General features: G+C 34.6%; 1 pseudogene; it reads left to right on the top strand.

The window, feature by feature from the left end:
- The first annotated feature begins 12,603 nt into the window (after positions 1-12,603).
- LOC149528731 (UDP-glycosyltransferase 73C4-like) lies at positions 12,604-60,197 on the top strand (annotated as a pseudogene).
- Positions 60,198-72,089: the final 11,892 nt, after the last annotated feature.

The raw sequence follows: 72,089 nt of genomic DNA, 5'->3' as shown, positions 1-72,089 counted from the left end.
TCAGCTTCTAAATGCAACTCGGCATTCACTGGTTGAGACTCGACTGATACTGAAATTTGTTGTTGAGTTTCAATTTGATTTACATCATCCTTATCATCAATCATTCCTTCATAAGAATACACAAAGGTTTTGTACTCTTCCATTTTCTTTGGTACTTCAGCTTGGACTTCTGTGTGCTCATCAAAATTTCCATTTTCACTTTCCACAATTTTGTTAGTGTTAGTATTCAAGCACTTATATGCCTTACTTCTAGTGGAATAACCAAGGAATATGCCTTCATCACTTTTTGCATCATATTTTCCATTTCTAGCATCTTTAAGGATAAAAATTTTGCAACCAAACACTTTGAAATGTTTTACATTGGGTGAGTAACCGTACCATAATTCAAAAGGTGTTGTATTTGTACCTTTCTTGACTTGTACTCAGTTCAGTGTATGAACAACTACACTTACAGCTTCTCTCCAGTATTTTAGAGCAACATTCTTTTCCATCATTAATGTTCTGGCACAGTCAATTACAAATCTGTTTCTTCTTTCAACAATTCCATTCTGTGGGGGAGTTCTAGGAGCTGATGTTTGTCTTTTGACTCCTTTGTCATTGCAAAATATTTCAAATTCATTTGATGTAAATTCACCACCTCTATCTAATCTTAGGCATTTCAAGCTTTTTCTAGTTTCCTTTTCAATTCTAGCCACATACCACTTAAACATTTGAAAAGCATCAGATTTTTGTTTTAAGAATATAACAGTCATCATCCTGAAATAATCATCAACAAATAGCATTATGTATTTATCTCCTCTATAGCTTTGTATTTCCATTGGACCACATAAGTCAGTGTGAACTAACTCAAGTATCTCTTTAGATGTATAGTTTTTTCTTTTGAAACTTGACTTTTTCATCTTTCCTAGCTGACATTGTTTGCACATGATGTTATCAGGCTTCTTCAATTTTGGTAAACCTCTAACTTTATTCATTTTACTGATGTTGACTAGATTGTCAAAGTTGACATGACATAATCTTCTATGCCATAACCATTCATCTTCAAATTTTTCAAATAAACAACAAACATCATCCATATTAAGGTAAAACAAATTACTCTTTGTTTGATCTCCTTTTCCTATCAGTTTACCATCAGTATCATAGATTTTTGTAGTTTTGTTTCCAAATTCCACTTTGCAACCTATATTGCCTAACTGTGAGACACTTAGTAAATTGCAGTTTAATCCTTCAACATAGTATGCATTGTCACATGAAATTTGTTCTATGAGCTTAATGGAACCTTTTCCTTTGATTTGACATGGAGCATCATTACCAAATCTAACACTATTTCCATCATACTGAGTAAAGTTAAAAAACTTACTTTTGTCTCCTGTCATGTGATGGGAGCATCCACTGTCTATGATCCATCTGTCATTCTTGTTTATACATGTTACCAGTGTTGTGGTCTCTTCTTCATCAGATTGGTCCTTCATGGCTACATAAACAACTTCATCATCATTGTCATCAGAATTTTCTTCAACAATATAACACTTCTTACCTTTTTCTTTGTAATCTTTCTTATCATCATCTCTTCTGTACTTGTATTTGTTGCCTTCCTTGGAATCCTTTTTTTATGGACACATTGCAGCAATATGACCTACTTCATTTCAATTGAAACAAATGATAGGCATCTTACCTTTGAATTGTCCTTTGCCCTTGTGAAATCTTCTAGCAAGCAATGCTTCCAATTGTTCCACATCTTCCTCATCAGTGCTACTGTCATTGGATACATACTTCATTTTTCTTCCTTTCTTTGATTTCATTTGTTCAGCATCTTTCAGTGATAACTTGGCCTTAAAAGTAGATTCAACATTTTTAGGTTTGTAGTTGTCAAAGTTAGATAACTCAAATGCAGTGAGTCTACCGATTATATGTTCAAAACTTAGATTATTTCTTGGTATACATCTTAGCTCTTGTATTGCTGATACTCTTATAGCATAGATAGGGAGCAAGGTTCTTAAGAACTTACTATTAACAATATCTTCATCCAGTTGACCACTCAAGCATCTTATTGCACTTACCACTTCCTTTATTCTTGCACCATACTGAGCAGCATTCTCATTTTCTTCCATTTTCATGTCATCAAACTTTCCTCTGAGACTTTCTCTTTTTGCTCTTTGTACATTCTAATCTCCTCCATAGATTTCTGATAGGGCTTTCCACATTTTGAATGCAGTGTCACATCCTTTGATATCATCAAATTCAGCATAACTGAGTGTAGAGGCAATTTCCAACATTGTCTGATTGTGTTCTTGCTTATTTTTCATGTCTTCTGCAGTAGGAGCACCTATTGGATCTACATGTTCAGTGACAATTAAATTTTGGGCATAATCTCCTATGGATCCAAGATGTAACTTCATCAAACTTTTCCATGCAACAAAGTTGTCTTTGTTAAGCTTGAGAACTTCTCTTTTTGCCATTTTGATCTTTTCTGCTTGTAGTCCTTTTAAACTGAATCAATAGTCAGGCTTTGATACCAATTGTTAGAATTCTTTAGAATAACTGAGAGGGGGGGTGAATCAGTTATTCAAGGTCCAAAATTCCCTTTTAATGATTTTTTACTACTTTTAATGAATCCATACACCTTTCATCCATCCAATACTTAAATCAATCATATAAGCAAGTTACTGTAAATCAACATGCAAAGATAAAACATTCAAGATCAACACATGACACAATGATTTACGCGGAAGCCCAATTTGGGAAAAACCACCAGTAACATGCTACTTGATTCTCACTCTTTTGAAGTGATGCCCTGTTAAAAGCTTGCCCTGTTAAAGGCTTACAACACACTATTAAATGTGACCTTGTTAAAGGATTTCAACAAACTGTTAGGAATGGGCCTGGTCAAAGGTCTTTAGAACATTCTCTTGGAATGTCACCCTATTAAAGGATTTATCTAATGGCTATTAAACCAACCTAAGTCCATAGGATTTAGACTTACTATTACAATTGCTAGAAAGTAACGATAATGGTCTTTTGATCTGATATAACTTACAACATACTTTGCAGATTTCAGATCACACTTTTCAGTTCAATCCTTATGCTTGGCTTTAATCACTTCAACTCTGACTGCTTGTCTTCCTCTCAAGCTTCATCTCCTTGAGTCTTCTTACTCATTCTGCCAATGCAATCATCCTTGTGGTCGTCTTTCCAAACAGAGTTTCTGTGCTTTCTTCTCCTTAGCACCTTCTTCAGTACTTCATGCTTTTATGCTCGACCACCTCTCTCTCTCTCTCTTCATTAACTTATGTCTTCTTAAATAGAAGTCTGATTTTCCTTTGCCGCTCAATTCTCCCTCTCCAATTTTAGGGTTTCAAGATGGATTAGGTAGGATACAATGTATCTACCCCATATCTTATTTTCTTCTAGAAACTTCACCAGTTGTATCCTTAAAAGAAAAAATGTTCTACATGGTGTTCTGTGCCACCAGCTCATCATTCTTATCTTCCTTTTAATTCACAAATTTCTAGATAACAACCTTGTCAGATTAGATCTGCTAAATCTTTGATTTCCAAAATAATGCAGCAGCTTAGCATTATTGAGTTACTGGTGCTCAACACCTCTGTGTTACTCGGTACTTATACCTGCTCGGCACTTGGTTCTGCTCGGCACTTGATTCTGCTCGGCACTTGGTTCTGCTCTGTGTCACTCGGCATCTGAAGTTTACTCAGCATTTGAAGTTTACTCGGCATATGGAGTTTTTTCGACATCTTTAGTTTACTCGGTATCTAGAGTTTACTCGGCATCAACTAGAAATTTGCTCGGCTCTTACTAGCTTGCTCGGCTCCTTCTCTCTAATGAACTTAGTTTGAGCTTTACAAAAGATTTAGCTAAAACCTTAAATCTTTGATATGTGGCAGTGTGGTCATTCTTTGTATCTTATAGTATGTCATCAAATACACTTTTTCATCAATGGCTTAGCTGATCCTTGTACTTCATTACAACATCATAACTTCAACCTTTCTCTAGGTGTTCTAGTTACATCTTATTGATTGCCTCCACCTTGACAATCAACTAATTGATAGTATTTGGATCACTAAAGCAATTGTCATTCTTACAAGTAGCAAGTTTGACATCAATGATAAAACAATGATTCCTTACCAATTCCATATATTATGCTAGCAACTTTTCTCATGATCATTTCAATCATTTCCAACATTTGTTTGGTTCACAAGAATTTTGATGGAGAATATGTTTATTCCATGTTTGGTTGTGTAAAACTGGAATAGGAATAAAATTATTAGTCCCTGCCTTTAAAGGTAGGAGACTATAGTTTTCACTACATCTATTTCTATTAGTTACATATTTGGGAAATGTCACAGTGATAGTACTAATACTCACCTAAGTGATTTTTCTATTCGAGAATTATAGGACATAGAAAATCAACACTCTTCTCCATTTATCTACTTCCTCCCTTATTGTATGAATTTTTCCACAACTCTTACCTTGATATTCTACACCTATCTTTTTTGTCCTTAGTTACCACTTATGCTTCTTGCTATCTCAATTAATCTAATCAATTCAATCTAATTGATTTACCTTCACAATATAAATATAAGGTGATGAACATTGCATGAAAGAGGACTTACTTTTTTACTTACTAAATATAATTTCAGTTTAGTATTGATGTCCCTTCATCTCACTTGAGTTATATTGACAATTATGTTTGGAAGCCATTCTTTCTCTTGTATTTAATTTCTTAGGGTGAATACATTTAACTAGTGAGCCCACCTCATCTAGTTTAAATTAACAAGTTTATTTCTCTCATTTTCACCCTAAACATTTTTGTGTTAAATTGCTTTCCTTGGCTAGATCTATGTGATTTCATTGTACGCATCTAGTTAGCTCTCCTTTTTGCATTAAACATTATTTGCATATAGATTTCATTAAGTGCATTTTTTTTATTTCATTTGCATTGTGAAAATATATTAAAAAAACTACATCCTAAATTCTTGTATTACATAAAACACAAACATTTCATTCCTAGTCATTACAATTTGTTTTTCAATAGAATTTATATCTTCATTTTCTAGTTCACTTTCAAATTTTCTTCATGATCTTAAAGATGTTCCATTTCATTTATTTAAAGACGCCTTTATTCTTCCTTTCTTTGATTACTATGATTCCTACCCTACCAATCCCATACAAGAAGCATTCATTCCTTCAAATTATTTTTATTTAAAGGATGACCTATTCAAAAATTATTTTGTTTTTCAAGACATTTTTGAGTGTAGGGCCAATTCTCTCTTTAAAAAAATTCAATGCAAAGGGAGTTGAAGGAACAACTTGTGACAATTGAGGAAAGGTAACAAATATAAGTAGGGCAGAGTCGATGTAGTGGTTGGACAACCAAAGCCTAAATTGAGTAGTTTGTATGTGCTTTCTAGAAGCCAATCATCTCTAATCAAACAATAAGCAGAGCTTCTAACAAAGGGAATAGAAATGAGCCAACAAGTGTTCATATGGGCTCTCAAGTGCCTCCCTGATATAGCCCTCCTGGAGGGGTTTGAAGAACAAACTAAGGATAGAGGGTTGTTCATATGGGGGTTGTGCACCACAACTCCTCACACTCTCCCATCCATCCATAGGTTCTTTTCTAGGCCACTTTTGATGGGATTGCATGCTTGAGAGTATAAGATTGGGTGTCCTCAAGATTGCATGCCCCATTTTTTTAGAACAAATATTTCAACAATAAGCTTATGGTAGAATACTTGGGTATGACAAAGAAAATATGCCCACACATGGATGCTATGGGAGAGGAGCTTGTTGTAAAGAAAGTGGTTGTAAAGATTTTTGAGAAAGAGGAAGAAAATATGATGAGATTGAAAGATAAAAAACTATGCAAAAAGGAAAAAATGATAGTTGAGAAAGGTGGCTATTCTCACACAAACCTACAAGCTTTTTGGAGAATATGTACACGAGCGACATGAGAATAGGGTTGTTAGGTGTCAACCAAATGAAGAAAAAGGTAATTGAGAAAGAATAAGCCATGCACTATTTTGTAAGGGTAGGAATTATTGTACAAAGTCCAATATTGGTAAGATTAAAATATATGCACTTTATTTGCGGTACAAATTTGTGAGGTAACGATGTAAAGTTATGAAGTTACTACTCTCTTTTTTTGTGTTTTGAGAAATCTTGTCATAGACTCTAAGCTTTTACAGAGTGAATCTATGTTAAGAGAGAAAGCTTATCAAGTATGAAGTGAACTATTTTTAATTTTAATAAAATATGATTTGCAAGATTATCAAAAAGGAATATAGATTAAGTCATTTTTTTATCATGAGATTTGTCTTTACAAGTAATGTTTGTGAGTTGATGAGCTTAAGGGGATATTTTATGAATGTTTTATAAGGCACAACACTTGTTGAAGGTTTTGCAAATGGGTTGCAAGCAGAGCCCTTGAGTTGGATTAGTATTGGGATGGGTGACCTCCTGGAAGTCTTAGTGCTTCACCTTTGGGAGACCACCTAAATCCAATAAGTGCTAAGTGTTCCATTTATTGTCATAAGAGATGTATTTGTGTGCATTACAACTCATGAAAGATGAGTCAATGAGTTTGACTCAAAACCTACACAGTTAAATCCTGATAGCAATATCACAATGTTTATGAGAATTTTATTTGAACTATAATAACTTTTTATTAATTTTTATTCTGATTTGTTTCCTTTTTTTTGAATATATTCACATTCATATATCTTTGATGGAGGTTTTTGATAATAGTAGGAGGCACTAGAGATTTAGTTGATTTCACATAATTTAAAATAATTCTTATGAATATAATTTATATTTTTCAAGGAACCTAAAACCCTAAAAGTTTTTTTTTTAAAGGAAAAAGTGGCAAGCCACTATAATATTTTATTAATTCTGATTCAACGAGGTCAACTGGGAAAGAATCAGTGAAGAAAACCCAGCATCGTCCCTAATATATACATAGATTTATATAGTTTAAGCAAATAATTACAAGGGTTGTATCAACTACTACCCATCAGTGAACCAGAGAGTGCCTTGACATTGATTTCTTTGGACTTTTCCAAGCACTATCTTCATGACAAGCTTATCCTAGCAACTAGCACTTATCTTACAAATCTTCCCAATCAGACACAAATCCACCTTTAATTGACCCTAGCCCACTAGGAATAGGTCCCCATCCAGAACATAACTCTGAAGAGCTATGGATCCAATCCAAATTTGAGTTAACCTCATCAATTAAATCCCAAAAATTCTATTCAATCGGCTGCATAGAAGCTACATTCATACCCTTGGAGTTTGAAAAATTAGATTCCTTCTACAAATCGATCATAGCTTGACCCACTATCTTTATTCATTCCACTAATTGAACACCCATTAATCTTGGTTCAAGTGGAAAAGCATGTTTTAAATAAATGAAATTTCCAGTGTCTATAACATGCTTAAGTGCCTTAGAAACAACTTAAAATTCATGATTGTGTAGAAGTTGAAAATGTGAGAACAAACCACCAACTAATGCCACTCCATTCCATAAGTCATACTTTTGCAAAGCCAAAATCAATTTGTTATCAACCAAGTAGTGAGGTCGGATTACCTTATGGGCCAAAGCTTGAAGCATTTTAGGAGACTGTAAGAGATCCATAGCATTGGAAAGGAAAATTGAAATGAGCTAAGATGGGTAGAAAAAAAGAAGTGCCAAAGGATATAAAAACTCTTCACCAATGATATGCCAAATAGCTCTTCAGACTGTGAGTGAATAAATTAAAAACATTTGGTCCAACACCTCATTTGTAATAATACTCGGTAACATCATTTCCTCCAATGCTGGTGGCAAGTAGATACGAGAATTCTTCGGCATGATGACAAAATGTTGTTTGCGACACAATTCACAAGCCAGAGCAATATCCCACCCACAAATCATCTTGTAACACAAAAAGGAACATGGATCATAGAATTGAACTCTTGCATATATGTGCAATTGAGGGTTAAGATAAATGAATATGTCATTCCTCAAGTAATAAATTACACAGTGCAACATGATATAAGCCATCTATGCTCACACAGAGAATGTCCTTGAAAGAGCTAGAAAGAGTACTAATGATGATGCATTTTAATGACTCAAATTTAGCCACATGAGGAAATCAAATCATGGTAACAAAAATTAAATGTCATCAAAGAATAATTAGATTTGAAACACTCAAAATATACTATGTATGTCATGTCATCATAAATGCTTCTGATAAAATCATTCGACGTTAATGAGCTTTGAGTAAAAGGTGTATGAACAACTGATGAATGCTTTGCAAGTTGAAATGGGAAATGTGAACCTGCTTTACTTGGTTATCACTATATTTCCAATCATACTTTGTTTCCAGGGAAACTTGGCACCTAATACTTATTACCTTGACTTGGCATCTTAAAAAACCTACTCTACTCGGCACTTGAAACAATCTTGCTAAACTTGGTACCTTAACTCAGCACCTGAAGGATATCAAAAATATACTCGGCACTTTCTTTTTTCACTTAGCATATATTACATTCAAACTAGAATAGGATCAGCTATGTTTTATGGACAATTCATCACCTGATACAATTCTCCTTTACTTGGCACCAAAACGTAGGCATCTGATACTTATCAGCATTACTCTGCTTCAGTTACCTTCTTGATGAACTTGGTAACCAACTATATGTACTGACCAACTCGGCACCTGATACAATTCTGCTTTGCTCAGAGCCAAAACATAGCTAACTCGACACCTGAATATAACTTGCTCAACTTGGCACCTAAAGACTATCTTGGCATGTGATATTAATCCGCATTACTTAGCATCAATTACCTTCTTATTGGACTCGGCATCTACTCGGCACCTGAAGTATGAACTTCAGATGTCGAGTGGATAGAAGATTCCAAGTCATCTTGAATAAGATTTTGTAGAACCTTGTATTTCTCAATAAAAGGTAAAGGATGAAAAGTAGAGGCAGTAACCCCATCACAACCCAAATTTGATAAAAAATCTGCAACTTTATTCCCTTCTCGATAAATATGTGTAATGCAAATATGCAAACATTCATCAAGAAGTCTCCAAATTTGGTTAAGAACATATTTTAGCTTCCAAGAAATGATGCGCCTATGGATACAAGCATCAATAATAACTGAAAAATCCCCTTCTATATGTAACCTATGGAAACAACCTTGTTTAGCTAAAATAAGCCAGGCCAATAGGGCATGAGCCTCTGCTATGTTATTAGTATCAATGGGAAAAGGAGAAACTATGATAGCCACAATCTGACCAAAGGGATTTCTAATACATGCTCCAAAACCCGATGGACCTGGATTTCCTCTTGAAGCTCCATCAAAGTTCAACTTCCAAAAACCATATGATGGGTGTCTCCAAAAATTCTCTCTAGGTAAGAGATATGTGGGTGAGTGGCTAATTTTCCACCCATTTGCTATGAATAATTGTTTCCATTGTTGGACAATTTGGGAATCCCAATGGGTCATAATCAGGTTGAATTTAATCACTTTTAGATTGGAATTAGTCACTTCCGAGATTGATTTTTCAATACCAATCAAAACACAGTCTAATGGTAGGAATTCATTTCTGAAAATACACTTATTACGTTCCCACCAAATAGCCCAAACTACCAAGGCTGGTATGCATTTCCAGAGATTTGTAAATAGTGCTTTTTGATAAAGAAATGGCCAGGCTTGAAAGAGATCCCAAAGATTGTTTGGCAAAGGAGTAAGATAATGAAGTTTACTCAAAATGAAGCACCAACATTGATAAGAAAATGAACATGTAACAAATAGGTGATCCACAGTTTCTTCTTGTTCCTCACAAAGAACACATTTAAAAGGAGGAGCAATATGTAGTCTATTCAATCTATCACTAGTTAAAATCTTTTGTTTAAGTGCTAGCCATGAGAAATAACCTGCTTTAGGAAGAACAACCGGATTCCAACAAAATGAAAAAGCTCTAGAAGTAGGTTTATTCAAACCATTATGTTGTAAAATTTTGCACCCCTCTTTCATTGAATAATTTCCATCCTTAGCTGGAGCCCAAAAAAATTGATCTTAGGCTTCAGAAAAAAAAAGACATGCCTTGAATTCAAAATATTTTGAAATTGAGTGATTTCTTGAGGTGACAGAGGTAATTTAGCGGGATCCTTCCAAACTATTTTCTTTGAAAATTCACAGACGTATTCCACATAATGATTAAATTGAGATCCCTAGTGAACCTTAACAACTTGGATAACATTGAATGAGATTCCAATCTTAGAAAGTGGAATTTGACCATTCCAAGAATCGGTCCAAAAATTAATACTTAAACCATTATTGACTTCCCAAGAGATGTAGTCTACTATGATTTTGCGCGAAGCTATCATGAAATCCCAAATAACCAAGCCTTTTGGAGGATTTGAAATAGTAAGGATTCTAGAAGGATCATTGTTATCTAGATATTTTTTCTGCATAATTTTGCACCACATAGACTAAAACTTACAATACATGTGCCAAATCAATTTCCCACCAAATGCTTCATTTCTAATAGATAGATCATGAATTCCTACCCCTCCAACACTTGGAATTTGTAACATATCTTGTAATGAAATAAGTGGAATCTTACGAGATTCATTCATATTACCTGACCAAAGGAAACCCTTAATCAATTTTTGAATTGTAAGTAACACTTTAGGTGGGATCTTGAGGATAGAAATGAAATAATTAGGAATTGTAGCTAGAACTGATTTGATCAACAAAATTCTTCTCACCAGTGACAACCATCTAACTTTCCAAGATGCAATTCTACTCTAAATATGCTGAATAATCGAAGACTAATACAAAGATCTATTTGAACCCATGAAGAAAGGAATACCCAAATATACTAAGGGAAGAAAGTCTTCTGAAAAACCCAAGATCAGTCTAACTTTTTTAGAAATTATTTTCTTAGTATTGAATAAATAAATCTTGGATTTCTGAGCATTAATAGCTTGACCAGACACAGCTAAGTAGAGATCAAGGGTATAAAGAATATGGCGAGCTTCTTGGACATTTGACAATCCAAACAAAAGAGTTTCATCCGCAAAAAGAGAATGTGTAATAGATATGTCTGTACCTAAAATAACAGCTCCTTTCCATTTATGCAACACATGTTGGTGTGAAATGGCCCTACTAAATGCTTCAGCCATAGTAATAAATAAGGCTGGGGATAAAGGATCCCCTTGTCTAATCCCTTGTGTAGAAGGAAAAAAACCCACAAGCTTACCATTAATGATCAATGAAAACCAAGCTCCCAAAATACATGCCTTAATCCATTTGCACCAAGTTTTTGAAAAACCCATTTTATCAAGAACTTGAAGCAAAAATTTCTAGTAAACTCTATTATAAGCTTTCATCATATCTAGTTTAATAACAAAGTTTGAAGAATTGCTTGAATTAATAGAGTGGAGAACTTCATGAGCCACAAGAGCCCTTTCCATGGTTTCTCTTCCTGAGACAAATCCACCTTGTTCTGGAGAAATAATACATGGAATAAGATGTTGAATCCTAAGATATATGGCTTTAGTGATAATCTAATAGGATAAATTGCATAAAGAAATTGGTCGAAAATCTACAAAAGTTTGGGGATCCTTAATTTTTGAAATAATGGAAATATTGGTAGTGTTAAAATATTTCAGCATATGTTTAGATCTTCTAGATTCTTCAATAGCTACCAATAAATCCCATCCAATTATATTCCAGCAACTTTGGTAGAATAATGCAATAAAATCATCTAGACCTGGGGCTTTGTTAGGTGGAAATGAAAATACAACCTTTCGAATTTCTTGAATAGTGAAGGGAGCCATCAGAATATCATTGTCTTGTTTAGTAGTCAATTTTGGAATAGAGTCAAGAAGTTCATCCACTTGTGATATAGAAGGATTAGGCAAAATGTCAGGCACAAGAAGGTTTTAAAAAAATTTGACACCTTCATTTCTGATAAGATTTTCATTGGAAAGGAGATCACCAGAGGTAGCATCTTTGATATGGAATATTGTACTATTAATTCTTTTTTGCTTACCTAAAGTATGGAAAAACTTTGTATTTTTGTCTCCATCCTAGAGCCATAATTCTTGAGATTTTTCTTTCCATTACATCTCTTCTTTAGCACACAGGTCCTCCCATTATGATTGTAGATTCTTTTGAGAAGAATATGTTTCTTCACTCATTCCCTACTAGATGATCTGATTATATACTTCTTCTAACTGTTCCTTGACTTTTGCCTTTTGGTGGAACACATTTTTGAAAACCTTTTGATTCTAGATTCTAATTTGGGATTTGAGACATTTTAGCTGCATAGCAAACTGATGCATTTTAAGACCTTCCATAGGAACTTCATTCCACCGCTTTTAGATTCTATGTAGAAATTTTGGATGCCTGAGCCACATACTTTCAAATTTGAATGAAGAATGAAAGTGTTGTTCCGAACATTTGTTATTGCAAATGAGGCTTAAAGATATAGGAAAATGATCAGATCCTGGCAATGTAAGGATTTTTGAGAAAATATCTAAGCAACTCAACTTCTAGTCATTTGATAAGAGAAATCTGTCTAGATGAGTAGCAATATTAGCAAATCCATATCTCTTATTAGTCCAGGTAAATGAGCCATTATTTGGGTGAACATCCATCAGATTGTTATTATCCACAAAAGCATTAAAATCTTGTATTGTTTTAGGGGGGTGGATAATACCTCTAGTTTTCTCGGATTGAGATAGTAAAGCATTAAAATCACCTCCAATAACCACTTGCAGATGCTCTTGCATTTGAAGAGAGCATGTGATAGAATCCCATAAACATGCTTTATCCTTAGATGAAGCAGGTCCATATACATTAATCAGGATAAAAGATATGTCAAATGCAGTTATATGTAGCATCTGCCAATTGTTTTGTTGTTGGAGGAGCTATGAATTAGCTGTAAGAGGATTCCAAAGAACTGCTAAACCTCCAGAAGCACCCAATCCTTGCATATGATAAGAATTCCATTTTTTCCAACTAGCGACTGTTTTATCAAAGTTATGTTGGGACAATTTAGTTTCCTACAATAAAGTAATATCTGCCTGCAAAGAATCAATAACTTCTTTGATTCTTTGCCTCTTGTCAGAGGCATTTAAACCTCTAACATTCCAAAAAATGATTTTCATTGGAGACAAGGAGAACACCTAGTTCTCCTTGTCGATCTTTTAATAACAGTAAAAGCTATTGTCCAATGTTGTTTGAATACCTGCAGCAATTTCTGTTCTTATCTTGGAACCCTTTGGTCTATCTCGCGCCTTGGGTGTTTTAGCAGTAGGAGGTATTGTTTTAGCCTTCAGTGTTTTAGCAGTAGCAGTAAAACCCCAAAAGTTATTGCATCAAAATAATCATTAAAGTACCACAGACAAACAATTTTGTAACACACCCAACACCCCCAACACAAAAATATTTGTGGCATAGGAGATCAATCGCTGCATGGAAGGAAGCGACGTAATTTTCAACACGTTTTACGAGCTGGACTCGCTGGGAATTGATCATATCAAGAGCATAACAAAGAGACATGTTTGGAGCGTTGGGCCTATTCTGACCAAGAAGATTTTTGAAGCAGAGAGAGTCAAACGCGCGATCCGTAACAGTCGAGGAAAGCCCGCAGATATCAGCGAGGCAAAGTGCATGCAATGGCTAGACAACCAAAACCTAAATTCAGTAGTACTTGTGTGCTTTGGGAGCCAATCGTTTCTGAACAAACAACAGACAGAGGTGCTCGAAAAGGGGCTAGAAGCGAGCAAGCAAGCATTCATATGGGCTCTCAAACGCCTTCCTGATGTAGCCCTCCTAGATGGGTTCGAGGAGCGGACAAAGGAGAGAGGGCTGGTCATATGGGGCTGGGCTCCGCAGCTCTGATCCTCTCTCATCCTTCCACCATCGCATTTTTAAGCCACTGCGGATAGAATTCCACGCTTGAGAGCATAAGCCTAGGTGTCCCAATGATCACATAGCCAATGTTTGCAGAGCAACCATTTAACAATCAGCTTCTTGGTAGCGCATTTGGGCATTGCAGAACAAATTTATTCCCACATGGTTGGTGTGGTAGTTGAGCATGCTGTGAAGAGAGCGGTTATAAAGTTGTTGCTGGAAGAGGAGGTGAATGGCTCGGGAGCTACGCAAAATGGCAAAAATGGTAGTTGAGGCGGGGTTTCTTCTCATGCAAACTGGGAGGCTTTTAGGGTTCGTTTGGTTGCAGGAATAAGAATACATATTCTAGATTTGTTAATCCGGGAATATAAATTGAACATATATATTTTTTGTTTGGTTCAATGGAGAATATGTTTAGTCATGTTTGGTTGTGTAAAACTGAAATAGGAATAAGATTATTTCTTATATTTTTATTTAATATTTTTTCCCTTAACATTTTATTGAGTTTTTATTTTATTTTCGAAAAAGGTTATTTATTTTATTTTTCATTTAATGGTGTGAAGTCAAATTATTAGTTTTTTTAAAATAAAAAATTACACACAATCATGAACAATTATACACAGTAAGATTGTCATCAAACTAGTATAATTTATTTATTTTATTATTTAATATGATTTTGTTAAAAATATATCTTGTTTAAATGTATATTTACTAACTCCAAAAATAAAAACTACATTAATTTATAAATTGTTATGACATTACAAAAAGTTTGCCAAATATTTATATACAAAACTCATAAAACTTGTCACAAGGTTCTATCTCTATTAATTGTCACATAAGGTTCCAACATACAACAACAATAATTACACATAGAAGGTAGTGTAAAAAGATTATTTCAGCCTTCGTGCCTTACATGTTTCTCACTCATCATTTCCTTCACCATGTATTTTAGATTTGGTTGAAGCAATGTCAATCCTAGCCATGTCTTGTGCTTTACACATTTTGAACTCATTTCCTCCATCACATATTTTGACTTTGGCCATTGAAGCAATTACAACCCCGGCCGCATCTCATTCCTTCCACATTTTGCACTCATTTCCTTCATCATGGGCAATTGTAGAATGGACAACATCAAATCACTTAAAATGTCCACAACCATGGTTCCCCTATAATATAAATCTACATTAGTTAATGTTGAAGATATTACATGTCACTAATTTGAAACCTACTATATATAACATTTCATTAATAATCTTAATTTTATCAGGGCAATACCAAAACTAGTGCCTAGGATTTTTCTTCGTGTGTGACACTTTTGAAGGGCACGAACCAACACCATATGGACAATTATGAATAGACACATCTCTCAGAGCCATGAATATTGTATCAATAAATAATGCACCATGAAAACTTATTAGAATGACATGCAAGAATGAATCTTGTATCAATAAAGAATGGATCTTGTATAATACAAAAAAGATTTGGAATATATTATACCACTAACCAATTTAGTAGAAATCCATTTCAATAATTAAACAAATGGTTTCATTTACTCGCTTGGAACAACTTCATTGAATGTTACAACCATGCCTATTCATTAAATTATTGTCTATATGAACATGAAATTACTATGCCATTGACTATTTCTATTGATGAGATGTCTTATTGGAGGTATAATTATAGTCACAACAGGGTCATTTCCTAGTTTTGGAGCACCCTCCTAAACACATGATATTCAAAACCCAATTGTTTTGAAGCACCCTCCTAAACACATGCATCAGATGAAAGACTATATGGCTCATCTTTCCCCAATATGATAATTATGTGAAGATTATCTCATAATATAAAATGTTCCAAACTAAAATTTACATAGCAAAACATGCATGAAAACTCAAATGAATATAACTAGTCCGATAAAACTATTTAGAAAATTTAACAAAACAATAAATTTAAATCATTTGATCATTTAAAGAAACAAGTTTCCAAGTTCATCATGACTATTACCTCCTTACTCATTCCTTGTATACTCAAATTTGAACAAGAAACAATAGTGCAAGAAGAATATACTCAAAACACAAATAAGATAGAAGCATCTGAACAAAACATATCAAACTTGAATGAGAATAATTCAAATCGATTGCTAACAATTAAAACATGAAATCTTGCTTGAACATCAAAAAGCATTACCAAACTGTGCTAGCTAAATAAAATAACAAGCTACTCTAGCTACATATGTTGTCAAACTTCAGTGTAATGTCCCCACTATTAGGGTTGACTTGAAATACTAATACCTTCAAAACAAATGTTAGGTTTAAATATTAATAATTATAGATATACTATCCTTTCCATAGTTTTGGCCATTATCTCATTCTCATCTAGCCATTAATACAAGGTTACATACGAGGATCTCACTTCTTGCACTGGCACTGTAACATTCCATCATTCCCCATCTTAGCCATTTTTATAAACCTGACTCCTAACTCTATACTGGCACGAAGCCATTTATATAAGTGAGCAATGTACTTATACTAGCACTATGGGTTCTTAATCATTTTGTAAGAAATATATGTACTAAATAATTAATTAACTTATATTCATAAATATCACTTCTTAAGCCAATACCAATTCCTTATCAATTTCTTGTATTTATTACATACAATTATCTAGATAAAAATGGAAATAATAATAATATCCCTTGTATATAATAATAATAATAAAGCTCTTAATAGCTTTTCCCTATCAATAAACCATATTATTATTATTTAATATCACACACCATAAAAAAATAGTCTTTTCCTTACTAAATAAAAGATATTCCTTTAATATCATGTACCTTATAAATATTGCTCCATATAATTTTGGGTCTAGTATTTAGTGGCTATGGATGGGGATTCATATTAAACATTATTATTTGTTTTACCTTGTTTTATCTCTCCTACATGGTTGGTGATGGATTTGAGGTTTATTAATAATAGTCTCCCTTTTTATACCTTCTTCGGAATTCCACCTTGGAAATATGTGTTGCCACCCACCATTTAGACTATGTGTCATTTAAGTATCCTTTGCCTAGTGCTTTTTTCATAAATAGTTTTATATGTTATCCTTCTATCTCTGTGGTTTTTCCAATTTGTATTTTCCACATTTGTATGTATCATGGTCAAGTGACGCGTCCAAGTGACTATTCAATCATATTAACTATTCACTATTTTTTAGTTATTTACTATATGATTAATATACTTATTTATAATTGATTTAGGCATTAGTTATTTTATAATGATTATCAATTTAATATTAGTTATATTATCTCAAATTATTATTTATGTTTATTGAATATCTAAATTATATATGTATTGAACAATTATTAATATGTTCGACAAAATATTAAATACCATCAATACATATAATAAATTAAAATTATATATTTATTCAATTCCATTATCATAGTTATCTAATTAATTATATATTAAATTTCTATTATATAATATATATTTATAAATAGGTTGACAATATCTTCATTTATTTATATTTAATCATTATTATCTAATGATAAAAGAGGGATATTACCATCCTACCCTCCTAAAATTGCTTTTCCTCAAGCAATCACAAAATTCATTTGGTTTGTTAAATTGAATGCTTAGTTCTTATTACTTGTTTTTTTCTGAAATTTAATTCCTCATTTTGACTTTAATAATATTATTAAGAGTTGAAGGATTATGTAAATTAAATTCTATGAGTGAATCCACCTTGGTTGTTTATATACTAATCAAATTGTTAAATATAAGATCAATCATGATTTGATTAAGCATAATGGTGATCAATTTATCAATTAGTTATGTTTGATGACTAAATAGTAGAAAGTGATAAATTATAGAGTGATTGATAGATTTCATAATATCAAAGTCAATGAGTTTCCAAATAATTCAAAGCATAATTTGGCTAATACCTTAATAACCAAAAGATATGGTTTGATTGATCTTTTAAAGTTTCAACAACATTTTTGTTGTAATAAATAACTCATGTAATAGTCCTTTTGAGGATCATTTAGATTTACTAATTAGCATATTGAGCTTAATTATTTTATTTTTCTTATACGACTTCTTTAGAGTATGGAAATTTCCTTGTCGCAGGGTGTTAGATACTCATCTAGGAATATGTTCCCTCAAGGCATTGGGACTACATGTTCATGCCCATCTTGGACTCTTTCCTCAGGGATTTTGGAATCATGTTGCTACCTATCTTGGACTCTTTCCTCAAGGCATTTGAAACCATGTCCTCATCCATCTTGGAATCTTCCCTCAAGGCATTGGAACCCATGCCCTTACCTATCTTGGAATCTAACTATCTTGAACAGATTTAGTTTGCCTCTCCCACCTTGACAATAAGCCGCATCTATTCAATAGTTTGATCTTTTGATTGAAAATTTTGTAATTTTATTCACCTACATGATGGCAAGATCATGCTCTGATACCACTATAATATCCTCACTATTATGGTTTATTTGAAATACTGATACCTTCAAAATAAATGTTAGTTTTAAATATTGACAATTATAGATATACTATCCTTGCCATAGTTCTGGCCATTATCTCATTCTCATCTAGCCATTTATACAAGGTTACATATGAGGATCTCACTTCTTGCACTAGCATTATAAGATTCCATCAATCCCCATCCTAGCCATTTATATAAAGATGACTCCTGACTCTATACTGGCACAAAGCCATTTATATAGGCAAGCAATGCCCTTATACTGACACTATAGGTTCTTAATCATTTTGTAAGGAATTATATATGTATTAAATAATTAATTAACTTATATTCATAAATATCACTTCTTAAACCAATACCACTACCTTAGCAATTTCTTGTATTTATTATATATAATTATCTACATAAAAATGGAAATAATAATAATGTCCCTTATAATAATAATAATAATAATAATAACAGTAGTAATAAAACTCTTAATAGCATTTCCTTATCAATAAAACATATTCTTATTATTTAATATCATGTACCTTATAAATATTGCTCCCTATAATTTTGGGTCTAGTATTTAGTGGCTATGGATGGGGATTCATATTAAACATTATTATTTGTTTTACCTTGTTTTATCTCCCCTGTGTGGCTGGTGATGGATTTGAGGTTTATTAACAATAGTCTCCCTTTTTATACCTTCTTTGGACTTCCACCTTAGAAATACATGTTGCCACCAACCATTTAGATTATGTATCATTTTAAGTATCCTTTGCCTTGCTCTTTTCAAAAATACTTTTATATATTATCCTTATCTCTCTATGCTTTTTCCAATATGTGTTTTCCACAATTATATATATCATGGTTAAGTGGTGCATCCAAGTGTCTATTCAATCATATTAACTATTCACTATTTTTTTTGGTTATTTACTATACAATTAATATCCTTATAATTGATTTAGGCATTAGTCATTTTATAATGATTATCAATTTAATATTAGTTATATTATCTTGAATTATTATTTATGTTTATTGAATATCTAAATTATATGTATTGAACAATTGTTAATAGATTCAACAAAATATTAAATACTATCAATACATATAATAAATTAAAAAATTATATATTTATTTAGTTCCATTATCATAGTTATCTAATTAGTTACGAACTCATAGTTATCTAATCAGTTATAAATACAATTTCTATTATATAATATATTTATAAATAGGTTGACTATGTCTTCATTTATTTATATTTAATTATTATTATCTAATGATAAAAGAGGGATATTACATTCAGCCCCAGGTAAGAGAGAACAAACATGTAAGTAAATTTTGATTTTTGTGCCAAGTAATAATTTACAAAACCTTAAAAAATAGAAAATTCTCTCATTAAATGAATATCCATGAAAAAAAAACATTTGACTGTTTACAATGTTGTAATGCTTAATCAATATCAAGCTTTCTATTTCAATTTTTATAATTAACATTATTATATAGCAAAAAAGAAATTACAATATGACTTAAAGAATGACATTAAAATAATCTTATATACATATACATTAGAATAATTAAAAGATTACAAAAATTGCTTTAAAGAGAACCTTAGCTAGGGAGATTTCATCTTTAAAAACTCTACTTAAGGGTAACCACAAAATTGGTCTATAATTATGGCTATATGCAAGCATATTACATGAAGTGTAAAACAAGCTATAACCCAAAATCAATGTATATGTAACTAGTATGAAGCAAAATAACTGATATCATTGTCCATTAGACAAAATATGAAACATAATGCAATGTTTGAGTAATGTTGAAAAGGCATGTAACATAGATAGAGTTTGATATATCAGTTTGGCATAGAAGTTAAAGAGTGACATTTAGCATAAAAATTTGTTTCAATAAGAATATTATAATTTTCCAAATTCTAACATAATATTCTCTTGCCTTTTAATCCATCTCTAAGAACCAAATAGCTCTTGTTGGTTCATGCATAAAATTGTCAAATGCCATAATTATTGTCTCTTGACTAAGTCTGGAGATCGTTTTGAAGCAAACAAACATAGTTGCAGTATCTTTCTTAGTATTGTCTTTATCAACTTTGATAGTGTGAGGCAGTTTGATTCCCTCCTATATCATATGGATGCTTTTAGATATTACATCCAAGGAAGTGACCATGCTTCCCTTCCTTTTCTTTGTCCTCCTTGTTGTTGGTATTGAATGATTATTTCTAATGGATGTAGTGAATTGATTTGACTAAAGTAAATCTTCATCTAAATCAACAATGACGTTTGTAGGAATATTAAAATCCTCATCATCCATATCAACATCATAAAAAAGGTTAGCATCTTTAGTATCTTGTATTTTTGTAGTTGTGTTTCCTTCCACCATGTTATTCCCAATAATTACTGCTAGATCATTAAAATAGGTGAATGGTTGCCTCCTATACACTTTTGCAATCTTGAATTCACTTCTCTACATGTTGGAAAAATTAAATAAGTAGATATTTTTTAGAAATTAGAATTGGACATGACTTTGAAGAGGACAATACCTTCAAAATTTTGTCCCATATGTTGTCCTTAGTATCCATGCATTGAGTTGTCTCATTACAAGAAAATCAACTTGTATTTCACAACTCTTTCATTATTATACACACAAACTTGCACATTTTAAACTTATTTTTGAAGTTATCTCTTCCAAGATTCAACTTCAACTCTTCATTGAATCTCCTCTTTATCATTGTCCATGCTTCTTTCCAAAAATCTCCTTCACCTTTCCTCCCCAGAGTAACTTTCTCAAAGAGAAAATCTAGAAGTTTTCACTCCATCTCTCTAGTACATACTACTTTTGGACTTCTAAAAACACTACCAATGAGGGTAGCAGTGGGGGTAGAAACAATGGTAGCAATGGGTGGCATATAGACATCCTCATGTGATGTAGAAGCATCTTGGCATGCCTTGAAATCCTACACTTTTGTTCATTCTAGCAGTTTAACAAAGTTCTAGCTATGTTGATTGAGCCCTCCAGTGTTAACTGAGTTTGTATGTGCATGCCAAGTTATAGTTCTAACCAAGTTCTTTCTGAGCTTGCCAAGTACAATGTTGACCCAATGGTTCAATTCTAACCAAGTTGATGAGTGATGACCAAATGGTTCAGTGCTAACCGAGTTGATGAATGTTGACGCAATTCCTTCAAGGTTAACTGAGTTTTTTAGAGCTAACCAAGTGTTCCTTCATGCTGAGTGAACTTGATGTTTACTAATGCTCGGGTCCTTCTTTAACCAAGTTGTTTGTGTTATGGTTCTTAGTTTGAGCTGACTCTTGTATTTAATTTGGATCATGAATTTATGATAGGATCTTTTCTAGGGATGAGTGTTGACCATTTTAAGGTTGACCTTTCTTTTATGTAATCTTCTAGATGTTATGTAATTCTTTTTGGAAAATATAAGTAGAGGTATTTGGCTTAGTATAGGGAAGAACTTAAGAGAAAAAGGGATTTAGGGAGTTCAGAGTAGATGTTGTGAATTTAAAGCTATATTATAGATCTTGAAGTTGTATTTTTGTATCTAGTTGTAACCCAAAAGGCCTTACAGCTAGGCCCATGTATGTTGAAAACTTGATGAATCAATAAAAGTGCTTGTTCTCTCTCTCCTTGGTATTGTTCTCTATGTTTTTTCTTTTGTTGTGTTTACTCAGTGAGGTGTTTAGATAGTTAGGTGTGTTATTGGCCCTACCTATTCATTCCCCTCTTTGTGCTAGGTGGCATCAAAGCATGAGATTTTCTCTTGTGGAGATTGGATCATGTAGAACCTTAAATGAATTTAGGTGTAGGTTGGAAGATCTAAGGATTTGACCTATAACTTTTAGAGGGTTACAATCTTGCAAGAACCTAATTATAAAGATGGTTTGAGGTAGAGGAAATGTTGACAATGCCATATTGGATACATTGAGACAAATTGCAACCATATTAAATGTTGTGGAGACAACCTAGAGGGTAGAGCACATCTTGATGATGTGAGTGATAATGAGGCAATAACACCAAACCCTAATCCATAACTTGAAGAAATCAAGATGAGGAAAGATTTTTGAGAGTATTGTGTAGGGCATAGTCATTTGAAGCATGTTGTAGAAGTTGTTCCTTATGATGAAAAGTTAGACACCAATGCTATGTTGGATTAGATCACTGATATAGAGAATTTCTTTGAGTTTGAAAACACTCTTGATAATAGGAAGCTAAAAATTGTAGTTACTAGGTTGAAAGGTCATGCCTCATTGTGGTGGGAGCATTTCCAAACTGATAGACAAAGGAGAGAAAAGGAAAAGATCAAAGACTTGGCTGATAATGGTGAACATGGTTAAAAATAAGTTCCTTTCTTCTAATTACCAATTTATCTTGTTGAGGAAGATGCAAAATTTGAGACAAAGGAACATGACAGTGAAGGATTATACTGAGGAATTCTATAAATTGGACATCACATCTAGACATGTGGATGATGATGTTGAGAAAGTTGCAAGGTATCTAAATAGATTGAGATCTGGAATTCAAGATGAAATAAGTTTGGTAAAATTGGAAAGTGTGAAAGAAGCATGTCAACATACCTTGAAAGTTGAAGAGATCTGGACAAAGAAGCATGAACAAAGACAAAGAGTTAGAGGTGGTAGATTCTAGAGAAGCGGAGTTAGATCTTATGGAGAAGTTAGAAGATCTAACAATTTTGTGCAAGATAAGGAAAAATATGAATGGAAAAATGATGACAAAAGCAAGATTGAATGGAAAGGTGGTAATTATTATCAAGGTACTAGTTCTTACTAAGGAAGAGGTAATTCTTATTTTAGAGGTGGTTTTCATGGTAATTCTTTCAAATGTGGAAAAGAAGGGCATATGTCCTTTGAGTGTAGATCCTCTGAGAATGAAGAAGGTAACATAAATGCTATGGTTCAAGGAGACATTGAGGATTCACCAAGTGAACTTGAGGCTAGAGACAATTTGATGGTGAGAATCTAACTTTGTGTACTAAGCGAGTTAATGAAGAACCTATTCTAAGGAGAAGTCTTTTCAAGACCAAATGTAAGATGGCTAGAAAATACCACAAGGTGATCATTGAAAGTGAAACTTCAACAAATTTGGCATTAGAAGAGCTAGTTACAAAGTTATAGTTATAGAGGCTAAAGCATCTAAAACCCTATCATGTTTCATGGAACAAGGATGAGTATAAGATATTGGTAAGTGAACAATGTATTGTGAAGTTCAGGATTGGACATTATTTTAATGAATCTCTATGTAATATTATGCATATGGATTGTTGTCATAACTTTTTGTATAGACGTTGGGAATATGATAGATATGTTGTGCATGATGGAAGATTGAATCAATATACTCTTTCGATGAATGTGAGAAAGAAAATATTGTTTCCTTTGATTGAAAGTCTAGATGATGTTAATTTTACTACTATGAGAATTTTCATGGTTAATGGAAAGAAATTTGAAAAGGGAATGAAGAAGAATCAAATCTATTTTTCCATAATTCCTAGAAGACCAAGTTATGCTAGTCATAACTCAGTGATAGAAAACAATGATGACCAAGTGGAAGACAGTAATAATTGAGTGATAGAGGTTAGTGGAAACCAAGTAATAGATAATAATGGTAACTGTGTGGTAGACATTGGCAATCGAGTGATGATAGAAGTTGATAGTATTGACCGAGTGCCAGTAGAAATTGCAATTTTGTTGAATGTGTATAAATATATTGTTGCAAAGGAAATAACTAATGGTTTACCAGAGCAAGAAGTATAATTCATTGTATGGATCTAATTCCTAAAGCTAGTTTTCCAAATAAAGCACCATATAGATTGACACCTATAGAGAATGAAGAACTTAACATACAAGTGCATGAGTTGTTGCAGAAAGGTTTCATCAAGAAATTTTGAGTTCATGTACTATACCTATTGTATTAGCACCTAAGAATAATAGAGAATGGAGAATGTGTATTGATTCCAGAGCTATTAACAAGATTATAGTGAAATATATATTTCCTATGCAAAGGATGGATGATATAATGGATTGTTTGAGTGGAGCAAAGTATTTTATCAAGATTGATTTGAAGAGTGGTTATCATCAGATCAAAATCAGAGAAGGTGATGAATGGAAGACTACTTTCAAGACAAAAGATGGTTTTTATGAATAGTTGGTAATGCCTTTTGGTTTGACTAATGTAGCTAGCACTTTCATGAGGTTAATGGATGAATTTCTCAAGAGATTTTTGGGTAAGTTTGTGATTGTTTATTTGGATGATATTTTGATATTCAACAAGATGAAGGAAGAACATGTTAAGCATGTTAGACAAGTATTGTAGAGATTAAAAGAGGAGAAGTTGATGGTTAACTTGAAATTTTTTTCTTTTATGTAAGAGGAGATTATGTATTTGGGATTTGTGATTTCAGCTAATGGTTTGAGAATGGATCCTGAGAAGGTTAAAAAATTTTTGGAATTGCCTACACCTAAGAATGTGGGTGAGGTAAGATCGTTTCATGGTTTGGCTAGTTTCTACAAAAAGTTTATAATGAATTTTATTTCTTTTTGTAATGCAATGACTGAGACAATGAGAGGAGATAAAGAAAGATTTTAAGTGAACACATGGAGCTGATAAGAGCTTTGAGGCTTTGAAACAAAAGATTGCTAAAAGTTACCAGTATTGGCTTTTCCTAATTTCAATAAGGCATTTTAAGTTGAATGTCATGCAAGTGGTGGTGAAAAAGGAGCTATGTTGACTCATGAAGGTAAATCTATTGCTTTCTTTAGTGAAAAGTTGAATGATGCTAAAAGGGAGTATTATGTGTATGATCAAGAGTTTTATGCTATATTCAAGGCTTGAAGAAGTGGAGACATTATTTAATTCCTAAGAAGTTTGTGTTGTATAGTGATCATAAAAAAATTTAGTACTTGGGAGGTCAACATAAGTTGAATTAGAGACATATGAAGTGGGTTGAGTACTTGCAAAGTTTCACATTTGTGATGAAGCATAAAAGTGAAGTCACTAACTGAGTTGCTAATGGATTGAGTAGAAGATGTTCTTTATTGATTGAGATGAAAGTTGAAGTTCTTGGTTGTGATGAAATGAAAGAGTTGTATGATATTGACCCTAGTTTTTTTTGGTGTGGAGAGAGTGTAGAGCATCAAGTCTACCAGATCACATAAGTATGATGAGTATCTCATTCAAGAATGTATGTTGTTCAAAGGAATTCATTTTATGGATATGAACAAGTGCTAGTTAATTTGATTAAGGAAAATCATTATGGTGGATTGGTTGGACATTTTGGAATTGATAAGACATTAAGTTTGTTGAAGGATAAGTATTATTGGCCACAAATGTATAAGGATATTTAGAAGTTTGTAAGGAGTTGTGGAGTTTGTCAAGTTGCAAAAGGAGTAAGTCAGAATACTAAATTGTATACACCTATTTATGTTCCTAAGAAACCTTGGAGTGACATCAATATGGATTTTGTTCTTGGATTACCTAAGACAACAAAAGGATACAATTCCATATTTGTTGTTGTGGATATATTTTCTAAGATGGTTCATTTCATACCATGTAAGAAGTGTTAATCTCATATTGGTTTTGACAAGGCAATAAAAAAAACTTAGTCATTAGTCAGCAAAGTAAAGTGCATGTCAAGCCTGATTAGTCAGATAGTACATGTTGAGTAATATGACAATTAGTGCTGAGCACTAATAGGTGTTGAGTAGTCAGTAGGTGCCAAGTCATTCAGGCATGGAGCAACCATGGACCTAAGTAAATAGTATGTGCTGAGTGATTTTGATGCCAAGCAACCAGATGTATTGAGCTACTTAGAAGCTAAGTTACAACATTACGAACATGGTGAAGGCCAATAATTAGAGCCTTTAGATGCTAAGTGAATAGTTTATGACATAGATGTTTATAATGGCACAAAATTCTATGTAAATCATTTTTGGGCTGAAATAATCATATTTTATGATTGTAGAAGATAATTATGGAGCCATATTATGGATCCCTATGTAATACATGCAACCAACCAAATTGAGGGAAGCATTAGGTAGCGATAAGGATCAACCTCAGCCATTGATTCTTACCTAATACATCACCACCAATGTATATAAAAGAAGAAAAACCCAAAGAAGTTTATGAGTGTGGGAGGAGATGAATGCTAAGAGTTCAAAGAGTATTCATGGTGGTTGAGATAGCTATAACAGAGTTATGCATTGCCGAATTAGTTTGAGAAGAATAGAGTAGACATATTTGATCAGGAGGATCAAGGTTTAAATAGTCAAGAGGGGATTTGACATCAAGCAAAAAGGTGCTAACAATAGATCATGAAGTTGAATGATTCTAATAGGAAATACAGAGAAAATCTCTTAATTGAGTAGTCCTAACAAGGTGTTGTAAATCTCTTAACTAAGAGATTGCTTTATTGTAAGTTTAAATCCTCTAACAACGTGAGACCTAATAGTCTTTGAAATCCTTTAAAAAGTTAGACCTCTCACAAGGTAGATCATAGATTATGATCAAACACATTGTAGCCATAATAGGCCACACTTTACAACTGCAGTAATGAAGATTTGCAGGGGTCATCTGCACCCCAATTTTACCTTTTCATTGGAGGGTTTCTAGGTAACAAAATTTATTGTGTTATGTGTTATTTAGTTTATGCTATGGATGTGATGCATGTTAATTTATTTCATTTTACATGTTAAGTTATGAGATGGATGTTGGTGATATATTTTGGAGGCATAAGTTTTAAGTGCTAATTCACACCCCTACCCCCTCTTAGAACTTACTTTACCATTGTTATTTCCAAGAATTGGTATCAAAGCTTTGTTGTCTAGAAAGGAAAGTTCTATGGCTTTGAAGGTAAGATCTTGAGCATGGAAGTCTACAAGTTGGGAAAGACTATTGAGAACTAGAAGATTGAAATACAACTTGCCCTACATCAACTCAAGGAGACAAGAGATGAACTGCAACATTTATTAAAGAGAAGAAAGAAATTGGATATTCATCAAATTGGCACTCAATACCAAGAAGAAGATGCTACTGGATTGTTTGAGGATGGGAACTCAAATGAATTTGATGCAACAGTTATAGATCTTATGAAAAAGAACAATGTCCTAACTAAAGAAGTTAGAAATCTCAAAAGAGAACAAGAAGTACAATCAGTATTTCTATGTGTGTTAGCCAAAAAGAAAAACAAAGGTGAGGAAGAAAAAATCATGATTGAAGATGAAAAAAGAATACTGACTAATAGACTTAAAGGGAAGACATTAGATGTGCAAAATCTTGCTAACATGCAATTGGATAGAATGAATCAATTGATGCTTGGAAACCATGAATTTTATAGAAAGGACATTGAGATCATAACCCTAAAGTCATAGAATGATCTACTACAAAATGAATTGAGAGAAGAAAAGGAATTCATCAAAATATTCAACAAACCAAGTGAAGCCATAAAACACTTTGAGAAATTGATGGAATCACCAAGACCTAATAATGATACTGTTGGATTAGGATACACTAATACTAGGGAAGGAGAATCATATAAAAGTGGTCATAATTGTGGAAAATTGGGTCATACAATAAATTCTTTTAGGAGAAAAACTATCAACCAAAACCCCAAGCAGAAATATAGAGGATATTACTACAACTGTAACAAACAAGGATATCAAGAAAATGAATGTAGAACCAAGAACATGATAACTTAGAGATTTGAAGGATACTATTACAATTGTTAGAAGTATGGACACAAAGCATATGAATGTAGATCTAATACCAAGTGGACATCAAACAAATAGACAAAGGTACACCAAAATGGACACTCCTATGATTGTGATTACAAGGTACAATTGTCACTATTGTCAAGAATATGGACATGTTCCTGAGAATTACATAAGAACACATTTCAAATGCAACTACAATAGATGGTTGAGTGAGATTGCATGGCTAAGTTGTCTCAAGACTGGTCATGCAGAAACTATCCAACTAGGTCACCAGCACTAAGCAATGAAACCTATAAAGGTAAAGAAAAGGTAAATGTTGAGAAAGTGAAGGTGTAGATGAAAAAGACATGGATAAAGAAGCAAGAATGAAATACATCAAGTATAGATGAGGTCACTTCATCCAATGGATTAGGTGATCATATCACCCCTGACTAGGAAATAAAAGGTATGTGTGGAACTGACATTTGAGAAGTTATATTATGCATCAGTTCTAAATATCTAAGATCTAAAAAGAATAAATATGCATGAATCAAGATGCAATGAAGAAAGTTAAGAGTAAGCTTATTCTATAGATATATTGTTTTCTATGTGGTTGTCAAGCATGGAAGAAATTGTAGTTATTGCCAAGTGATATAGTCAAGGCTAGTAAGAGTTGAGCTCGCTATGTTAGCCAAGCAATATTGAAAATCCTATATTGGTCGATCATACATATGTATAAGAACTAAGAATTTATTGTTAAATTTGAAGGGTTATATAGTCAATTTTTGACTCATTATTTACTAGAGTTTGAAGAGAACAAAGAGCATGAAGGCAAATTGCAAAGGAAGATTCTAGTATTTGCTGACTAGATCAAATTGCTACTTGACACCATTCTACGGATTCAAGAGGTATTTAGCTTGTGTTGAGTTTCCTTGTTTATTTTATCATAAACCATAGGAAAGAAATATGGTAGCTAGTTCTTCATAAAATGTTAGAAAAGAGGGGAAAGAGGTTTTAAATTTTCATTTGATAAGAAATGATGTTATTGATGGGGAGCCAAGGACAGACTAGCCAGTCTATGCTCCTAATCCTCAACTAGGATCTAAGTGTTCTTCTGACACCTCTAATGGTCTCTAGGAATCCTTACTCATCCAAGGATCCCCTGACCTACCTTAACCTACCCACCAAGTTAGCTATTCCAACCTTTCAACATTCCAAGCTTGTTCTCTAGAACCTAATTTCCTAAAAGGCTTATAAGGGTCTTTTAGAGTCCTACACCATTCCCAAAATCCAATAGGGATTGTGATGATTTTTAAAGTGGTTTTATAACCTATTCAACATAACCAATATGATGGCAAGGATGGGTTAATACCTGATTGAAGGGTTTCTTCACAAATAGGGCTACTAGAGGAGCCCCAATTAGGCCTCCTTCTAGATTTATAGGGATTTTAAAATCTTTCCTTCATGGTTTCATCACACCTATTCTAAAGAACATTTTTTTATGAATGACCAACTCTTAATGATTTTTGGGGTCTTGAGCCTCCATGTGACTATACAATGCTTGTGCTAAAATATGAGGATTTACTTGTTGTCCCAGTCTTTATAGCACTTTCTATGGCTTCTCTAATCCTCTCCTCCACAAAACTTCACTAGCTAGTACCCTTCTTAACTACCTTCAAAGACTTTGTCTTGAAACCCACTCCTCTATCTTATTTGGACTCTTTTGCTGCTGTCTACTCTTAGCGAGGTACTGTTGTATCCACCTAGGGCAAGGTCAAAGAAATGATTGCACTTGTTTTCTTGGCCCCTACTTGCATATATTTATAGGTTAGGGTCTATAGTCCTAGAATCCAAAGTACCATGGTGTGCTCATGATGGAAACAAGATCTATAGCCCCATGTTTACAAGCTCTCCAAAACTAGCAAAGCACAGTCTACTTAGAAAGAATTAAACAAAGCACTTGAAAAACTTCAAAAGACCTAATTTAATGCTTTCACAAGGAAGAATTAACACTATACACACTATTCCATCCAAAAAATCCACAAACACTTCTCTATTTACTTCAAAACATAATAAAAACTAGTAACTATCACTATAATTCTAGGCACAATCTGTTGTTCCATACTATAGCTATACAATGGCATTTTCCAACCCTTGTATTAGGGTTCCTCAAGTCTTAAATAGCCTCATCCTCAGTAAGTGTTTTGATTTAGGGCTTCTTATCCACTTAAACAAGTTAAGCCTTCACAAAGAAAAAGTTTCTCAACAACTTTTGAAAGGTTGCTAGCAACTTTGGAGCAACTTTTTGTTGCCCGAGCAATTTCTACTCTAACATCACTAAGACCATTTATAGGTCTTCCCAAGGCATTCATGGACTTAAAACTCAAACAACTACACCACATAAGACCTCTAATCCCACACCTAAGAAAAGATCTCATTATGACAACTTTTGAGCAACTTTTTATTTCTCAAGCAAGTTTTGCCCTTACACACAAATGACCAAAATTTAGATCCTCCACATGTTCTTATATTGCAATAAAATCTCCTATTCCAAACTTCTACTAACATATCAAATCAATGACCTCAGGAGGACAACATGCCTTAGATTCTCCCATTTTCATCAATAACCAAAAGGAACCACTATGACCTATCCTAGGCCTAGGCACAAACATGAGCTAAGGCTCTTATTTTACTTACATTCTTCTCTTAGGAAGATCAACACACCAAAATTTTGAAGGTGGGAGCCCTTGGAAGGGTGCTTCTACACCATACTCTGCCCTCAACACAAACTAAGGCACTTTGGGGTCAAGAAGAGCCAGATCAATGCCAAACTTCTTGAACTGTCCTTCCTCAATCTATGTGGCTTCAGAATTAGGTTGATCCTTCTATTTTATTAGATGCTCCATGTAGACTTGATGCCTTGTAGTCTTCTTCATTCTAGATTCTAAGACCTTCTCTACTTTTCTTGGCTTCTTCTTAAGAATTGCATTGGTGTCAATGTCTTGTGATACCTTTGGTGAGTTGTACCTTGCTAACTGATATTTCCTTTGAATCTAATCAGCTCTACAACATTAAACACTAGTGAGATGGCTAAGTCTGATGACAAGTCCACTTTGTAGGCATTCTCTCCATATTTAGCTGGAACCTTACATGCACCTACTCTCCTCATCTATAGCTTGGTGGGTATGTCCTGCTACATTCTTGCTTTGTTAAGGTGGACCATGAGATACTCCCTAATCTGAAACTATACTTCTTTCCTCTTTTCATCCATTTTAGCTTTGAGTCTTTGAGTAGACTCCGACATGGTTTTCATCACTTGCTCTTTAACCTCCTTGATATTTTGAGTGAAATATTTAGCTTGTCCACTTTGCAACTCTATAAAACCTAAGTCTTTCAACTCACATACTCCTTTGGGGTGTCTTCTATATACTATCTCAAAAGGACTTCTTTTTGTGGTCCTATTTAGACTATCATTATAAGCATATCTTGCTTGAGATATAACAAGATCCCAAGTCTTCCCATACTCCTTTGTAAAACACCTTAGAAAATTGCCAAGCACCCTATTGATGACCTCAATTTGATCATTAGTTTGAGGATGGTATGCTGAATTGAAAGAGAGATTAGTTCCTAGCCTTTTCCATAAGGTTTTCCAAAAATGACCCATGAACTTGCTAACCTTAAATCAAATACAATACTTAGAGGGAGTCCATGAATCCTAACTATCTACTTGAAGAAGAGATGTGCTATATAACTTGCATCATGAGTAGTCTTAAATGGAATGAAATGAATCATTTTAGAGAACCTATCTACTACAACATAGATTCTATCCATACTTGATTTGGTTTTAGGGAGTCCAACTACAAAATCCATGCTTACACACTCCCAAGGCTCTTACATGGAATGGAATTACTCATTTTAGAGAACCTATCTACTACAACATAGATGCTATCCATACTTGATTTGGTTTTAGGAGTCCAACTACAGAATCCATGCTTACACACTCCCAAGGCCTATTTGGAATTGGTAAAGGTTAGTAGAGTCTTGCATTGCTTGAACCTCCTTTAGCTCTTTGGCATATTCCACATTGCTCAACATATCTCCATACATCCCTTGCTAGCTTAGGCCAAAAGTAGTATCTCTATACTAACTCCAATGTTTTTTAATGCCAAAATGTCCACTCAAGCTACTAGTATGCTTCTCTTAAATAAAATTTTCCTTCATGGATCCCCTAGGTACACATAGCTAATTACCTTTAAACAATAATCCATTTTGAGGGGGATAATCTGCAAAATAACTATGGAAATAATTCTCAAACTCTAAGCATGCCTTATAGGCTTGTGAGAAGTCTTCATCCTCTTCATATAAATTTTTGAAACCTACTATTCCAATGCTTTGCAATTGTACTTCTTGGACAACTAAAAGCTTTCTACTCAAGGCATCTACTACCTTGTTGAGCTACCCCTTCTTATCCTTAATTGTGAAGGTAAAAGATTGGAGATATTACATCTACTTCAAAGGCCTTTTACTAAGTGTCTCTTGAGTTTTTATGTAGCTTAAAGCCTAATTATCAATAAAGACAACAAATTCTTTGGGTAGGAGGTAATGCCTTGACTTCTTGAGAGATTGTACCAATCCATACAACTCCAAGTGATAAGATAAATACTTCTTCTTTTCCTCATTGAGTTTTTTACTATAGAATGCCACAAGCCTTCCTTCTTGACTTAATACACTCCCTACTACTACACTACTTGCATCATATTCAATGGTGAACAATTTGTCAAAAGTAGGTAAGAGTAAGAAAGGTTTTGTGGCTACCTCTTATTTTAATGTTTGAAATGCCTTATTAGCTGCTTCAGTCCATTTGAACTTGGTTTTCAATCCTCCTTTAATGGTGTCTAGTATTGGTGCACAAATCCCACTAAAGTTCCTCACAAAATTTTAATAAAATTGTGCTAAGCCATGAAAACTTCTAACTTCAATCCCTTTTCTAGGGGTATGCCAATCCAAGATTGCCTCCATCTTGCTTGGGTCCATTTTTAGATTACTCTTGGACACTATAAAGCCCAAATAAACTAGCTCTTACTACATGAACACACACTTTTCTAGATTGATGGCTAGTTTGTCTTCATGGAATCTCTTCATGAGCAACCTCAAATGTTCAAGATGCTTTTCTTTTTTTTGCTATAGATGAGTATATCTTCTAGATATACCCCTACAAATCTTCCTATGAAGTCCTTCAAGACCTCATTCATCAATCTCATGGAGGTGCTTGGGGCATTAGTAGGCCCAAATAGCATTCCATTCCATTCATACAATCCATCTGTGGTCTTAAAAGTAGTCTTCCACTCATCACCCTCCTTGATTTTGATTTGGTGATAACCACTCTTTAAATCCAGCTTGGTAAAGTACATGGAACCTCCTAAAAAATCCATCAAATGTTCTATTCTTGGAATTGGGAACCTATACCTGATAGTGATCTTGTTAATAGCTCTTGAATCTATGTAGAGTCTCCATTTTCCTCCTTTCTTGGATGCTAAGACTACTAGGACTGCACATGGACTAATACTCTTATTAATTAGCTATTTGATCCAATAATTATTGCAATTGTCTTGCAACTTCCTTATTCAGATCTAGGGTAAGCTTATAGGCTTCTCTTTTAGGTAGAGATGTACCAGGTACAAAGTCAATTTGATGGTTGATTGCTCTTTTAGGTGGTAGTATTGTTGGTGTACCATCTGATATAATGTCCTTGAAATCATAAAAAATCTGCTACACTTCAAGAGGTATTCCTTGCAAATTCTTGTCTTCCTCCTTTGGCTTCACCATGATAGCACATCCTATGGTCTCCTCATCCTGTAATGCTTGCAAGAACTCTTTACCACTACTAAGCAACACACTAGGTGTCTTAGAAGCTCCCTCTTTATTCTTTGTTAAGGACTAAATTTTGAAAGTCCTCCCATCCTTCTTGAAAGAAATGGCATTCTCCTCTCCATCATAGATCACCTTCCTATCAAATTGCCATGGTCTTTCCAATAGACGATGGCATGCATCCATAGGCAAGACATCACAAAGCACTTTGTCTTTATAGTCTCCAATTGAAAACTCCACCCATGTCTTCTCATTAACTAGCACACTTTGCTCTTGATTGAACCAAATCACCTTGTAGGGGTTTGCATGGGGAACCTTTCTAAGCTTCTTTTTTTCTTCCTCTACTATGATTTTATCAGTAGACCCTGAATCCACTATAAGGAAACTTTGCCTCAGATCTTATGCCTAACTCTAAAAAGAGCCCTCCTTTGCTTGGGTTCACCTTGATTTGGCTACTTTATAAGTACCTTCCTGAACATTAGGTTCTCACCCATTTCTAATTCTAACTTGTTGACTTCATCAATACATTAGCTACTACTATCTTCTTGGGTATAGGCTACCCTCTTCTCATTATTTGAAGCTTATGGTTTGTCAGGACACCTATAGGTAGGGTCTCCAAACTGTCCACATTGATAGCATTTCATGGTGCAAAGTAGGAGCTACTTCTTCCTACTCCTCTTCCTCTACCAAAAGATCCTCTTGTATCTATTTTTGAACTTTTTTCCAAGAGTATACTCTCCCCTTGGTTTCTTGATTCACCACCTACTAGAACCACCTCTTTGACCTCCTCTAGAGCCTCTACCTCTTCCTCTATTCTTTAAGGTATTGTCCTACTTTCTTTTTCCTTTCTCTTCCACCTTTAAGGCCATTTGATAACACCGATGAACTATTTTAGGAGTGAAAAGGCTCATGTCTTCTTGAATAAACCACTTGAGTCCATTGAAGTTTATAGCCAATCTAATGCTTTCATCTTCTACCACCTTAGACCTTAAGCATAGCTTTTGGAACTCTTTAGTATAAGAGCGCACATCCATATCTTTTTGCCCCAAATTTTGTCTCCTCCTATGAATCTATATTTTATAATCTTTTGAAATGTAGTCTTTTTTAATTTTGGCCACTATTCCTTCCCAAGTGACAATGGGACCTTTTCCTTCTTTCTCTCTCTCTATTTACACAAACTTCCATGAGCTTAGAGTAGTACCTCTCAACCTTGACTCTACCACCTTCAATTTATGAGCATCAGATGCACCATCACATTCAAAATGGTTCTTCATTCTTTCAATCCATTCCATGATGAGATCAAGTTCTATCTTGCAATTGAATAGAGGAATGTCTTCCAAGGCTTTGTTAATTATTGCCTTGATTTCCTTCAAGAAAGGCTCTTCTGATGAAACAAGGTTTGGTGTTGGAGTTTCTTCTTCTAAATAAATGTCTTTCTCTTTAGATTCCTTCTTTTCTTTCTACTCCATCTTGTCCTTGACTTTATCAGCTATGTCTTGTACCTCTCTCAACAGTTATTCAAGTTGTGCCAATCTTTCTTTTAAAGACCTATTGTCCTCCTCTTACTCTTCTACATTTTTTTCTTGTTCTTTGAACTTCTTGGCCAATTCAAAATTGGTCACCATTGTGTTGGAACCACTAGATTTACTAAGTGATAGAATTCACCTTACTTTAAATTGGCTTTTTGCCACACCCAACCTCGCTCTAATACCAATCTGATGGGGAGGAAAGGATAGACTAGCTAGTCTAGGCTCCTGATCCTCAAATATGATCTAAGTGTTCTTTTGAAACCTCTAATAGTCTCTAGAATTCCTTACTCATCCAAGGATCCCTTGACCTACCTTAACCTACCCACCAAGTTAGCTATTCCAACCTTGCAGAATTCCAAGCTTGTTCTCTAGCACCTAATTCCCTAAAAAGCTTATAAGGGCCTTCTAGGGTCCTACACTATTCTAAAACTCCAACAAGGATTGTGATGAGTTTTAAATTATTTTCACAACCTATCCAACATAACCAATATGATGGCAAGGATGGGTTAATACCTAATTGAAGGGTTTCTTCACAAATAGGGCTACTAGAGGAGCCCCAATTAGGCCTCCTTCCAAATTTATAGGGATTTTAACATATTTCCTTCAAGGTTGGATCACACCTAGTCTAAATAACATTTGATTAAAATTACCAACTCTTAATGATTTTTGGGGTCTTGAGCCTCCATGTGATTGTATAATGCCTATGCCAAAATATAAGGGTTTTGAGGGTTTCCTTGCTATCCTTGTCTTTAAAGAACTTTCCAAGACTCATTCAATCCTATCCTCCATAAAAATTCAGCACCTAGAATCCTTCTTCACTCCCTCCAAAGGGTTTTTCTTGAAACACACTCCTCTATCTTATTTGGACTCTTTTGTTGTTGTCTGCTCCTAGCTAGGTACTGTTGTATCCTCATAGGGCAAGGTCAAAGAAATGCTTGCACTTTTTTTTTGGGCCCATGCTTGCATATATTTATAGTTTAGGGTTTGTAGTCCTAGAATCCAAAGTACCATGGTGTACCCATGGTAGAAACAAGATCTACAGCCCCATGTTTACAAGCTCTCCAAAATTGGCAAAGCAGAATCTACGTAGAAAGAATTAAACAAAGCACTTTAAAAACTTGAAAAGACCTAATTTAATTCTTTCACAAAGAAGAATTAACACTATACACATTATTCCATCCAAAAAATCCACAAACACTTCTCTATTTACTTCAAAATATATTAAAAACTAGTAATTGTCACTACAATTCTAGGTATAGTCTATTGTTTCATACTATAGCTATACAATAGTATTTTCCAACCCTTGTATTAGGATTCCTCAGGTCTTAAATTTCCTTCTTCTTGGTAAGTGTATTGAGTTATGGCTTCTTAGCCACTTAAACAAGTTAAGCTTTCATAAAGAAAAAGTTGCTAGCAACTTTGGAGCAAATTTTTGTTGCCGAGCAATTTCTACTCTAACATCACTAAGACCATTTATAGGTCCTCCCAAGGAATTCCTAGGATTAAAAGTCAAAAAAATACACCACCTAAGACCTCTAAGCCTACACCTAAGAAAAGATCTTATGATGACAACTTTTGAGCAACTTGTTATTGCTCAAGCAAGTTTTACCCTTACACACAAATGACCAAAATGTAGATCCTCCTAAGGAAAACATGTTCTCATATTGCAACAAAAAATTCTATTCCAAACTTCCACTTATATTTAAAATCAATGACCTTAGGAAGACAACATGCCCTAGGTCATTGTGTCATTTATATCAATAACCAAAAGGAACCACTAGGACCTATCCTAGGCCTAGGCATAAACATGAGCTAAGGCTCTTATTTTTACTTACATGCTTCTCTCAAGAAGATTAGTACACCAAAATGTGAAGTTGGGAGCCCTTGGAAGGGTGCTCCTACACAAATTAGGCAAACCCCATTCTAAGTAATTCCTAAAATTACATACAGGAGAGATCTATCTGGTGCACTATCTATGATACCACCAAAGGTTTTAATGGTCTAGGATGTAAGATATTTCTATAATGGAAAGATTAGAGAGGTAGGAGATATGGAAATTAGAGACATTTATAGTAAGCTATGTGAAAATAGATTTTTGAGGGAAGAAAATAACAACGTTGAGCAAAAAGGGTTAACACATGCCCTATAATTTTCTCAAATGTTTAAAACTAAATGGATTCATATTGTTCTAAGTTGCATACATGAGAACCATATGTGGTTAGAGGGTGGATCAATTAGAATTTATAAAAGGATTGTGCATAGGGTATTAGGGTATCCTACCCTTGACCAATTGAAGAACATGCATAGTGATGCACAAGAGATTATAGAAGAGAATACAAGTGATGAGTGGAATACAAGAGGGATGACAATAGATACTTTTTCAAATCCTATTATTGCCTTTGTAGTCAGATTCATTTACATAAGTTCTTTCAGTCAAGTTGATTGAACAATGTTTCATGTATGGCAGTGGACTTAGGTAAAAAAATTGTAAAGAGAGATCATTCCTATGACTTTGCTAAGTTATAACTACAATAGTTATCAAAAAAATTGGAAGCCATTAGGAAAGCCAAAAGTGCATCTTGCAAGTTTGGTTCTTTGATTGTTTGCATATTTTTCTATGTGAAAAACACATTCCCTACCTTTGGAAAAGTTTCTTGGAAAACCAACAGGTCAATTACAAAATAGATTTCAGAATTTATCGAGCAACTTGGAGACAATTTTGAGTCAGTTATGGCTAGTTACTTTGAGGATTTTAAGAAATCCATGAAACACATATTGAGGATTCATGTATCATTAGTGGAACAACATTACAATGATGTGTGTTTCCTAGTTGATGTAAATCATACATAGCTACAAGCAACAATACCTAGGGTCAAATGGTTAAAACCCTTGCCATATGAGATCAATGTGGATAAAGCCTCTACAACAATCACACATTACTAGAAGAAGAAATTGATAAAAATTCTACATCTTTTGGAAGCTATGATGAAGCCAAATCCAGAATAACCATTGATTTGAAAACTACATTTTTGAGAAAGAAGAACAAACTTGTCAAAAAGTTGAAGGAGAGATTTTGTGAATGTGAAAATGAAGAAGAAGAAGATCAGAGCCAAGCACCATTGAAACCTACCCAAGGCCTGGGTGAAGATGTTGAAGCTACTAAGGAAGAAGAATCCAAGGAAGTACCTAAGACAAAGGAGAAGAAAAGGAAAGAAGAGACTCAAACAATGGATAAACCTAAGAAGATTGTGAAGAAGTCACAACAAAAGCCAGTTGTACCTATAACTAGGTCAAGTACAAGGGTAGCTACTATATAGGCTAAAGAAGTGACTAAGGCAAAAGGAAAGAGAGCTAGCACTATAGAAGAGTCAAGCTAGCCTACTTTAAAGACATTCAAAAGGTTAAGGAAGAAGTACACACCTCATAAGGATTTAGATGAGGAGAAGACAGAGTTAGATAACTTGAGTCAATACAAAGTCGCAAGCCATAATCTCTCTTCTGATATTGACAACTTGTGTAAAAAATTTACAACCAATGCATAATTATCAAGTTTTACACATTTTGACTTTGATAAGCTAGGGAGTGTTGGGAAAAATAAATTTGAAGAAGCCATATATGATATGATGGATACTTTCAAGACTACTTTAGAGATTGCCAACTCTTTACCCAAAAGTCTTTATGATAGAGTTGAGAAAATGTAGCAATTCAAATTAAAAATTGAGAGACAAATCAAGGAAACAATGCTAGCCCAAGTCATGCCTAAATTGGATAAAAAGATGATTTCTAATGTTGTGGAAAAGCATAAAGGGAAATTTCTCCCAAATATAGAGTTTTTCATATTTTGAAGAAGAACATAGATGTGGTAACCAAAAGTACATCAATCTAGAAATCTATTTATGGTTTATCCACTCAAGCAATTATAGAGAAAGGTGAACAAGAAGAGAAAGAACCTGGGAAGAATGAGGAAGATAAAGACAAAGAGGTGAATCTAGTTAAAGAAGGTAATGTGGAGTGTACTAAAGAAACAATAGAGGAGGCAATAATTGAAGAAGAGTAGTAAGATATGTAGGATACACAAATATTGAGTGCCATTCCTCCACATGATGACCAAGAGAGTCAACAACACTTAGTGAGCACCAAGGATGTTCCTAATAATACAACACAAAATGTTAATCCTTTGACTGAAGATGACTTGGAAAAAATTCTGCAAGACTCTATTAATACAACACTATTATATAGTAATCCTATATTGGTGAGAGTAGATGAAATTCAATAGGTAGAAGTTGCATCTATAGGGGAGATACAACAAGATACACCAAATGTGCCCCCACCAACTACAAAGATTAAGGATAAGGAAACATAGGATCTTTAAAAATCATAAACCTAGAATAGAAGAATGACACAACTGAGATACCATCTACAATGCCAACAATTGTCATTTAGATAAAAGAGGCAAAAGCACAACCTATAGACATATTAGTGCCAAGCCTAAATAGTTCAACTTTATCATTTGTAGTGACTATTGAGAAGGATGGAAATGAAGTGCATAAGGGTCAGGATGCAAGTCTTGTACCTATTCAACCATCATAGGATGAAGTCTAGAAGAAAGGAGACAAGACTGAAGAGTTCAAGCTAACTACCGAACTTGAGGAGAAAATTGCAATACATATTCTATTTACCATGATAATTTCTATAATCTCCTCTAAATAATCACACTTCAAAGGCTGGGTATAAATTTCACACCATTACAAATATCAACGTTGAGTTCCAACACACCAAAGAGTGTTTAAGTTACATCATTTGAGGATCTAAATTTAGATGAAGTGATTCAGTTGCCAAAGTTTGATCTAAATACAATCACTTTTGAGGAGATGAGCATTCTTTAGGATTCTCTAAAGAGGCAAAAGAGGAAAGAAATCTTAAGGAGGGAGCATAACCAAAATCAAGTTTTCCATGAAATTAAAGATGTTTTTTTAGATGCTTTTGGTCTCCTAGAAATGAATGAAGGTAAGCATATAATAGAGAAACATGTCACCATTGTGGACAAGATAAAGGATAAAGACTTGGATTCTAATGTCAAATTATTGGAATGGTTGGAAAGAAAATTTCACACAAAGGCTTTAGAGAAGATATCTAGTGCTATTGCACTAAGATAGGTTGATTTAGCAACCAAAATGGAAAGTGTAAAGAAGGTGTTAGAATTTTTTTTCAATTTCTACATAAAGCTATGCAATGTTGATCTATTCACTAAGGAAAATCAATAGGCTATGGACCAGCTACAAGGATATCTACAACTCATAGGTAGTACTTTAAAGCTATCTCTTGGTAAGAGTCAAATACACTTGCAGGGGTTATTGACAACTTAGAGTAGGCTTGCCAAGTTGTGAGCAAAAGATGGTAATATCATATCTACTCTAATCAGTATACAATCCATGTTAACACCTCACATGGAAGCATTACAGTATTGTAGATACTTTGATGAAGAAAGATTCACAACTTTCTACTCATGAAGGCTTAGTTGAGCTAGTTGCTAATATTGAAATATAAATTCATTCATTAGATGCAACATGTGATAATTGGGATGCAACATTTGTTGGAATTCTTTAGAATAACTAAGAGGGTGGAGTGGTGGGGATGAATAAGTTATCCAAGATCCAAATGTACAAATTAAACTTTTCATAGCTTAGCGAACCCATATCCATAAAACATATTCATCATGCATGCATCCATTAGATCATACAATTACTTAAACTTATAGCTTACTATCGAATCAACTTTGTAGAAATGTAACCATGCAACATAATAGATCTAATAACACATTTGACAATGATTTTGTGTGGAAACCAAATTTGGGAAAAGCTACTAGTAACATGCTACTTATTCTCACTCTTCTAAAGTGACACCCTATGAAAAGCCAACCTTGTTAAAGGTTACAATGCACACTATTAAATGTGACTTGGTGAAAGGATTTCAATCACCCTATTAGGAGTGAGCTTTGTTAGAGGAATTTAGATCATTCATTTGGAATGCCACCTGATTAAAGGATTTATAAATGACTATTAGGTCAACCTTAATCCAAAAGATTTACCCTAGACTAATACAATGATTAGAAAGTAATATTAAGGAATGATCTAATAATAACTTACAACACACTTGTAGATTACAGATATCTATTTTAGTCCTCCATTATGCTTGTCTTTCACACACTTCAACTTTGATAGCTTGTCCACCCTTCAAGCATCCATACTCTTAATCCTTCTTGTGTTTCTTTCTAATAGCATTCTCTCCTCTTAGGTCACTGAATGAAGCAATACCCTAGACTCCTTGTCTTCCTTAAGTTCTCACACATGACAATTTTTTCTTCTAACTAGCCATCTCTATAAATATAAAATTTAGATATTTTGTTATTCATTCTCTATCATCCATTTTATGGTTAGGTAGGATTAGGTAGGATTCAATGAATCTACCCATCTTTTCATTTTATTCCCTTCTAGAAACTTCTCCTTCAATCCTCTTTGATTTTTCCTCAAAATGATTCATCTTGAATAATGTGCCACCAGCTCATCAATTGTATCTTCCACATGGTTCACACAATCCAAGAAATTAAACTTTTTAGCTCAAATTCATCAAATTCATGATCTTTCACATAATGTTGACAATCAACATTAACTTTTTTTTTATGCTAGACACAAACTTTGTTGCTCAGCATTTACTATCAAATCACTCGACACAAAATAAAGTTTACTAGTGCTTGGAATCAAATAAACTTTACTTGGCTAACAATGTATCACTTGACATACACTAGAATTTGACTTTTCTCAGCTCCAACTAATTTTCTACTCGGCTTACACTAAATTTTCTTGACATGTACTATGAAAACTGTTAAGCTTAGTAGACATAATTTGTTTTACTTATCCTTCTAAACTTATTCAATGTATCCATCCTTTGCAACCTTAAGTAGATAATCAATGAACTATAATATCACTGTCTTAATTGATCTTTGTACTCCTTTTTCATATCATAACTTAAACTTTCTTATAGGTGTTATTGTTACCTCATTTGATCATATCCTCTTCATCTATTAAACAAATGATAGTACTCAAATCATCTAAGCAATTGTCTTACCAACAAGTAGCAGGTTTGACATCAATGACAAAATAATGGTTGAAACATATTCTCATACTTGTATCAATATTTTTTCAACAATCTCCCTCTTTGGAATTAATGGCAAACAAAACTTAATTAGTATAACCAACAATAATGCTAAAAAGATAATAATTCCTTCTATTTAAGTCTCTCCCTCTATCGGCAACTTTCATCTTTTGTATAGGCTAAAAAATTCTATTATGATCAATGGACAATCAACTCATCCTTATGACTCCCTCTTGATCACTACTTATATCTCCCTTAGAACTATCTCCCTCTGAGTAGATATTCCATGTTTCTTCTTTTTTGTATTTCTCCCTTCCTAGATTGTTGGATTTCTTCTTTTCTTTGTCTTTCTCCCTTAGATTTCCCCCTTTTCCTTTCTCCCTCATTGACAAAAATGCCAAAGACTTGTCATCTTAATATACAAATATGAATATTTTCAGTTTCTCCCTTTCTCACCTAGCTTGTGATTGATTTCTAGTTATAGCTCTTTGATTGTTGTAGGTAGCTCTTAAAGTAATATCCACAAATCAATGTGTAACATGTGTCAATCATCTTGTTTGATGTAGGGACTCCTTATGCCTCTTAAATAACATTGGATAGGGATATTTCCCCTAAGTTATTTCTTAGATACTCATCAGCCTCCTTAGGTAATGCTTTTGTGAAGATATCAGCTATTTGCTCTTTTGTGTTAACATATTCCATCTTCACCTTTTTATCTTAAGCTAACTCTCTCATATAATGACACTTGATTGCAATGTGCTTAGTATTTGTATGAATCATAGGATTCTTTGATATATTTATAGCACTTGTATTATCACAATAAAGTATCATAGATTTAGTGATTTTCCTTCATACCTTTGAGTAGTTGTTTGATCCATACAATGTTTGTACAATTTATTGCAACAACAACATATTCAGTTGTAGTAGTAGTAGATTGAGATATGCAATTTTGTTTCTTGCTAGTCCATGTAACCAACTTTTTTCCTAAGAAAAATGCTCCTCAACTAGTGCTCTTTCTATCATCAATATTTCTAGCCCAATCAACATCAGTGTAGGCTCTCAATTCAAATTTCTCATTTTTCTTATAGTATAGACCATAGTATTCTATGCCTTTCAGTTATCTCATTATTCGCTTAACAACAATCAAATGATTCTCCCTGGGATTAGCAGAGAATATTGCAACTTTCCCAATAGATAATGCAATATTAGATCTTTTATGTACTACATATTGTAATTTTCCAATCATAGACTTGTACAATGTTTGATTCACCTTAGCTAAATCATTATTCTTTGACAATTTATGTCCTATCACCATATATGTGCTTACTGGCTTGGAATTCTCCAATCTAAAAGTTTTTTATATCTCCTTTACATACTTTTACTAAGTGATGTATATACCATATTTCATCTTATGTACTTGCAAACCCACTAAGAACTTGATCTCTCCAAACATATATATTTCAAATTATTTCTTCATTTCATTTGCAAAAGCCTTACATGAAGTATCTTGAGCTCGAAATATGATATCATAAGAAAAAAATTTAGATAGTAAAATACCTTTTCCTTTCTCTATCTTCAAGTACAAAATGTTGTTATCATTAGTCCTCTCAAATCCAATCTTCACACACTAGTAAATTTAGGCCTAAATTTTGATGCGAAAAGGTCAAAATTTTGACAAGAGTAGGTCATAAGGCGACCAAGCTTGCTGTCAATCTTTTTTGGTCAGTTTTTCACCACATATATTCTGTGTCAAAATTTTGACTTCATAAAGGGGGACTTACTGACACGAATTTTGTTGATTTCCCTAGTCCAAGCTAAACTGTTATTTCCTCATTTGCGGGTGCCACTGGTCAAAATTTTGACGTAAACCTACACCAATTTGGCATCAAAATTGTGATGAAAACACCTTACTTTTCTATGCCGGTGTCATACAAGCAACGTCAAAGTCGACCAATTTGGTGTTGAAATTGTAACCAAAATACCAATTCTTATTTGCATGTGTCAAAATTGATACCAAGATATGTAGAAATTTTGACGAGCTATTCTAGTTATTGTAAAAGCTTTGCTCTCATAAGAGCCTTCTAAATTGTACAAAACTTTATTCTAAAGCATAATTGCTTGGTGCATGAGAGTCAAGGTATGATGCACATTTCTACCTCCACACCATTGTTTCATTTGTCACATGATTTATTTCATACAAAACAATGGGAAGGAGGAAGAAATGCGCATGATATCCTAAGTCTCCACCAAGAAATTATGCCTTACAACTCAAATTTTTTTGCAGTTTAAAAGGCTCCTATGAGAGCAAAGCCTTTGCAATAATTGGCACAGGGTGTCTAAATTTTGGTTCCTGCACGGAAGAATAAAATTAGGAAAGAATTATTTATCAGGAATGGAAGCCAATAATTTCATCTATTTTTCAAACAAATAAACGTAGCAAAAAAAACTTACAGTCCCAATCACATCATCATAAGAGTCCATATATAACTATAACTATAACTATGTCTAAAACCAACATAATTTACAAATATCCACAATTCAAATATTATCCCTTGATGTTTTTTTTAATGCAAAGTTTTAAGTCAACTATGTTATCGCCCTGGATGTAATACCAAACTTTCATTAGGCTAAAGACTATAGCAAGATTTACAATTTACAAATGCAAGGAGAACTACCCAACCAAAGTAGAAAATGACATGAAAAGTTAACAATCTATCAATTAACAATCTAGATGAAACATTTATAGCAATTGAACTATACATTATAGAAACAAAAAATTGTCTTAAAATTGACACCTCACTAGTTGTTCATTTGCATCTGTAATGGCTTCACAAAAGTTGAAAGCTTACGATTTGTCAAGAACACAAAAGGAACTCGTAGTTTAGCTACATCAATAAAACTAAAGTAGTTCAGTTGCATGATGATGGCAAGAGACTATCAATATCGATTGTGGAGTTACAGATAGGTAAACAATAAACATAAAAAGGTAGTACAAGATTTTAATAGCAATTATGACCTTCACAATTTTTCTCAGTAGTTTTGGGTCATTAATTTGGATAGAAAATTGATAGTAAAATGTGAAAGAGAACACACATAATGTCACATCAAAATAAGTTTGCATCCTACATATGAGTATGCATCAAAACTAAATTTTTACCTCCTCAATCTATCTGTATCAATAAAGAAATAAGACAATTTTGTAATAAAAAATTCTTGAACCCTATTCCAGTATAATCTTTCAAACCTGCAAAATAAAACAAAGGCCATACGAACTAAAATAAAAGGATTTATTTCTAACAAACTATCACAGATGCTTTGTATATACCTTAGGACATGATACAAGTTGTTTCACAAGCAACACTTAACATTCCAGTTTTTTTCTCGTTTACTAGAGTGATGATAAACTATATGCAAAGTAGAAATAGTGCAGAATAATAGATGATTAGTATCTACAATTTTTAATACTGAAAATTATAAAGAATGTAATACTCACAAGTGTCACTGCCTAAGAGAATGCAACCCAAGTTTATCCTGATCTCTGTAGCATTCATTGCATTGGGAATATCCTACTTATTTGCAAACACCAGTAACACTGCATCTCGTAGTTCATCTTGCAAGAACAAGAAACTTAAATGATAAAAAAAATTTTACAGATAACATGAAAATAATTTTTAAAAGAATGAGGCCAATTTTACACATAATAACCAAAGTTTCCATGAGAAAGACATGAAATCTTCTTGATCCATTTTCCAATTGTGTTTATACAATCCTAAAAATTCACTTTGATAGTTCTGACTAATTATTGTTGGAAGGATTTTATTTGCTTCATCAAACGAGTGTATTTTGTAGTCTTGGCTTCTTGTATTTTTCAAGATAGTATCATTACTTGTCTAGTATTGTTCAATCTGAAAGGATGATATTGATATGTTGTTATTCTATAATAGCCAAAACAAGGGGTTGTTAATCTTTACACAAACAAGGGATGAAAGCATAAACATAGGGCAGTTCAACACAACCAAAAAAACCTCTTCCTATGCACTTGGACAAAAGTCTAAGCAATGTTATTGTTAGGATTGCAACAAAGGAAACCCCACTACAACCTATTAACAAGGCCCAAGAGTGATTATTTAAGAGTCAGCATTATCAGTAGAATTTTGTTCAAAACAGAAGTGGGTGTAGTGCCTGCCCCTAGGTCACATTTTTGTTATCATGGTCAAACTCTGTTAGACTAGTTTTATGATTGATGGTTAGTAGCATTGTTTTTGAGACTATCAAATATTGTGTTACAGATTTAGTTGATACATGATGTGATTATTTAGACTCTAGATTTCATCTATGCATGATGCTTATTACATTATTTCCAGCTATTGATGATGATTAGATAGATGGTTTATTCTGTGTGTTTTCTCATGGATAGTTACCCCATACTTGCATGTGTATGGTGTGTGTGTTTTTTTTCTTTCTTTATGACATTTCTAATGTGGTTAAGGAAGAGATTTGTAGTCACCTGCTAATTAGGCAGGTTGCAGGTACTGGGAATCGACTTCCCTGAATTGCCAGGAGGAGCATAACCTATCACATTATCTCAATGGTAAGAGAGGGGAGATAAATTCTCAAGTCCAAATCCCGACCCTTTAAGCCATTTGTCCTAATTGAAATTAGGACAAGTATCTGAGTTGAGTACCTTTCGAATGTGTCGGATGACATAATTTGTGATTTTTAACCCTTTAAACTGATTTTGTATGGATTGTTTTATGATGGGTTTTCATATTTTATCTTTATGAGTCTTTGGTGTATTTTCTACTAATTAAGCCTAATTAAAAGATTTAATTAATGGTTTAATTTAATAGAAAATTAATATGATATTTTAATATTTATTTTATTTAATCAATTAGGAAATTAATTAAATAAAATAATTGAATTTGAAGATAAAAGTTATAATTTTAAAGTTGGAATGTGATAATATTTATTTAAGTTAATAAATATCTTATCAATTAAGTTTCGGAAATGAATTTAGAAGTGGAAAGATATTAAAATTATTAAAAGATTCTAGATTGCATGATGTGTGTATGTGATTAAAATATAAATATATTAAGATAAAACAAGTGGAGTTAGTAAAGTGAGTGTATGAGATTTAAAAAATTAATAAATTAAATTGAAAAGAGTAAAGTGAATATTAAATTAATTAATGTGCATTATTTTAATATTCATTCACATAGGAGTATGCGAACTCTCATGAGTTTTCATGTTGACAACATAGAAGTTTGCACTCTAATTATGCACGTGTTGCCAACAACACAAGAGTTAGCGCACAAATTAAGCACATGGTGTCTACAACCTTATGACTCATCTAGAAGGTTGGAAAAGACTCATACTTAGTTTTCAACACCTTCTAGTTCTTTCTAGAGACATTTTAGGTGCTTCCTAAGAGTTTTTTATATTTAGGCACTCTTAGAAGCTTAGAGAGAGCATTTGGAAGGCATTTGGAGCATGTTTGGATGACCCAGGAACATTGGAGAAGGAAGGAGCTTACTCTATGGATTCTGAGGAGAAGGGGTTTAGCATCAGTGTCTAGGTAGACACTTGTAATTTTGGCTTATGATATTTCGCTTCTTGCACTTCCTATCTTCTTCGTGTCTTCTAAATGCTTTCTGAGGATTTCATGTGTTGAAAATATCTTGTTTGTATGCATTCTTGTTATGGGTAGATAAATTCTATATAAGAAATTTTTATATTCTTAGACCTGAGAAATCAATGGGGCTAGGGTTTTCAGATGCATATGGACAATTCTATTTAATAGGATTAATGGATAAATTTAGAGGACAATTATTTTAAAAAGGAAATTCTTAAATTTGAAAGCACTTCTTGTTTTTATATATATATATATATATATATATATATATATACACACACACTTATATGTTGCAAATCTGTATACATTTATATATATACATATATATATAGTAAAGTGATGCTTGTTAAATCGCAGTTGAAAAAATGCTTACATGAAAACATTTTTAAAAAAGCGATTTGGAAAAACGTTTTGAAAAATGTTATAAAAAAAAAAGTTTCGAAACACATGTTGAAGCGTTTAATAAAAATATATTTAAAAATTTTGGGAGGGGGGGTTTATCCCACCCCGTCCCCTTCATTATGAGCCTGTCGGTAGCCACAACCTGCTATTGCTGGTACTGCGACTACCGTCGTAGGCCCTGCGACAGAGGCCAGATTGCACGACACCGTCGCCTTAAACAGTGACATTAACATCGCAACGTACTTTTCAACTATCGCACGACCTATATGATTAGTCACTCAGTGATTTTTAAATCGCTTAAGTTTTTTAAATGCCCCTCCCTTAATATGTTTAAAATTTGATTAAGTTTTAATGATAGTTTTTTAAAAAGTTTTTATAATTGTGGATATATATTATTAAAAAGGTTATTAACAATATTTTTTTATTGCTCATTATTACTAGTTTTGTTAATAATTTTATTTATAATAATTATATAATAATATAATAGCTTTATATTTAGAATTTAATAATTAACTAAATTAAATTTAGTTTAATTATTACAATGTATTATAGATTGACGTTTTAAGTTACTCAATTATTATTATCGATGATAATGGGATTCAGTAGAATTGCACATTGACTTATTGCAAATCAATGAATAAGTGGAGATCGAATTTAATGGGGAGTGTCTAATGGAAATGAACTCATAATGTGTTATAATAAAGTTAGAATCAAATCATTAAGGAATTATCTAATTATAATTTTAAATATTTAAGTTATTCGAACGCTTACCTTAGTCAATTTTAGAAAATAGTCTTCTCGCTTAATAATATTCATTGAGCTAATAATATAGTAATTTAATTAATTGATGATTAAGTTATGTAATAGAGTTTTAATTGATATGCTAATATCGATTCTTTTAACGAAGTTGTAAAGTATTTACATCGAAGTTGATAAGTCTTATTCTAATGACTTGAATAATGACTTTAGATATTTTAAATGGTTATTAGTGATGATTTAATTATCATAACAATTAAATTAAGAGACCTAAATTTTAGTAATATTTAGTTGATTTTTAATTAAGTATTCTTAAAATGATAAAGAGTCATACCTATATTCGTTATTAATTGATTTAATTAAGATTAATTAATGAAGAAAATAATTTTAATTAAGGGAAAATGAAGATTAGTTTAATGAGTAAATATTTATCCTTCAGTTATTCTTAGAATGTAATTTTAAATAACAAAAAGATAATGCTATCGAGGGAACAAACGGGTTGACTTGCAGGTCAAATGATAAATCTTATATACTTGAAGTATACTTGCAAACAGAAACTGAAACCTCCACACTTAATTCAACTATGTAATTTTAGCAAACCAAAACATGTGCTTGCATTGTGTTTTCTCTATGCTACTTGTTTTGGGGTTTTTGGGTTGACTAGTTTGTTGACTAGTTATAGGACATCTACCAGAGGCTCAGGGGTTATGATTGTGATGTCATGATGATATTCTTTGATCTTGATTCTTTATAAACCCAACCATGGTAATGTGATGGTATGCTCTATGAGATGTTTGTATTTGCTGATTGTTATTGCTCATCAGTCTTCTTGAGTGAAACTGAGTTATAGGTATCTGAGACACTTGACCTAACCATTTTTGAGTCATCGATCAGTTATCTTTGGATTACTTTCTAGTCGCCATGATGGGACTGAACTGTTGATTTATTTCTTGATGATGTCATGTTGTGACATGTTTTGACTCAACCATTTTGGAGTCTTCAATCAGTATTACTTTGAGATACTTTTTGGTTGCTTGTTGAGAACCAATGGTTATTGTGATTATCAGTGATACCTTTAGTTGCCAATAGAGAACTATTGTGGTCATGATTGTTAATGGATGCTTTTCAGTTGCTCATGGAGATTTGATTCTTTTATTGTGGATTATCTTTTGGTATTTTTACAGTCTCTTGTTTAGGACTATGGTGATTTGAGAATTATGATTCCATGAGCTTATGGTAGGTTATCTACTTGTAGTGTCGGGAAGTGGCCTGCAATGGGGGCCAGAGCCCTAAGTTGCTACAGCATAACTCATTGTAAGTTGTTTTAATAAGTGAAAACATTTACACTAAATGGGGATTAAATGAACCTAATAAGATAATTGTATGTTCTCGCCCATGCCTTGAGTGCTAGTACAGACTAGGATGGGAGTAGAGAGAATGTTTGGTTGAGACCTTGCATTCCGTAGTATGCCTCATCTATAAGAGAGGATACTAGTGGCCGCATAGGGATCACTAGGGGGGCAGTGTCTATTGAGAGACTACTAGGGTAACTCTAGCATGATCTTTGTGATGACACTTTCCTACTTGCATAGTAGGTTCCCTACAAGTCTTTGTGTGCCTCTAGGATTAGATTTCATTTTGTGATTGGAACCTTTGAGTTAGTATACTTTTAATATTCTTGGACTTAGAGAATATTTTTGTTATGTGGTTTGCTAACCTATTTGGGACTTGAGATTATCTCCTCAGTGCGGTGGGAGTGGACCATTTAGGTTCCATGCAGTCGGGTGGTAGTGTTTTTTCACTCTTATCATTTGAGATCCGTTTGAGATACCGTGGCTGATGCATTCTCTTGTTGGAATCTATCTTCATTTTGTTCATGAATTATGATGGTGGAAACGTATCCTTACATTGATGCTTTGCGTATGTTAGATGATGTTATCTTATACTTTATTTTGCACGTTAGATTTCTTTTTTGCATATGATGTAGTATGATTTAGGAGTGACATTCCTACTATGATAATACTGATGATCTCTTCGATGACTTGGGATGTTATGCATGGAGGGATGGCTAGGGCTCACGATGGTATAATGATGCTATTTACGGTTGGGAGGAACTATGCACTTAGTTAATTATGTTTGATGATTTATGGTTATCTTTTATAATGTATGTTTATATCTTTTATGCTGATGTATTATGTATGACATTGGTTTCATTTACTTCATTTCATTTGTATCATGGATTTGATGAGGATGGTGTATCTTTATTTTAACATATGTTTAATCTTTTAAGTCTTTCATACCCTGTGGCATATATAGTGGATGATTGAGCATTCAGATATGTAATGTATGAACATTGGACTTTTCATTATTATTTTATGTGGATGTAGTATTAGATGGATTCATTAATAATAGTTAATTTAGATGTGATTCAATGTTAAGGGATCCTTAAGAATGTAACCAGTTATGTATGTATGTTTATGTTTACTTTCAGTTGGATATTGTTATTGCTTTCGCTAGTATGTTATGAATGGTTTTACTTTCATGTTTTTAAAAAAAAATGCTACCAAAATTAGTTAAACTTTAGGTTAATTCTTTGGATCCCTTGGTGGGACATTACAGTGGTAGTAGTAACTTCAACAACATAAGGCACAAGGCTAGCAGACATCACACCTGAAATATGGTCTAACATCCAAAATTGTGACAAGAATGGAAGCGATAGAAGTCTAGCTCAGACCAACAGCATGAGAAGCATCAATATAATAAAAAAAAAGTCTTCTTCATTAGAAAACAAGTCCTCAAAAGGAAAATCTAAAATATAATCAGAAGCTCTAATTGTCAAATGGTCATTTTTCATAGCCCTCCATCAAGTGACAACACTTATCCAACACAAAATAGCAATCATTAGGCATGTATCCTATAGAGATGCAATCTCTACAAAAAAAATGGAAAACCCTCATATTCAATGCTTCACCTATGGCCTCTCATCAACCATGATTGAAGTGGAGAGATCTCTATTTCAACTAGAATACAAACATAGAATAGCCCAAAATTTTACTAGATCCATCCAATTTTAGGAACTAGCAAAGGGAATTTCCAATGGCCTCAAGCAAAAAAACTCACAAAAGTGAAATGAAGATGAGGAAGGAAAACCAAAAATTAACTCACATAGGTATAGCTCAATGTCACCAAACATTAGGGACTTCAAAGAATTAGTCACCCAACGGCGTAAATCTTAGAGGCACTAGAGACTCTAAGAATTTATAGACCATACTTCTACACTGATAAAAGTCCATGTTATCACCACAAAATAGGAAAAAATTTTCATAAGAATTGATAGCCCAAGCATAGATCCTTCAACCAAAATTTGATAGAGAATTATCTATAGCATTCAATGGGTCTAGAACCACCAACAAAAGTAAATATCCTAGCACCTAGAAGCCTAGCTTAGCGCTACACCAAGAGAATCAAACCCCAACAAAAACCATCCAATGGATCTATTCTGATGGGGTGTGTTATGAGTATATTAAGTTCCCCTCTTTCTCCAGAGTGGAAAGCATAATGAATATTGAGTTTGAATCTACGTTATGTAATATTTCTTTACTCATGTTTAGAGATCCTTACAATATATTCAAAGATACTTATTATATCTACTCTATAATAAATGGCAGTGTAATAGCATACTAGCATCAAAGTTCATAACCCACATCAAAAGTGGTTAGTTACACAAGAAGAAGAATCCAACATGGGACATGAGAAACAAATTCAGATTGATTTCTCCTCTTTTATCAGAGGATCATAGTAAGGCACAACACAAATTCTGAAATATAAATAATAGTCAACTGTCATTTTACTTAGATCCCTATGAAAATGTAGCACTAAAATACAATATACATTGGAGTTAGGAATTTGGTTGAAAACCAAAATAAATTGAATTGAAATAAGAAACTTCACTAAAGAATCAACTAAATATGTAATTTTAAGCATATTTTGCTAATCAAAATGTTATGACTTCTTCCTTCTTGACCTTAAACTCGTGACCTTTTCTAGTTTTACGGGGGGAAACATGATCTCTCCAACTATTAGTTCTAAATGGTTTCCACCTTAGGCGCATAAATTCTTTGAACTATATAGATAAAATACACAACCATGCTGAAGACAATGGAAATAGAGGATAACATGGAAAATACCAAACAACAAGTTGGATGATGATGAATACTATAGTGAAGGTAGAAGATCCCAGACATCATCAATTAATACCAAACTACCAAATGGAGTATAGAAACTTGAAAAGATAAGACGCACCTTACAACTAAATGAAACTCTAGAAGCTACCATCAAATGGCATGACATTGAATCATTACCGATAAATGAATACAACATAGAGAAGCTACTAGATATGGTATTTCTATTCATTTTTCAAATGAAAGATTGTAGTAGGTATGCAACCACAACTAAGGAAAGTGCAATTTCACACCATTTTCCATGTTGATGTTGAGATACAGACCTATGCAATCCAATCTCCCAAGGAATAGACAACACCACGTATTGCCATCTTTGCCAAAATAGGATTTGTCATAAAGTGATGTTAGAATAGTTACTAAAATAGTCATAAATTATGTTGTTATAGTAAAAGAATAATTTAACTTAAGAAAAAAAACTATACAATATTACAACAATATTTTATATCTTCTTTATTGATTTCTTTAGATGACAACCACCTCATGTATTTTCCAAGATCATATATAACCTGTTTGACATTGTTGGTGAAGTGGTGTGGGAGAGATAGAGGTAGAATGTACTACAATATTTGTAAAATGATCTTGTCAATATTTTATAAAAGAATGCAATTGAAACTGCATGCAGTATATAAATATATAGTGAATACAAAATAACATGAATTACCTTAATCAATGTATGCCAATCGTGTGTTTTCAACCCTGGCCCAAATTCACTTTTATTTGGTATGACATTGTTTATGTTTGCTAAAAATCCTATGGGAAATCATTTTTTTTTTATGACTTCTTTTATAGCATTGCTCTGCTGCTCTGACAATAACCAACTAAGGGCACTTGTATCAATCTAGTCTCCATTGTTATTTGATCAAATGCCATTTTTCATTGCATGGTTGGATTCTTGAATGTCACTACAAGTTTTGACAATTTGATCTTTGTCATGCCTTCCATCCAGGATTTTCCATAATGTCTCTGCTACATTCTTTCCAATATGCATAGGATCGAACAAATGCACAATTGGGATTTGCTCGTAGTATGGCAACCTAGTAAATTGCATAGCATAAATTTTTAGTCCTTTTGAAAGTTGGTCATTGATGTCTTGACGACCTTCACAAGCATCAATCACATCATCGGTAAACAAAACACAATATCAAAATATAAATTTGAAACAAAAACCATCAAATGGAATGACATTACCTCGACGATTTATTTTATTGTATGCCAACTTCCATAGGTGAGGTTTCATTCTTTGTGGCTTTGATGTAGTCTCTTCTAGACCATTGAAAATATTTTTTTCGATAATTTAGTACTTACGATTTCTATGCAGGAAGTGTCTATTCTCATCAGCACCTACTTTCTTAAACTTTTTGAATGACAAGATTTCATCTTTGGACCACAAATTGGACATGCAAATTTACCCTTTGTCTAAGGACCTACAAGATCATTTATAATTGGATTAAATGTGTTAACTTTGACATACCAATAAAGAGGTGTCAACAAGAGAACATACCACAAAAATGTGTTAGCCCAGGGGCATTGTGTATTGTCCATACAAGCATTGCATGAAATTGAAATTGTCTTTGTACTATTGGTCTACAAATGTCATACATAGTAACCCCATTTCATAACACCACCAACTCATTGATAAGGGGTTCAATATACACGTTGATATCTTTAACTTGGTACTTACCTAGTTGAATGAGCAAAAACATTACATACTTATTTTGACCATTTGATGGATTAGTAATAATAAATTAATTTAGATGACCACTCAATCAAAAAATACCTAGAACAATTAGTGTCAACATTATGTGCTCTCTCTTTATGGACAACCAAAGAGGTATGTTATTGTTGATAACAAAAATAGGCCACACCGAGTAAGTAGATCTCATCTCTCAATAAGGATTGACACTGTCTGCTGCCAATGAAAGCTTGAGATTATGAGGTTCTTCTTTAAAGTGTGACCATTTTTCCTCTATTTTCTTAAATGCCAAACCATCTATAGGCATTCGCATAATGTCATCTTGACCTCTATTGCGTGCATGGTAATCCATAAATTGTGCCAAGCTATTGCACTTGAATAATTATTGCAGACGTGGAATAATGGGAATATTTCGAATAACCTTGCAAGGCACCTTTTTTGTTAATCGATCTGATTGATATCTACTGATATGACAAGTAGGGCATTATGTTGCAAATTCATGTTGTGTATGATATATAATATGATCATTCAGACATGCGTGTATTGTTTGAAACTCCATTCCAATATCTTTCATAATGGCATATAATTCTCAGTACAAGTGAGGTAGAATGTTTGATGGTGGTAACAAACACTCACCTATCAACCTATGACCAACATTATAATTTCTTAATTTAAAGAATATTAATTGCTACATGAACCCGATGTTAATTGTAACGGAACTACGAGTAAAATAATGAAAGAAGATGGCATACCTTAACATACATGTCATTGCTACGTTGGATAAACCATTCATAACCTTCAAGTTCACCAATAGCAATATAGTGGCAAGAAGAGTTGTTTTGGAGCCTTCATATAGGGACTAGTGTGCCTTCTTAGGTAAAGGTACATCAAGCTCTACATCATCATCATCATCTTCATCATCATCATCATTTTGATCATCATGATCTTCATCTTCCTGGTCTTCGTCCATGGTATCATTACCTTCTACTTCAATATTCACACCTCCATGTTCCCTTGTTTGGAAATCTGCATTCTCTGAATTGCCATGGTCCATAACATGAACCTCAGGGATGTTGACCTATATGAAAATAAAGACCTTATATTAAATATGACCATGATGTCATCATCAAAACATGTCTTATGTAATTTATAAACTATTAAAATACATACAAATGGGCGATACTCATTTCCCCCTTCAATGTGACCATGTTTCCTACAATGTTGTTCAGCTATTGTGATTATATCTCTTCGATTCTTTAAGCCCTTACACATTTTGCAAGGACAATAAAATTTTCCATCACCATCATTTTTAAAGTTAGACCATAGTCTAGCATTTGTCTCCCTATTTTTTTGTGTGTTGATATCATCAGACATGGTCTTTCTTGAATGGAATGACTCGTTGGTGGAAGAAGGATGATTTTTTTGCAACCTGCAGATGGAGTAGTAAGAGGAAGACACGTATAAAAAGGAGTTAGGTCTCTGAACCAAGTAGGAGTTAGGACATGCTAGAGTGGGGTCAGCCCAAGATATTTTGGAATCTTGAAGAACCTGGTAAAGGGTATCTGGAAAGGTGAAAATAAACAAGTATTTTTACAGCTACAAAGCAAGAATTGAGAGCATTATAAATAATGAAGAAGAAACTTAAATCCATACAACTTCACCTCTATTTACAATTTGACCTTTCTACAAGTGAAATATGACAATATACAAAATTTCCAATCACATTTTCACTTTAAAAAGAACACCAAATATACCTTTGCTACAATATATCTTCTTCAAATTCTCCACTATTAGATTCTTTAGAACTGCAAGCTCCTGTGCAGAAAAAAGATGAGATGTACTAAGTAATTTTTGATGGGAAATATTTAAACAAATCAACTATCAAATTTATTTTTTATGAAATTCAGTTGCTTTATTATGTACTAAAGACTTGGCAAGATGTTCCCAAGTTTATCTATAGAATGCCTATCTACATGGTTGTTTGCAAATAGTCTAGTATGATGCCGCTTTTGAACAACAAAAAATGTCACTAGGGCTAGTAATTTCACTCAAGAGATGCACAAGCCTATTGACACCACAAAAATTTTAGTTCATATAGCATTCAACTATCTTCTTTAACAAAATACAAAGAGAATACAAACAAACTAATGAGCTGTGTCTATCTCAACTGAATAGCAAGTACTATAGTGAGTATTAGGAAACTAACCTTGTGAATAGCATCCAGTTCATAAAGTATTAGGAAAGTGACCTTGTTGATTAGTTTAACATAGATTGGTGAATAGAAAATACATACTAAAAATTTGATTTTTTTCCACACTTGTTCAAACCATATAATGAAATGACAAAAAATGAATTGTATACGAGTCACTCCAAATCCTTAGCTTTTAATATGCTTCATAGATGAGATTGCATTATATGTGTTGAACAAGATGTGGAAAAAAATCAAATGACATAGATATAAGCATTCTCACACCATGAGTGAAGCAACAATTACATAAAGCTTTATTACAAAAAAATTGTCAATATAATTTACATTGTATATACTTCTTTATATAATGCTTCAATTCCTAAACTAAGAAAATATAGCTAGTGTTCTAACCATGCATAAAAATAAAATTACAGTGCAGATGTATGAAATTATATGCATAACTACTCCTATACTAGTTTATAACTACTATGGAAGCACAACACTGCAATCACAATACCAAATCCAACTCCAGCCCACCATCAACTCTCTATTATATCTTTGCTTCTACCAACTATAGTCTTATTCCATTCTGCTTGATGCTCTCTACAACCTGAACCATAACCCAGTGTCATATTTTCAAGGGGAAACCCATGAAGGTTGGGGTTTCCTAAAAAGGAGGAAGCCTCAAATGTTGTAAATTATTTTCCCTGTGGTATTAATCCTGAAAACATGTTGTTTGAAAGATTCAATACTTCGAGGAAGGTTAGATTTGAAAATTCGAAAGGAATTTTTCCTGACAACTTGTTTTCTGAAAGATCTAGAGACTCTAAATGAGCCATGTTTGCCAAGGATTTAGGAATTGATCCACATAGCTGATTATTTGAGAAGTTGAGAGAAATTAAACATTGGAGGACTCCCAATGCTAGAGGAATATTTCCTGAGAGGTTGTTATGTGAGAGATCCATGAACTTGTCTGCATAGATTATCTTCTCGTATGTTTGAACCCTTCCTTTTATCCAAATTGTTACTATAGACACCTAAATTTGATTACACCGCTTTAGTAATCCTATTTAGTTATCTCTAAAGGCATCATTAATTAAATTCCTATTTAATTAATCATTTTTCCATCCCCTAGCTGATTAATTTAATTAATCATCTATAGTCCTAATTGATAAATCAAATAACCTATCATTTATCAATTAAATCCTTTTCTCTTATCTAATTCCAAAATCTCCATTTATTAAATAAATCTATTTGATAAATAAAATCCTCAAATCTAAAAACCCCTAACCTATCCCTAATCCTCCATTTAGCCTAATCCACCCCATCCACCCATACTAACCTAGCTTAGCCACTAACTCACCCAACCTCAATAATGCCATCCACTTTCACATCTCTAACATCCTTAATCTAATCCTAAACCCAAGCATAATCCACCCCCTAATGTTGTCACATTCCCTAAACAAGTTTAAGACTTTCCTAAACCAAATCAAAGTACCCTCTCCAAAATATCCCAACCACCAAGCCATGAGTGCTCTTACAAACCATAAAAGACTCTTACAAGCCCACTCATAACTCTTACACCCCTCTTCCATACTCAATCTCCTTCATCATGCCTTTAACCAACCCCTTACCCTACCCTCTCAGACTCATCCTCATTGTGACAAGTGTCACCTTCCCATTGGTGCTAAACAAGCACAATCCATGTGCTCCCCTTTGAGTGCATCTTAGCCCTCCTTAACCATCTCTCCATCCTTGCATCTTAGCCCTCCATCCCTCAAGCCTCTTGCCTATAAATTGAATCCTCTCCCAAGCCATTTCATCAAAATCCTTGAGCTAAAGTTACCATAATATTTTGAGAACCAAAGTCATCAATCTTAACCTTATAATGCCAAATTGAGAGCTCACAAGGCTACTAATTTGCCACTACCCATCTTCACCATTGAAGCAATTGGGCAAGTAATTGAGCATACATCCACATCAAAGGACACATCTACAAAATCAAGGAAGCATCGAGTGTTTTCTCTTTTGAGGTTTGCATTTCTTGTTTGCTTTCTTTGTCTAAGCTTATATGTGAATTTAGTTTTAGTTTTTGAATGTTTCTCTTATTGTTAATATTCTTTGCACACTAATCTTGTTCTACATTTTGGCACACCCGGTGGGACCCCACTATGGGTCATTTATTTATCTATTTCAATCTACATGTTACTTTTATAAACTAACCCTCTAATGCTTGTTGTTGTTTGAGTAGGTTGTAGGGTGTTTTTCTTGTTTTTGTAGGTTGAAAGGCACACTTAAGAAGAAGACATACCCTCTAAAAATCCAAAAAAAAAAATTTAAAAAAATTTCTAAAAAAATTCACACATTTTGGTTCTGTTTGCGCAGTGTCATCTCCGCAGATCAACGTCTCTACAGATTGGCATCTGCGCTTGTAGCTATCGTCTCCACCAACTATTCTGTCATCTCTACAACCTCAATTGTCGTCTCTGCAGATTGGCATCTGCGCTTGCAAACTGTCATCTCCGTTGTCGCCAACTTGAACTATTGTCTCTGCTGCCACCAACCTGAACTGTCATCTCCACCACTGCCAACCTGAACTGTCATTGCCACCTCTTTCTCTGTCGTCTCCGCAGATCAGCATCTCCACAGATTAGCATCTCTGTAGTTTGGCGTCTGCGCCTGATGAACTATCATTTCCACCTGTCTTTGTTGCATTTTTGTTTTAACATCTTTGTTCCTGCACTTTGTAGCTTTAAAAAAAAAAAAAAAAAAAGAAGAGTATAAATTTTATTTTAACTTTTGGTGGTTTCATAGAGTAGAGGTTATTTTAAGCATTTTTACGCCTAGAAAAAAGAACAAAAAAAGTTGATTTTTTTTTTCCCATAGTTAAGCTTCAAATTTTGAGATTTTTGGGTTACTAATCAAATTGACTTTTTGTAGCTATTGCAGGTTAGAGCACATATGAAACCACTAATCATGTTTTTTGTAGGTTCTCTTTACATGGTTTTAATGTGTTTGAAAAATGAACTTGAATGTTTAAACACTTGTCTTTGAATGCATGTTGCTAAAATGAACTTGAATGTTTAAACATTTTTCCTTTGAATGAATGTTTCTCAAACATAATCTTGAATTTCATGGATTAAAATCAACCTTTCTTGGAATGCATGCTTAAAACAAACAAACAAACTCAATCTTGAATGCAAAAGATCAATGAATCAATACAATATCTCACACTTCAATTTTTAGGCATAAAAAGAATCTACATTCTAGAAACTTTCTAAGTTATAAAAACCAAATAAAGACGCTCTAAGTGAGTTTTTAGTTGGACTCACCCTCTTTAATCACCCATCAATTTAACCATTGGTTGCAATCTTTGTGCCATCTATGGGATGGGTCCACCTAAGAGGGTGTTAAGTGCTCCACAAAGATCAAACTTCACTTACTTGTGTTTTTATTAGTTTTTTAACTTAAAAAATTCTTTGAATGCACATTAGGCTCGCTAACACTTCATTTAGGCATTAAAATTTGAAAAAATCTTGACGTGGAGGGCCTCCGGGCGAGCGCTTGAAATCCAGTTTCACAAATCTTTTTTTGGGCTTAAAATAAACTCACACTCAATCTTGAATGCCTTAAAGAAAATCAATCGAAACTTGACATGGAGGGCCTCCGAGCGTGCAAGTTTGTTTTTGTTGACCCTAAATCTTTTTCTTGCTTGCATTCTTTAATCGATTTTACTTTTGTTGGCGCATTTCAAGTTGGAATTGAACATTTGAATCTTAAACATAACTGCTTGCAAATTCTAGATTAGAAAACATAAGCGTCAGTTGGAAAAGAATTATGTCTTTTAGCCCAAGATCATCCAAGTCTTCTCTCCCCTTATCGTCCTTCGAGGCCTTCTTGGGTGCATAAGATTAGGATCCAAAATCTTGTTTAAATTTTTAGGAGGCTTGCTTGGGTATTTCATCACCCCTTGGGATGACCTCAACTCTAGCGTTCTGGCAGAGTATAAGAACCGGGAGGTGAATCAAAAGACACCTCTCTTGGGATCAAGATTTTGTCACTCGGGCTAAGCCTCAAGGAAATTTATACCCTTGAGAAGTGAAAGAGGAGAAGTGGGTTACCACTCCTCTTGGCTGTGTGACATCTTTTTGGTGTCATCTATAGATTTGGGCCTCACATACCTTGGGTATATTGAGGACTCCCTAGCTAAACCAACTGTCAACCTTGCAGACAATCATCTAGGATGTTAATGTGTTTGAAGTGACTAATCAAAACATTTGTAGAACATACACACTCCTCGACACAAGTATCACATTCTGAGAACCACAAACTTCTATCTGGATGTTCCTATCTATTGCTTGATTTTATTTTACTTGTTGAAAGAATGTTTGCCAAACTTGGTCAATCCTAGCTTAGGGCACACTTACTGTAGTCACTGCCTATTCCAAAAGTTGAACGAGTCGAAGCAAAACAATCGAGATCTCTCAAAGCCAAGGAGATTTGGAAATTTATGTCAGAACAACCCAAACCTAAACAAAAGTTTGACAAAGTCAAACTCAAGCCATCTCAGGCATACCAAGAACTTTCAGCCAAGAGAAAGGAAATAACACCAAGCCCTCGATTACCAAACTCCACAAAGCAGAAGACAAAGTTGCCAACGAAGCCCTTCAAGAAGCTTGGTTAGATCGCACTATCAAATTTAGCCAACATCCATGAGTTAACCCTGCTTATGTCTTACCAACTAGGCATGATTTCTATGATTAGACCCCTTTATTTCTCCACATCTTCTTTCCTAAGCTAAACTTCAGAGTCATCTTTGTAGGAAAGCCAACTATTCTAGGTCATCCCCTTAAGCATTTTAGCTCATCCATCTCATTTAGAACCAAACCATCTAGCCAACAATCCAAAAACTTCACATCCAAGCCTTCAAAATTTTTGTCACATTGCCAAAAGTTTTCCATTCCTAACATCTTCCAAATCCACCAATCTCACCAAGCTTATCCCTTTGACAAAGCTTTGTCTAGGGTAATCTAGCTTTGTCACTTGTTATCCCTCATCACCTTGAGCTAAAGGTTGGGATCCACAATTGGTCAATCTCGTGTTCTTCCTAAAGGATCATCAGTCTATCCTTCAGTTGACACAATCACCACCAAGCTTGCACATAAGAAAGTAGACCTTTCATGCTTTGGCAACATATCTTTGAAGTTAGAATCCCTAACCCAATCCTCCTTAGGTTTTTTCATATAACTTTGCCTCAGCCTAGGAAATCATTTGTATAGAAAAGCCTTCCCCCTTTGCATCCACCAGCATTGTTGCATCTCATCCCTAGGAGCATTTTTCATGCCACCCATCACTTGCTTAGCTAAGAAGAAGAAGGAAACAATGGAGCCCTATCATTTGGATCAAACAACATTGCCCCCCTTGAGCACTCAACCATCCTCCAGTCCAAAGATCCATCTCACCCATCGTTTGGGTAGTTGCCACCACCCATAGGCTCTTATGATTCAAATTATCCTCAATATGTGCAAAAAGAAGAGCCTCAAGCCAATCCATATGATCCAATAGACCCAAACATACCATCCTCCACCCAAGTTGAAATCTCCATTCCGCAAGCCAACCCAGCCACCACCACGCCATCCTTGGTTCATACCTCTCTACTCCAAACCCCCTTTATCCAAAACACCTCACCATTCACTCCCTTCACTATTGTTGTTGCTGCTCCCCAACCCAGCCTTCCAAATCCACCCATCTCCCAAATCAGTGCTAGCATCTTTGGCCAACCTTAGTAATATACAATAGGGATGCCACCCATGGGGCCAAGTAATCAACCTTTCATCACCCCTAGCCTGTTTACCTCAGCTCAGAGCACAATTCCATCATTTCCACTAGGTCTTGGGAGCTCAATACCATCAGCCACAAATCCACAAGCTACTACCTTCACTCCACAAAGCTATCAAATCCCAAATGCTACTGTCAATTTTTTGCCAAGCTCCCAAGTGACCCCAGCTCCTACCACCACTCTACCAAGCTTCCAAATCTAGCCACAAAGCTATCAAACCCCATCAGTTCCATTCCCAAGCTTTCAATTCCTGCCACCTCCACCACCAACTAATCCATTACCTCCTATTACCAACTACTTTTCAATGCCACTTCTAGGAGGTAATCCAACACCCCAGTCAACCAACAATTATTTGCAAATACCATCCCAAATGGGGGCGCAACCCACATATATTGGTCAAAATTCTCAAATCCAAAGTCAAGTTGCACAGGCTCCCTGATCCTTTCCCCAAGCTTCACAACCATCTTATACTTTACCTCCACAAAGCAATCCATTTATCCCATAGCCAACTTATGTTCCTCAATCCCAACCTCAAATCCCATATCAACAGCAAGCCTCATAGCACATGCAGTAATATGTGCCACCTCCACCTCAACAACCCGTCATCCACCATGTAGCTACCCAAACAATGTACAATCCCTATTAGCAAATCCCTCATAGCCATCCATATTCAGTGACCCCATCTAGCACATACCTACCTCAAGGCACTCCTACATTGGGGGCACCCCAACCATCACCTATCAATTTAGAATGGGAACAAATGAAGATAGCTCTGAAAGCCATCCAAGAAGGGAATGATCCGAAGACATTCAAGTTTGAGACTGTGTGTCCTTATCCATTTGATAGAGCCATTACTATGACTCCATTCCCCAAGCATTTTGAAATACGTAAATTTGATAAATTTAGAGGAAAAGGAGACCTAGTCACCCACATCAAAGAATTTTATATACACTACCAAGAATTGGCATACAGTGATGTCTTCCTCTTACGCCTCTTTCCCAAAAGCTTGGTCGGGCCAGCTCTTGAATGGTTTTATAGAATCCCATATGGCACAATTAAAAACTTCGCTGAATTGTCTGAGGCATTTGTAGCCCAATATGCCCATCTTGTTGAAATAGAGTTATCAATAGTTGACCTTGTCCACACTAAGCAAAAAGGTGGAGAAAGCCTTGCCGAATACCTACAAAGATGGCAAATCCTTACCACCCACATATCCTACACCTTGCCAGAGCGCCATGTGGTGAAAATGTTTATTGATAATGCCCATCCCAACTTGGCTCACCACATGACCATGAACTGTTTGCAGACCTATAAAGATATCAAAGAGAAAGGAATGATCCTTGAGCAAGGACTCATTAAGGATGGTGTGGTCAAGATTTACAAAGAGGCCAACCAAAATCAATCACACTCCAATGACAAGTCTAGGTATTGGAACAAAAACAAGCATGTTGCAACAGATGGGGTTACTGACACCAGACATGTGAATATTGTTGGTCCTTCCCAAAATCAGTCTAACCCACAATATAAACCACATAATCAACAAGCTATCAACTACCAACAATAGAATAACCAAAGCTATCAAAACAACAATACAAGACCCAACTTTCAATGGTCTAACAATCAAGCTAATGCCATCAATGTAGCTACAGGGCAAAAACCTAGATTCCAACCCGCACCTATAAACTATACACCTCTTGATGAGCCATTGGACGTCATTTTTGAGAAATTGGCTAAGGAAAACCTAATCAAATTTCCTCCTAACCATCAAATTGACCTAAGCCAATCCAAAGCTGCATGGTACAAAGACAATGAGTACTACAAATTTCATAGGGTAAAAGGTCACACCACCCTCAGATGCATGAAACTAAAAGATTATGTGCAGGACCTCATTGCTTGGAAAGAAATCACTGTTGGTGCCTAAACCTCTCCCAATGCAGGCTTACAGATCTATCAAAATTCTTTTCCTCCTCACAACAACCAATATCCTAGAAAAGCACCTATCCAAGCCAACAACAACAACACCAACAACTGCTAGCCAAACCAATAGCATGGGAAGAACAATGACCACACTTCATCCTATATAGACTATGGTAGCCTTATAGGTTGTATATTCAAGAAAGAGCCTTTTTTCAATGCTATCAATATCTGAGGACCAGACAATGAGTGTGCAGTCACCACTTGAAGAGCACAATTTAACATTGTAGGCCCACCAGTTTCATTAGCACCATCAGCTCCATCAAAAAGCCAATACAATATCTTGGAACACCTTGGGAACATACCAACCCAAATCTCCATTTTAGACCTTCTCCGCACTAGTCTTGTGTACAAAGACATCCTTGACAGTGCTCTCATAGAATCTCGTGTCCCTTATGATATCAATGCTACTGATTTTTGTAATCTTGTTGGACACCTTTCATCCTCATGTGCCCTATCTTTCAAACCCACCGACATACCCGTGGTCGAGCCAGATCACACCCTTCCGCTTCGCATAACCATCATGGTATCCAATTTTACCATGAAAAGAGTAATGATAAATAATGGATCAGCCTTGAATATTTGCACCCTAAAATTCATAAAACAAGTTGGGTATACTGAGGCAGATATCATCAGTGAGGTTATCACCATCAAAGCTTATGACAACTTGGAAAGAACCATAAAAGGAACTATTTTGCTACCAATCAAGGTGGGGCCGGTCATCCAAGAGACAATTTTCCATGTTATTGATCTAAACCTACCATTTAACATCCTCCTCGGCTGCCCATGGATTCATGCCATGAAAGCCGTTCCATCCACCTACCATTAGTGCATCAAATTTTTGCATCAGGGCACTGAGGTGACCATCCATGTCGATCTAGAACCCTTTTCTTACTGCAATGCGATTGAAGCCTCATATACAAACCATTTCCCTAGAATTGATATTGGCACAGCCATCACCAGTTCATCCCATACTTGTAATGTCCCATAAACCATCCTCGCCTCCACCCTATCTACCATGAAGATCAATAACAAAAGCTGTGGAGAGTATAGTCTGTCAGATGCATTTGCTATCGGGCACTCCCACTTGATCCACATGCCCATGGATGACTGACATATCACAAAGCTAAGGAGATTCCACCTCCTCGATACAAACAGTTTGGCCCAACAACCTTTGTATCCTCAAAAATCCCTCTTCATGAGGAGATCACTCCAGATATCAACAATTGGTTACATAAGGATGCACCTCCAAGAAATCAAGCACGCCTTGATCACTTTAGCCAAAAGTATCCCTAAGATCATAAGCTCATTACTGACAAATGGAACTATCAAGGTGGTGGTCTAAGAGCAGAAGAAAGAGGCATGCAGTGCCCCATCGATGTACACAAGTGGGAATCAAAGTCAGGTCTTGGCTTTGGCATACCCACAACTAGGGGCCCCAATGAGAATGGTCACACTTTTTCAAACATTCACTGTGACCTTGTCAAAATTGAAGACATTCTTAAGGAAGTTGAAAAGAGAGCCTACGATGATATCCCAGACCAAATCTTCCTTAGAGACTCTGTTCTCCAAGAACTATCCATCCACCTCATTGACCTACCACTCGCCTATCCACAACTCATAGATTGGGACCAACCAAGCATCATACACATTGATGAGTTCACATTAGAGGAAGTGCTTCTAAGATTCATGGGAGCCGAAACTCCTCACAAGAAAACAAAGCCAGATTATGCCTATATTTATAAGCTAGATCCCAAGGGGCATTTTGGAGAAAATCCCCAACCTAGTTCTGATACACCCAAAACTGGAACTAAGGTGAATCCAGGACTAGCGAAGATAGCAAAGAGAACCCCTCAGCAAGAAAATCTAGAGTCACAAGCAAAACATGAGGATTTAGCATTGGCTCCTCAAGATAATTGACTAGAGGTGTCTTCTATTCTAATTGAGGATACTAGAGAAGTCAACATTGGTTCTTTAGAGATCCCTAGACTTGTTCACATTGTTGCATCCCTATCACAAGACCATGCTGACCTCCTCTTTGAGGTCTTAAGAGAGAATATTGGCCAATTTGCATGGTCATATCAGGACATGCCAGGACTTGATCCAAAGCTTTTAGTTCATCATCTTATAGTCGATCCAAAGCTCAAGCCCATCAGAAAAAAGCTTAGAAAAATGCACCCTAAGGTGGTATTACTAGTCAAAGCTGAATTAGAAAGAATGTTAGCTGCTAAGGTTATCTGACCTATCGACTACTCAGAGTGGATCTCCAACATGGTCCCTATCACTAAGCCTTCTGGTGACATCAGAATCTGCACTAATTTCAGAGATCTTAACAAAACTTGTCCAAAGGATGATTTTCCCTTGCCCAACATAGATATGATTGTAGATCTTATAGCTGGACATAAAATTTTGTCCCTCATGGATGGATTTTTTGGGTATAATCAAATCAAGATTGCAGAAGAAGATCAACATAAGACAACATTCACTACCCCTTGGGGAACCTTTTGCTACAACATGATGCCTTTTGGCCTAAAGAATGCTGGGGCTACCTATCAAAGAGCTATGACAACCATTTTCCATGATCTTATCCATAGCATTTTAGAGGATTATGTGGATGATATCTTGGTCAAATCTCATACCTTCATGGATCATCTTGCTAACCTGGAGAAAGTCTTTGATAGGTTAGCCAAATATCATCTCATTTTGAATCCCAAGAAGTGTGTCTTTGGGGTCACATCTGGCAAGCTTCTAGGCTTTATAGTTTCTAAACGAGGTATAGAGATCGACCCCAAGAAGGTCAAGGCTATCTTAGACATTCCTCCTCACTAGACACTGCAACAGCTTCGCTCTCTTAAGGGAAAGCTTCAATCCATTCGGCGCTTCATCTCCCAGCTTGTAGATAAGTGTATGCCATTTTCACATTTACTGAAGAAAGATGAAAACTTCAAGTGGGATCCTTTATGTCAATAGAGCTTTGATCAACTCAAGCAGTATCTCACCAATCCCCCTATCTTGGTTCCACCAGTTCCTAGTTGTCCCCTAATTTTTTACATATCAGCAACGCCTACTACTCTAGGGGCACTTCTAGTATAACTTGATGACTACGACAGAGAAAGAGCCATCTACTATATCAGTAGAACCCTAGTTGGTTATCAACTTAAATATACTCCTATGGAAAAAGCTTGTTTGGCAGTTGTTTTCTCAACTCAAAAGCTTCACCACTACATGCTCAGTCATACCATCCAACTAGTCTCCAAGATAGACCCTCTCAAGTATATGCTCTCTAGAATAGCTCTTATAGGCTGTTTGGCCAAATGGGTTATGCTCCTTAGCAAATTTGACATCCAGTATGTGGAAAAAACGGCAATCAAAGGGCAAGCTATAGCAGATCACCTAGCTGATGCACCTCTAATAGATGCATATCCTTTGATCATAGAATTTCCAGATGAGCATATCTATCTAATTGAAGAACATCCCCCATGGAAACTTTATTTTGATGGCTCATACACATCTCATGGATCAGGGGCAGGAATATTGTTGGTTACACCTCAGGGAGATTACATTCCAAAAGCCTTCAAGCTACAATTCCCTAGCACCAACAATATAGAAAAATATGAAGCTCTTGTAGTAGGATTAAAGCTAGTTGTAGAATGGAACATCACTGAGTTAAAAATCTTTGGTGATTCTCAGCTCATCATTAAGAAAGTCTTAAATGAATATCAAACCAAAGATGAAATTCTATTACCCTAAAAAGAGCTAGTTGATCAGCTAACCCAGCATTTTACAAAGGTTCAATTTACACAAGTGCCTCGAACACAAAACAAAGTAGCAGACGCTATGGCTACTATCGGCTCACTCTTGGAAATTCCCCAAGTAGCTAGACAGTATGAGTTTTTACTCGTGCAGCTCCTCACACCCGCCTATGCAAATAAAGATTTAAATTGTGTTTGTATCTTGGTTGGTCCTCAATCCCCTTGGTACCATGAGATTCATGCTTACCTTAATGATGGTATCATATCCCCTCACCGCACACGTACCCAACGCCAAAACCTCATCCAAAAATCATCCCGCTATGTTATCATAGCCAATACCCTATATCGTCGGGGTTATCACGATACTCTCTCTCGATGTTTAGATGAAAATGAGGCCGCGATGGCGTTAAAAGAAGTACACTCCAAACTTTGTGGTACCCACACAAGTGGTATTGTCCTAGCACAAAAAATCCTTAGAGCAGGTTACTATTGGCCTACCATTGAAGAAGACTCCTGTGACTTTGTCAGAAAGTGTCTCCCATGTCAGAAGCACGCAAATCTTGTGCACGCTCCAGCACAAGATCTATAGCCTATTACACCACCTTGGCCTTTCGCTTGTTGGGGCCTTGATCTAGTTGGAACTATCACACCTCTCTCATATAATGGACATAAATGGATAATAACAGCTACAGACTATTTCACTAAGTGGGTTGAAGCAGTACCCCTAGTCTCAGCTACAAGAGTTCAAGTCTCCAAGTTCATCTTGTACCACATTGTTTGCCACTTCGGCATCCCATCCACCATCTTCATTGATCACGAAGGTAACTTTGAAAATCTCAACATGGAAGAATTATGCACTTCCCTATGCATCCATCGCCACTTTTCTTGCCCATACTTCCCACAAGGTAATGGCCAGGCAGAGGCAACTAACGAAACCCTCCTCAAAATCCAAAAGAAAGTTGTCAATGATTCTGGCCGCGATTGGAACCTACAAATAAATCTAGCTCTATGGGCCTATCGAACCTCCTTCCATACATCCATAGGAACAACTCCATACCCCTTAGTCTATGGTGCCGAAGTGGTACTACCCATAGAGGTTGAACTTCCCTCATTGTGCATATCTTTGTGAGGGAAAATATCAGATGAAGAATACAGAGTAGCTCAGCTCACCTAGCTAGATCTCTTAGATGAGAAGTGACAAAAAGCTTATGATCATCTCACAGTCTATCAAACTCATCTCAAAAGGAATTTCAATAAGAAGGTGCTTCCACGACACTTTTAGCCAGACGACATGGTCCTCAAAGAAAACATGAAACTCCAAGTAGATTGAGAAAGGAAAGGCAAGTTTGAACCTACATGGCGTGGTCCTTATGTTGTCACTGCATCCTTTGTCTCTGGAGCCTATCAACTATCTACACTAGAAGGAGAACTCTTAAATGATCCTACTAACATCATTCATCTCAAGAAGTTCTATGCTTGAAGATCCTTGGTATACCCAGCTTTTGAAAAATACAAAAAAATAGTAAAGAGAAACAAGCATCCAATGGTGAAAACTTGGCAATTCAAGCGCCTTGGATAGGTACTTTGGTGAAAACTTGGTAATTCAAGCACCTTGTGTACTAAGACTAATCCATTATCTATCACTATCCTATCCCTCATCCATCCATTCACCATCCCATAACACACCTGCTTGTTACTTTGGTGTTCCAACCAAATATCCAAAATTTGATGAAGCTTGTAAATACCTCCTATACAGCTTGTAAAATCTTGTACCTCAGCTTGTAAATCTTGTACCATACCTTGTATATCCAAATCTTGTCCAAATCTTGTACCATATTCTAGCTTGTAAATAATCTTGTATCCTAGCTTGTATCCTATCACATGCACACAAAGAACCCCATTTTCACTTAAGCTTTTCGCAAACCATCTACCTATCCACCTATCAACTATTATAGACATCCCATCCTTCACAAACATTTCCATCTCACAAAAACCAAACCATGAACAAACTTGTACATTTGTAACATATCTTGGTCCATCAGCTTGTAAATCCTCTTTAGCTTAGTACCATTGTGTCTATCCAACTTTCGTGTCAACTCCTTCCTGATCAGCATCTTGCACACATCGCACATCTTGGTTAGCTATTCCAATGCATCCCTTAGCTAGATCTCCTATCACCAAAGTGTTATCCTTCTTAGTTTAGCTTACCAGATGCATCACTCATCTAGATCCATTAGCATAGGTGCTCTCCGATAGATCCTTGCAGGATATAGCTTTCCTCATGTCTGATCTTGGTCTGTTGGTACCTCATCCTACCCATCTCGTTGGCAAATGGCTCTCTTTTGAATTTTCACTTTCTTCTGATTTGGAATCTTCCCTTTTGGGTCTTTAAGTATCTTTTCCAAGCAATCTTTTTGTTCCCTCCTCAAGGTTGCCACGATCTTCCTTATCATGGTATACTGCGAATGGGGCAATCTGAGCATTAGGTCTTGATCATGTCTTTTGCTTGTTTTCTTTTCTACTTGTGGGTTACCTAGTGTCATTTCCATGCTGCTTCCTCTGGGATTCATGTGTGATACTAGGACAATCCTTGCATGTTTGTTTTGAGTTAGTTCGTCAGTCCTCTGGATGGTTGGTGAAAAGGCTTTGATGTTCTTGGTAACCTTGGCAATTAACCAACAGTCCTATAGAAAATCTAGTGCTCAACTACATGGTGGCACTTCTCTTTGAAGTATCCCCCCCGCTCAAAAAAAAACTTCAATAGATTCCCTTCATCTCCATTATCCCCCATCCATCTCTAGCATCTGTCACTCCTCCCCCAGCTTATGCATCAGTATCTCTTTGAATCACTCCTCATGCTTAGCTTTAGGGATCCGCAATCCTAGTCTTAGGGATCCACCAATTAAATCAATCCACCAAGCCT

The sequence above is a fragment of the Cupressus sempervirens genome, chromosome 11, assembly GCF_028749045.1.
Source record: "Cupressus sempervirens isolate cs-2001-9-10 chromosome 11, ASM2874904v1, whole genome shotgun sequence".
In the NCBI taxonomy this organism is placed as follows: Eukaryota; Viridiplantae; Streptophyta; class Pinopsida; order Cupressales; family Cupressaceae; genus Cupressus; species Cupressus sempervirens.
This window is presented reverse-complemented; position numbering and strand designations above follow the sequence as displayed.